The following is a 72,089-nucleotide window of genomic DNA, read 5'->3' as shown; positions in this document are numbered from 1 at the left end:
TCCTACGACCAAATATTTTGAGCGTACTTTTTGTCGTTCAATAAATTAAAAATATAGAACTGTAGTTTTATTAACAGTGCTATAATTAATATAGTACAAGTTAGTTTTCAAAAACATCATTTAATATAATCATTTACATCTAGATAAAAAAAAGAAGCAAAAGAGATGATTTCTAAAAAAAAGAGATAATGTTTTTGTATACATAAGTGTTCAGTGAAAAAGAAACTACATATAATAGCTTCGTCGTAACTATATAAAAATTATCTTGAATAGTTTTAAAACCTTTACTAATTATAAGAAAACTTATCAGATAGCGGCTCAGCAGTCGCGCATCAGAAATCTGCTTGAAAGTTTCAAGATCCCCGCAGAGTGGATCGACATCACGACTTCGAAGGAGGTGAGAGGAGAGATGAGGAGCGGATGCAACAAGCCGGACGCCATGCCTCCTCAGATATTCCACGACGAGGAGTATTTGGGAGTAAGACATTTTGATTTTGTGTTGGGAAAACATTAAAAAAAAGACGGTTTGGGTGGGACAATTTTGTTAAAACCGTTTTGGTATTTAAGATTGGCAAAGTCCTAAAAAGGTTATGAGTTTGTACTCGACCGAAAATTTAAAACAGATACATATTTTAAAATATTTTTTTCGGTTACATATTAATTTTATTCTTAAAAAGAAAGTTTGACCAAGTAGATAGATTTTTTTTTAATATAAATAATAAAAATTATTTGTAGTTTATGAAATATTTTAATTTAAATGAAAAACAGCGATTATTTGTATTTGCCACTATCCTGACTATAAAGTATTTAGCTTCGGCTAAATATATTAAGATCTTTTTTTATGTTTAAAACATCTTCTTATAATTTCGTATTAACATTATAATGATAATTACAACACTAAAAAGCGTTTAGTTGTAAAGTTTATTAAAGTTTTGTCAAACAAATGTCGTTAGAATAAAACATTTAAATTAACTCCAATTCAAAATCTGTAAAGATCAGTCGCATTAAAAAATCATCTCATTTTTTATTAACCAGCAATAGTTAAGGCAACGTTACCTATTTATAGTTTGAAAAAATATGAAAGTAGTTATTAAACATAATTAGTAAAACTAAAATAAAACAAAAAAAAGATCTACCAACAAGTTTAGTTTTACAAGTTAAAGTAAAACTTTTAAAATTAATACTTTAATGTAGGTAAAAGTGTCTAAACCATTGAAAAAGTATAAGAGATTTTTTAAAATAATGCTTATATAAAATAATGAGCCACCTTCAATTGACTAAAAGAACAATGGCAGTGTATGAAAAATTAAAATTTGACTATTCCACAAAAAATATACCCATAAGCAATAAAACTGAATATAAACTTAAACTCCTGGACAAAATTAGAAATTTTTGTAGAAGGATAAGAATTAAAATTTACTTTTGTACTGATGAAGAATATAATACAAACATATTTGAAAAGAAAGAAACATATGGTTTTAAATCCAAATTCATGCCAAAATTAACAGACGAACTTAAAGAATTTGAAAATGAAATGTTTAATTTAGTTAAACAAGTAAAATTTAGAAAAATTAATGACACTTTCCAAAACAAACTAACAAATGATTTAAAAATGATAAATAAAACCAAAAATATAATAGTACCTGCAGATAAAACCACAAATTTTTACAAAATACCTAAAAATGAATATAACAGTCTATTATTAAAATCCATCAGAAAAGAATACAAAAAAAGTGACAAAAATATAGTAAATAACATAAACAAAGAAGCAAAAGAAATTGTAAGTAATCTTAAACTTGAAAAGAAAATAATTAACCACTTACCAAACAAACAATGCTACATAACTTTGAAAGACCACAAAGTAGACTTTAACAATAACCCAAAAACCAGACTAATAAATCCATGTTATTCTGACATAGGACAAATAAGTAAAATTATCATAGACAAAATCAACAACAACTTAAGATCAACAAACCAATACAACCAATGGAAAAGTACACAAGAAGTAATCAAATGGTACAAAAACCTAGAAATGCACAAATACAAATTAATGAAATTTGATATAGAAAATTTTTACCCATCAATAACAGAAAAATTATTAAAAGATGCTCTAAATTTTGCTAACAAAACCACACAAATTACAACACAAGAAAAAAAGATAATCTTTAATGCAACAAAATCTGTCTTATATAACCAAGAAGAAACATGGATAAAAAGAAAAAATAACAAAGATGAAAACAAACTTTTTGACATCACAATGGGTGGAAAGCATGGGGCAGAAATTTGTGAATTAATTGGGCTATACATTTTGCAGGGATTAAAAGACATTTTACCAAACTTAATAATTGGATTATATAGAGATGATGGACTTATAGCTGTAGAAAAAAAATTGAGCAATGTAGAAATAGAAAAAATTAAGAAAAAATTACACAAATTCACTAAAAGCATAGGCATAAATATAATTATAGAAAACCCCTCTTGGAAGATTGACTACTTAGACCTAAATTTCAACCTACTGAACCATACATTCTACCCATATAGAAAAGACAACAACAAAATAAGTTACATAAATTCAAAATCAAACCATCCACCAACCATACTTAAACAAATCCCAAAAATGGTAGAGACCAGACTTTCTAATAATTCAACTAACAAAAACCTATTCAACAACATAAAAAAAGACTATAATGATGCTTTAAAGGTAAACGGATACAATTATGAAATCAACTATACAGAAGAATTTAAAGATAAAAAAAGAAACAGGAAAAGAAAAATTATATGGTTCAATCCCCCATATTGCAAATCAGTAAAAACAAACATAGGTAAAAAGTTTCTAAAAATAGTAAACAAGCACTTTGGAGAAAATAGTAAGTTAAAAAAATATTTAAACAAAAACAATATAAAATTAAGCTACAGCTGCATGTCAAACATTGAAACAATAATAAAAAACCACAACAAAAAAGTAATAAACAACAATAATGTAAACAAAGATGAATCATGCAACTGCAGAAAGAAAGAAACTTGCCCCCTTGAAGGAGGAGAATGTAGGGCAGAAAATGTAATCTACCAGGCAACAATAGAAACAGATAATTCAACAAAAATATACATTGGACTAAGTGGTAATCAACTAAAAAAACGCATATCTACACACAACACAACAATAAAAAGCAATCCAAATGACAAAAACTACCTCCAGTATAAACAAGCAACTGAACTCTCAAAATTAACCCATAAATTAAAAAATGAAAATAAGAAATACAAAATAAATTGGAAAATATTACAAAGGGAGAAAAAACCAAAACCAGGAATTATGACATGCAGGTTGTGCTTAAAAGAAGCTTTACTAATCCTTGAATCCGGTACAAATTGCATCAACAAAAGAACGGAATTAATGAACTCATGCAGACACAGAAACAGATTTTTACTAATAAACTGGAAAGCAGACAAAACTTAAACCAAATCATAATTATAGCAAAAAATAGGTCATTTTTCTTGATTTTTTCATTGAGTTTTTGTTGACATTTGACTTAAATTGGAAAAAAAAAAAAAAAAAAAAAAAAAAAAAGTTTTTTTAAACAGTTCTTAACTCAACTTAGATAAATTCTTAGAATTTTTTTTTAGATAGTTATCAAATCCGTTTAAATTTTGACTGTTATGTTAACTTAGCACAAATTATATTTTGAAACCTTCAGCGACTTTGAGTTTTATTAATGTTTTGTTGACTCTTGGCTTAAAACCACAATTCTAGACAATATTTAATTTCATTTAGATAAATTTCAAGGTATAAACATTTTATTATTATTTTTTTAAGAAAAGGTATAAATATTTTATTATTATTATTTTTTTTAAGAAAAGCTCTGGATTCAGTTTTTTTATTTGACTCATTATATTAATATTAATTCAATCTTTTTTTAACAACTAGTACCAATTTTACCTAAATATACTCTGATATGCATGAATTTTCGAATATGCAACACTTTTGTTTTTGTTTATATTCTTCACGCATGAATAAGTTTTTAAACAACAGTATAATTAACTAACATTGTTACATGCAGTTTCATATTTTATTTTTGCTTGAAAAGGTCGCAATCTCTTGCCACCGAAACCGGTCGCGAATAAAATATAAAATTTGCATAAATCTATTTAAAATAATGCTTAAAAATATTTACATTTGTTTTAAATTTTTTTTAAGTAATTTAGAAAAATTTCAAAAAATTAAGTTAAATGGCTTATTACAACATAATATTACTGATTTCAAAACTTTAACACTTATTCCAGTTTAATTAAAGCTGTCTATTATTTCAAATAACAGTATCAAAATATTAAAAAGCCTTAACTAAACTTGACATCTATCTAATAAAAGCCAATAAAATAGGATTTTGAGGATTTAGAAATGGCCGTTGAAGAAGGAAAACTGCAAGATTGGTTGAAAGTATCTCTAGATGGAAACTACAAAACAATAAATCACGATGCTACTAGCTCTGAAATTAATTCCACGTCAAAAGTTGTCTTTCCACGATCCAAAACCAATCACATAGATAAAAGTACTTTTCACGAAAACAATAAAGATTCTGTGACAGAAAAGTCTGAAATTGAAGACTAAACTTTGGTTGGTGTAATGTTTTTAGTTTAACATTTTTTTATTTTTTTGATTACTGAAATGAGTTTAAAGTGATGACAATATAGACTTTGATTTATTTTTCATATCAAAATATCTCGTACTTATTTTTAAATGGATTGATCATTATAAATTTAGATGTTTTTCTACATTTTTGAACATTTTTTATTTATTTTGTTATAGCAATATTTTTGATTTTGGAACTACATGGTTTTAAAAGCTAATTATAAAGTATATAACTTTTTGTTTTAGAACTATATCAAAATGTTATAAGAAATATTTTAACGGTTTTAATTATCTAAAAGCACATTTAAAAAATATAAATTCAATATTACTAAGTGTAAATTTTTGTATACACTGAAACTAAAAACCAAACAAAATTTTTAAAATAAACTTTTTAAAAGGTGTTTAACTAGTTTGAAGTAACAGTAAAGTTTTCATTTGAAATATTGTAGCATTTTATAGTTTTTGTCATTAAATATTCATCATTTAAAGAAAAACTGCACAAATTTTGCAATTATAACAAGCTTTAAAGTTAAGCATTATTTTTGTGAGAATATGTTTTATGCCTACAAATGTATTATGAAAAAAGTTTTCTTTATAACATAAGTGATTACAATAAAACTGTTGAATAAACTTTGATACATTTTATTGTCGTTTGTTTATTTAGAAATAACTACAAGTTAAAACAAGTAGTTTGACACTTTTTATTAAACTAAAAGTATAAATATAAAAATCTATTTATTAATAAAAAAAGTACAGAACTGTAAAATTTATAGGGTGTATTTGCTTTTGTATTTTGCTTTTGTATTTGCTTTAGTTATAAAACACATGCTTCAATTTTATATGGTTACTTTTTTAATCAATATCTTATTTACTTTAAAGTAAGCTATATCTTAATGCTTTGAAATTTTATTTGAAAACTAAATTTGGTTATTGCCACTTGTAAAATTAATGTAATAAAGTTTCATAAACACACTTATTCTTAAAATCATTACAAATCTGTTATCTGTATTTAATTAAGTACTAAAACAGTTAAGCCAAAAAATAATAATACTTCAGGACATTTTTTGTTGTATGTATAACAGCTAATGATTAAACTTAAACAACAGTTTATAAAAGAACTGTTTTTAATTAGAAACGACTTTAAATTAATAAAAAAAGTAATTTGCAAAATATAAGTGCTAGTTTTACATTTTAACTTTTTCGAGTAGTCTGACAAGACAATATGTATCAAATGAAAGCTTGTGGTATTAAATCTTATGTAATTTAGACAACTTTATAATATGCTCTTTTTTTTTGTTAATATTTTGAAAGACTAAAACTGCTGTTAAGTTTTATGATAAACATTAGACAACTTATATACTGATTTTTAACTTATCTAACAGCATAAAAACTTACAATATAAATTGTTTAAAATTAAGAGTATTATAATTCAACTATACTTGTGATTACTAAGTTCTAAATTTGTTGTTATAAAAGCTAAGGCTGAAGTAATTATTATTTAAGTAAAGATTAAAATAAAATTAATTCTTTCATAAAGGTAAAAGCAACTAAACCACTGAAAAAGTTAAAGAGACTTTTTAATTTCTGATTCGTTTTAGTACTTTAGAACAATTAGTGTTTTGCGACTATGTTTTAAAGTAACGCAAATCACTTTCACTTAAAATTTTTTTTTGTTGTGCTCCTATAAAAACACTGGTAGTGAGGTGAACAGTACAAATTATAAACTATTGTATTTAAAAAATTAACCATTAAGTTCAATTAATTTTAAATTGGTGAGCGGATTATATGAATACAACTTTAATATAAATCTATTGATCATCAGTATTAAATCCTTTGAAGATTTTTTATACAAAAAGGAAAAAAAAAACTGGTAAACTTAAATAATTTTAAATATAAAGTAAATTGCAAACACAAAATACTTATTTAAAATTTTATCTTTCGCACGTTGCTTGTGGTTGGTCTGAAGGACCAGGTTGGCTACGGCGCGAAGAGTGTGGGTCAACACCCCTTTTGTTGATTCCTCTGTCAATGTTGCGCTGGCTACAGCGAGTTTCGGGGTTGTTGACTTTGTCTAAAGTATGATGTATGTTCTCTTTAGAGAACATACTATCCTTTTTGGTGGGCTTGGCTCTATTACTCATTATGCTATACCCACTATATACTATATAATAGTTAGGTATGGCCCACTAGTTATTTAATTAAATTTAGATATTTAGATATTTAGATATTTTAGATATTTAGATTAATCAAATTTGGTTTGTAAATTTCAGAGATTATTAAGAGCACCAAAAAGCAGCTTGCTTCTTAACTAATTATCCACAACAAAGCTTATTTATTCAATTTTATATAACCAATTTACAGATAATTTCAATATAATGATCTATTAACACCAAAGTTTAGTTATTTAAATTTATGCAAAATCAAAAGTACAATTAACTACAATTTTATTTTATCAACAGCAGAGTTTATTCAAATTTATGCAAACCACAGTAAAATTAACTTCAATTTAACTAATTTAGAAATTTCAATTTAAGAGACAGAACTAGAAAATAATAGATTAATGGCAATACTCACAATTTAGCACCAGGAAGTTCAGCTTGAGCTTTTTCAAATCTAATCATTTAAAACTAAAGGCGGCAAAGTTAACAAATTAATAAAAAACCCCTAATTAGAGAAAACTCTTTTGCTAAATTTAATTTTTAGCCAGAGGCGTTACATTTTCCCCTCTTATTAAACATTTTTAGAATTTTAACTTAGGTTTTTTAGATAAATATTAGTTTTAAGGTGTTAAACGTTTGTTAAACTGAAAAAAACTTTAAATATAGTCCAGGTGAAAACCATTATACACTAAAGCACTCAACTTAGAGATATATAAGCATGCAACATAAGTTTATAACTTTCTTTTTGTAATTTACATGTAATAAACAGAAATAATATTTTAAGAGATACTTATGATCATCAACTTTATGTGCTAAAACGTACTTGCATATAACAACATTTTTGAGCTAATTCAAAATCTGGATTTAAACACTCTACTAGCTATTTTTAAAGTAAAATTAAAACTATAAGTATTTAAATGTAGTAAATGCTTAAGACACTTTTTAAGTGTGGTAAAAATGCTTTTTTTACAAAATAAAAAAGAAATTCTAAAGAAATTGTAAAGAAAAGACTTTTTTAAAATATAAATTTACAAGTTCCTAATTACAATCATGAGTCAAAAGCTTGTTTAAAAGTCAGTGTTTACCGTTCATGATGATGATTCCTTACTCTTACACTGGAGGTTGAGGCTCGGCCTCTTCTTACTCGCCTTCTCCTCCTCTTCTCTGGTTGCTCCAGCTGCGGCCGCTCTTCTTGTAGCGGTTCTCCCGGAACTCTGGCGGGAAGTTTGGCTCCACTGACGTCCTTCTCCGCGAATTAAACGCTGGCGACCTGGCGTTGTTCACCATCGCCATCAACGCCAACGGATTTGAGGGTCTGTTGACATCATCAGCAGACGGGTTGGCATTGCCCCCATGGGATTCGAAGATGTGCTGCCATGTATGCATTTCCATAAGAATCGACATCGTCACTACAATTCTGCTGTACGTAGTGGCAGTCTGTTCCTATTAGAATGGTTCATTCTGAGGTCTCTGGGGTGTGGCAGTTCGACTTACCCCACCAAACTAAATGAGTGAAAGTTACTGAGCCATGATTTTTACAATTTGCTTGGCAAGCTTTCCCAGTGCTAAACAGGAGACAACCAAAACTCAATGCAATATAGAAAATTTTAGATTGTTATATACAATATCACACAGTACCTATTTTAGCTAAGATAATTACAAAAAAAACATGTCTATAAGATACCAATTTTTAATGGTTGTACAAATAAATATAAAATCAAAAACCCCATTAATTTTAAAATTAAAAAATTCTTAAAGTTAAGTCATTTAACAGTAATATAAACAATGCAAGCAGCTTCTAGGTGTTGTACAAAACAATCAGTGAAAATCAACTGTTGCTTATTTGAATAAGCCCTTAAGTAGTATTCATCTAAAAAATACCAAATATCTTTCTATGCTTGTACAAAAAAACACCAGGTCTCCTGGCTTTGACCATGACAGGCTTGTAATTATCCAATATTATCTCGAGCTCGTAGTTGTGTTTTGGCTTTGCGTGGTAGGTTGGCTTCCTGGTAATTTCAGGGAAGTCCATTAATAGTCTTTTGCATTTTTCTTCTAACGGAGTCGTATTCTTACCACCCAGATTGATGTGGTTGACTGAAGCGAATATAGGGGTGGGCAACTCAGCAGGTGCGTACAGTCTAGCTGATTCGTTTGACCCCATCTTGCATAGTTGAGAGGTAGATGGCAGGATCGCTAGTTCGTTCTTTCTTAACAGGTCCATGCCAATAATGCCAAAGTGGCGTGATTCTTGAGTAACCCAGAACAAGTGGTTGATGGGTTCCAAATTCCCCAATTGAAGTTCGACATCCGCGCTACCAATAGGGTGGGTTGTTTTGTTACCCAACCCTTGGATGGTTCCACTTTGTTTAGGAAAATATTTGTCTATACTGTTAGTCAATTCCTTTGGCAGGATTGAAATTTCGGATCCGCTGTCAACCAAAAAGATGACATTTGTGTTTGAATCCGCTACAAATAGTAGGCCCTGAGGGAGGTTCTTCGGTTTGGGTGCAGGGAATTTTTTCAGTTGAAATGTCCATTTTTCTACACTTTTATCTTTGTTGTGATTGGTAGTGTTGAGAGATTTTTGTTGTGGTTCTGGCTGCGGTTGCGCTGACCGTTGGGACTGCCCGTTGTGGTGCTGGCTAAGGTAGCTCGGATCGTTGGCGCTTGTCGTGGAGGTGCTGGCTAAGGTGGCGCTGACCGTTGACGCTGGTCCTAGTGATGCTGGCTGTGTTTGTGCTGACCATTGGGACTGCCCGTTGTGGTGCTGGCTAAGGTAGCTCGGATCGTTGGCGCTTGTCGTGGAGGTGCTGGCTTCGGCGGCGCTGACCGTTGACGCTGGCCCTGGTGATGCTGGCTGTGTTTGCGCAGACCGTTGGGACTGCCTGTTGTGGTGCTGGCTAAGGTAGCTCGGATCGTTGGCGCTTGTCGTGGAGGTGCTGGCTTCGGCGGCGCTGACCGTTGACGCTGGCCCTGGTGATGCTGGCTGTGTTTGCGCAGACCGTTGGGACTGCCCGTTGTGGTGCTGGCTAAGGTAGCTCGGATCGTTGGCGCTTGTCGTGGAGGTGCTGGCTTCGGCGGCGCTGACCGTTGACGCTGGCCCTGGTGATGCAGGCTGTGTTTGCGCAGACCGTTGGGACTGCCCGTTGTGGTGCTGGCTAAGGTAGCTCGGATCGTTGACGCTGGTCGTGGAGGTGCTGGCTTTGGTGGCGCTGACCGTTGACGCTGGCCCTGTTGATGCTGGCTGCGGTTGCTCAGAACTTTGGTTCTCATCAGGTGTTTCTGCTGCACTACGTGAGGCTGTTTGCTTTATATGAAAAGTCATCTTTGGTTTGTTTGAAGGTGTGGACACTTCATTTCCTGGATGACTTATAGTGCAGTTTGAGGCGTTTCTGGTTGATCTCGGTTGAGATGGGGGTTGCTGTCGAGGGGCGGTTTTATTTACAAACTGGACAGCTTGGGTGTGAGATAGTGTAGCCCCAATCACTCTCCCTCTCACTGCGGAGAGTTTGGGAGCTCGTTTTTTGCATGAGGCGGAGATATCACCTGGCTCCTTGGTAGGTCTTGAGCCTTTGAGGTGTGTGAAACCTGGTGGGGAACCTTGATTTGAGGATCCATGTATGTATTCTGTCTTACCTGAGTTGAGATGTCGTGATTTGTCCTTGTGGATGGATTTAGACCTCTCAATTCATGTAATTCTTCTTGTAATTTTCGAAATTCCTCTAGAAGTTTAGCCCGTCGAATTTGTTCCTTCAAATCTTTGATCCCCTGTACTAACTCCTCGGCACCCAGTTCTTGAGGTGGCACTTGAATAGGGGGTCTCCTGTTGTTTTGGAGGGAATAGTCCATGTTTAAGTGGTTAGGTTGGAGTTGTCGCTGGAATGGCAAAGGTGAAGTTCTTGCTGGAGGAATGGAGCTGTTGCTAGGTGGTCCTGTCACCCTTGGTGGAGGCCCATAGTTGCTAGGTGTAGAATTTTGTTGGGGTGGGTAGCTTTGTCTTGGCAGACCACTTGGATTAGGCTGGTCTCTAGGTTGTTGATAACTGCCCATTGCTGCCTGGGGTTCTTCCTCCTTTTGGTTATTTGACTGATTCTCCCCTACGTTCATGTCAATCTCGGCACTGATTTCTATACCCTCAATTAAAGCGTGTTCACTCACGTCCGGGTCACCATATCTTTCGCACGTTGCTTGTGGTTGGTCTGAAGGACCAGGTTGGCTACGGCGCGAAGAGTGTGGGTCAACACCCCTTTTGTTGATTCCTCTGTCAATGTTGCGCTGGCTACAGCGAGTTTCGGGGTTGTTGACCTTGTCTAAAGTATGATGTATGTTCTCTTTAGAGAACATACTATCCTTTTTGGTGGGCTTGGCTCTATTACTCATTATGCTATACCCACTATATACTATATAATAGTTAGGTATGGCCCACTAGTTATTTAATTAAATTTAGATATTTTAGATATTTAGATATTTTAGATATTTAGATATTTAGATATTTTAGATATTTAGATTAATCAAATTTGGTTTGTAAATTTCAGAGATTATTAAGAGCACCAAAAAGCAGCTTGCTTCTTAACTAATTATCCACAACAAAGCTTATTTATTCAATTTTATATAACCAATTTACAGATAATTTCAATATAATGATCTATTAACACCAAAGTTTAGTTATTTAAATTTATGCAAAATCAAAAGTACAATTAACTACAATTTTATTTTATCAACAGCAGAGTTTATTCAAATTTATGCAAACCACAGTAAAATTAACTTCAATTTAACTAATTTAGAAATTTCAATTTAAGAGACAGAACTAGAAAATAATAGATTAATGGCAATACTCACAATTTAGCACCAGGAAGTTCAGCTTGAGCTTTTTCAAATCTAATCATTTAAAACTAAAGGCGGCAAAGTTAACAAATTAATAAAAAACCCCTAATTAGAGAAAACTCTTTTGCTAAATTTAATTTTTAGCCAGAGGCGTTACAATTTATTTAAAATTTCGTTTGATAATCATAAACATTGTATACAAATTAGTAATAAACACAACAATTTGGCTGTATAAAAAAAATCGTTTAAAACTGCATCATATTGAAGAACTAGAAAAAGTTACACTCTGTGTTTGTAATTACCTATTTCAAGTAATAGATTTCATTATGATGATCACATGACCATTAGTGCTATATCTGACAGCAGTTAAATATAATTTATTAAAGTACAAAGTTTTCAATTATTTACAGAGTAACTAAAATTGTGCTTAGAAATAAAACACACTTTCGTTAAACGTAAAAAGTTTATGCTTAAATTTATTTTTTAGTAACTATCTGCTAAGAGACGCTTTATACGTTGCTTTCCACTTTTCTAACATATCAGAATTATAAGCTATGTCGCTGAGTCGTTGTAAAACTCAATGATATAAAAAAAGTTACACATTTTTTGCAAATTTTGATAACGGTTTATTAGTTTTTTATTAATAAATACTTTTTATCTCTGTTATTATTATAATAAAGCATAATCTAAAAAAAAAATGTGTGCACTATATACGTATAGTCAACAGTAATTGTTAAGTTATAGTTATAAATATACAGTTAAGTACCGATACTGTTAGCACTAGCTGCTATAGCAAAGCTAACAGACCATTATTAAAAATTAATGTGTTTTCTCGAAGTAATTTTTCTACAAACAAGTCTGGTTGTAAAGTCAGGTCTAAACCAATCAAATACCAAACTTATAGCACAATTAAGTATTTAGTTAGTCTAATAAACTATCATACCTTTTAATAAAGATAAAAAATTTATCCGAACGTACGCAAAACTACAACAAAGTATTTTTGTCTTGTATGTATCAAAATTTAAAGTATAGTTACGTTTTAAAAACAAGCTTATAAGATAGAGCATGTATTAATACAAAGTTCTAAAGCGCTTAGTTGTGTTGATTGCATTAAAATATTAACTGGTTTATTTAAGATTTTTTTGAAGCTTAAACTAAAGTAAGTTGGACTTTAAAAACAGTATTGTCTGGTCATCCGATGCAATTCTACAGGTCTTTGTAGTCCTAAATAAATTATAAAAGCTTTTATTTAAATAAATGAAAAAGGATGTTTTATGGGTTTTAATACTATTTGAAAGCTTGTACATTTAGATAAATTTATTTTGATACAATAAAATTAGTATACCACTTGAAGGGTACTACTCAAAATAATGTCTTGAATTTTTCTCAACTAAAACATCGACTTAACTTCTCTCAGCAACATTTAATGCAGAGGTAGTAAAAACTTATAACTAGACTTCAAAATAACAGTTTAAAGCGTTTTTTTATAGAAAATTTCTGGTTTAAAACAGTAGTTATTTTGATCACTTCAATAAATTTAAATATGTACGGCCCAGTAAAGACTTTCTTTATACTGTACAGCCAGCGAGATCTTTTTCCGGTATGCATCTTTAAATATACACAATTTTCTTACGACCTCTACAACTCGTTTACATGAGAACGGGTCTAAATTGCACGAGAACAAAACTGCACGAGTGCACAAAACCAAGTTTGCACGAGGGGATAAAATTTCACGAAGACGATTTTGTACCAAGGGTCAATTTTGCACGAGTTACATTTTTGCACGAGTAAAAAAAGTACAGAAAAAAAAACACTAAAAAACAATTTAATAAATAAAAAAGAGAAAGAAAATGTTACTGACCGAGGGTAAGGGATAACAGTGAGAGAAAAATTAAAAATTGTTATTAAAAAAAGAAGAATATAAAAAAAAAGAATATTCAAAAAAAGCTACCGACCGAGGGTAAGGGGTAACAGTGATAGTAAAATTGTCTGCTCGTACAAAAGTGACCCTTCGTGCAAATTTATCTTCGTGCAATTTTATCCCCCGTGCAAAAGTATCTTCGTGCAACTTTATGCACTCGTGCAATTTTGCCCCTCGTGCATTTTTGTACGCTTGTGCAAATTTGACAGCTATCCCATTTACATGTTTTAAGGATTTATTAGTCTATCCAAAACGTTAACATGAGTACTAAATTTATCAAAACTTATTAATAAAATTGAACATTAAGTTTTTGATTAGATACTATATTGAAGTGTTTAACACTATTATCCTTGAAAATCACGAAAGTAGAAAAAATTATACAGGTTCTAATTTAGAAGTTGATATAATTGCCACAGATCAAGCTGAAAAAAATTCCTGACTTTTTCTAAATCAAATCCTCAAATAAACCCGATTCTAAAATATATAACCACAAATACTTGAAATTATGTACTAATTTATTTCAAAAATCCAATTAAACTCAAAAATAAAATGGATTGCAAAAGTAAAACTTTTAGAAAAATACAATAGCAAAATGCAGTAGCTAGTGATGATAAACTTTCTTAATAAGAGCATGTTTATAACAAATTTCCCTGTCTTTTTTTCGAAAACCCCAATTTTTTCCTGACTTATGTCTTTTTTTTTTCGTTTTTTCTGACTTTGTAGTAACTCTGTATAATTCAACTAAAAATATAGCCGATAACAGCTTTTTTTATGAAATTTCCAGCTTTACATTAAAATACTTACATAAAAATTTTACGAACAAAGTTGTATTCATTTTTTAAACAGTAGGTACAACTTTATAAAAGAAAGTTCGAGCAATAATGCTTTTTTATTAAATCAAAAAAAGGTGCTAAAATAAAAAAAAAGGCTCTAAATTATTTAGTAATATTTGTCTAGCCTAAATATATAAGCGATATTTTGTATTAGCTACAATAATCTGTTTATTTCACAAAATATATAACTGATAATGATAAATTTTAGGAAATTTCAAAACGAAAAATTACTTTGGCTGAATTTGAACTATATTAAAATCATTTAAAAACTATTTTTAGAAATAAAACAATAATTTCAGAAAGATAAAACATAAAAAAAGAAATCAAAACTAAAAATAAACTCGATTTTTATTTGTTCATCAACTGCTAAAAACATGTTGTATTTAACTAATTTGATAATTCATTAAATAAATGTAATTACTATTAATAAACACATAATTTTGCAAACTAAAAGACTCGTATTAACCTTTTAAAAAACATTTAATTAAAACAGGAACTAATTAAATAGTTTATTTATTTCTAAAACACGACACAAGAAAAATTATCTATGTTGATGCAGATTAAAGTTGCAGGTGATAGGGCAATTTTCTAGTGTTCTTTGGTGCGTACATAAATACTAATCATATAAACTCTATTCGCATAAATGACCAAAAATGACTCGAAAAAAGCTCGTATCGAAACAACGCAACAACAAAAAAGCTCGTTTACAAAAAAAAACATTATAAGGCCTAAAATGCTTCGCGTATATCAGACAACTCCGACGTGTCCAGGCACTGAACTTTCGTATGCCTGTGCTTACTTCTTGATGAGATGAGAGGCACTGTACGATCGATGAGAGACCTGAAGAAATGGATAAAGCTGTCGACTTTTTGCCCAACTTTTTTTTACTAGCGCGCTTCGACTAAACACAATAATTTCCTAGCTGCCGTCCATGTACCTGTACTGCTGCTTGAACTGGGTGGAGGGCATCTGCATCTGCTGGTGGTACATCCGCCTGCTCTCCTCCTGCCGCTTCTGCAGTCGCTTCTCCTCCGCCGCCTTCCCGTGCACCTTCATGTGCGCGTTCTTGCTCTTCACCTGTTTTGTTTGTTACGTCACAGTTTCTACTGATTTCAAACGCGCGCCGCATCAATGTGAAAACTCGCAGTTTGTAAATATTAGTTGTTTTGATGCTTTACTTCAAAAATTCTTCTTTATAAAAGTAACATTTTTGATTCAACAACAGAAATTTGATATTAAAGTAAGAATAAAAGTACCACCAGTGTTTGTGATAATAGATAGCGTTTTGACAATTTACCCAAACGCTTTATCTAAGTATAAAAAAATAAACCGTTTTATAAAGAACAGTTTAAAGTTTATGAAATGAATGACTTTATTCACTATTATGTTTCATAAACCGCACATATTACTATTATTTTGTTGTTAATCTAGCACTGTAATTAGTTTAATCTAAAAAATTTAAAAAATAAGTTCGTTACAAATTATGATATCTCGAAATGTTAAAAGGTAAGCACACCAAAACATGTTTATCCACTTTTTATTCATCATAAAGAAAATACATTTACTTTATAATAAACTTCTCCTTTTATAGTTAATTAATCTTTATAATAAGCTTCTCCTAAACACTTTAAACTTTTTGTTTAATTTTCTTATGTACTAAACTCACAAAATAACTAGTTTACTTGTCATTCATATCAATTACAAAACACGAAAAAATTAAACATTTTCCATTCAACCGACCTTGGAGAAGACCTTGCCGCACTTTTCGCAGGTGAAGCGGTTGTTCTGGTTGTTCTGACCTCCCGTGTGCGGTGACACTGATGGCGATATCGAAGGACTGCTCGAGTGGGCGTAAGTCAATCGCGCTGTTGTGAAAATAATGGTTATTGAATGAAATAGCGAACAAACTTATAGGTAATGTGTTGAAAGAGAAACACAGTAAAAATTAAAATACAACAACGGTTTAAAGCATTTTACATACACATACTAAACAAAAAAAAATTAATTTGAATTTATTTAGCAAAACCTAGTGATCTACCTGATCCAAGGTCCGGCCGGATCCTAGTTTTGAAAATAGATCATATTCCGGTTTTGGCCGGATCCAAATAATTAAAAACAGTACTAGAAAAAATGTCTAAATGTCTACAATACAACAATAACACTTAATTTCGAACATAATGTTTCCTAAAAAGACATACTAAACCATTAAAGCATAAACAAATTCCAAGTACATTAATTTTACATTACAAGGTTTACATTAATTTATAAATTTTTTTGAAAACACAAAGGTAATTTTTCTACTTGTTTTTTTTTTTTTTGCATATGTATCAGTTAATTATTTAAATTGAACGATTCATAGTAATTTTGCTAACTTCGGTTCGTGAGAAACCAATACTTTTTTATTAAGTGACTTTAGCTTTAATTATTTTTTTAACTTTTAACTAAACTAGTCTTTGTACACTTTTTCAATGGTGTGCAAGTGAGTTTAACAGCTTCTTTATTTGTTGGGTTAGAAGTTGCAAAATTTCACACATAAGAGGCCGGAATTGTTTGACATAGACTTTTAAAAGTTGCTTTATTTTTCTTAAACTTAGTAACTTTAAGTTTACATATTGTTTCATGCATTATTCAATGTTCAAAGTAAAATTTCTTCAAATGACGATTAACAAAACTATTTATGTTTATGTGATATTTAAACAAAACTTTAACAATAGGAAGTTAAAAATAAAATTTCAGGTAAATGTTTATCACATATATGCTTTTACTGATTAGTAAACCAGAAATTGTATTCTTAACTTCATTTAATTGTTAGATAGAAAAAATCAAAGTTTAGTGATGGGCAAAGTACGACTTTGTATTGGACCTGGATGAAAACTCAGGCGTACAATGTACTTTCTAGCTTCAAAACAACTAACGTAAATTTACTTTTTTTATCAAAAACGTGCAACTAATTTGTAGTTTTTTCTTCAAATTAGAATCATTCTATTGTTTATCTACTTGATGCCGTGAAAAAAAAATCATACATTTGACTGTGTCCTGGACAGATTTTAGTATTATATTCTGTATATAAAGCTTACTATTATAAAAAAGCCGTTTTGAAGACAAAGCTAGCAAAATTAAATTGTTTTTATCGTTCTGAGGTACTTAAAAATAGTTTTACAATCAAAGTCTGCAAAAGCAACTAGTGAAGATACCTACAGCGGGCGTGTAAATCATGTATCATGTAAAAAAATGACAACTACTTGTACCAGTGTTTCCATAATTACTGTGCACAGATGCTAAATTTGAGAGGCACTGACTGAGACAAGCTTTTAAATCTTTGTCTAATTAATGCTAAGACTTTAAATTAACTTACTGTTACACATCTTAGACATTATCAAAATATTTTAACTATAAACATTTTGCTAATTTGCCTTCTAAATTACTTTTACTCTTAAAACATTTTAACATTGTCTGAGTATATATATTCTAAACTAATGATAGAGCTGAGTTTAAAATATAGTTGAACAACGTAAGGAAAAAATCATAATTTTACAGAAATGGTAATTTTTAATATTTCACAAAACTAAACACACACTCTACTTTTGTTTGTCTTCCTTGTGTTTGCCAATATCGCTGTCAAAATTTTTATTTACCTTTTTTTACGACTGTATTTCTCAAAAAGTATTTTGTTTGGCTGTTAATTACAAACAATAAACAATTTTTAGAACCAAAACTCCAAAGAATATTAAATTATGAATTACTAAACTAAATGTTCTTTTAGTTAGATTTGACACCTTACTAACTAAACTTTATATGTATTTTATATGCAATACCAACCGGATGAAAATGACCTTGAGTTACTAAGTTTGTTATGTGGCGCTGGCGGCCATTCAGAAAATTTTACTTTCAAGATTATTTTCTAATAATAAGAAAAACACATAATTGAAAAAAAATCTTAAAACGAATCGGAAAAAAAAACTAAGGTAATTTTAACTTAATTTTCATACGAGCGCGAAAGAGTGGTAACCCTTGCACTCATTTACAAACAACAAACACTGCAGCAACCTCTTATGTTGTCGATGTGGGGGTTGACCACTTGCTGGTGGTTGTACAGCTGGTGGTTGTACACTTGCTGCTGCTGCGTGGTCGGCTCCATCATCAGCTGCTGCTGGTCGATCGTGCTGTACTGAGGCTCGGCTTCCTGCGTGCTCGCCTGCTGCTGTGTAACAAAAAGTAAATTTTATCGTATGCCTTTTCGGTGATTTTAAAAATAAATAAAGGAAATTTCATATGAAAAATGCTGTTTGTAATAAAGTTTCAATTTATGATTGGAACATGAAAGTATGAGAGACAATAACAATTAATTTTGTGGCTCTGCATATCTATTATCCACTGGTGTCGACTTAATCTACTTAGTTAAGTTTTAACATTTAAAAAATAATTGATATTAAAACTTTTTATCATAATTTAAATTGTTAGTTGGTTTTTTTTTTTTTGAAAAACTTAAAAATATTCCTTTTTAAACTCAAAAACCAGCAGTAATTAACGTCAGTGGAAAATTCTCATCATTATTATTGTAAACATTTCTTAATCATATTCTAAGATGAGTTTTTTTAGTCTACTTAGTTAAATTTATACGTATTGGGTGGGTGTCACTTTTGTATGGCGTCACTTTTGCACAGGTTGAAAGTTCTTTTTTTTCAATCATTTTAATTTACTAATTTTTTTGCTATCACTATTACCCCTCACCCTTACCCTCGGTCGGTAAATTTATTATTTTTTTTTTTTTGTTTGTTATACTCTATTTCTTACAATCTTTTTTATTTTACTGTTTTTTTGATTAATAATACTAGCTGTCTTTAATTTTTACTATCACTGTTTACACTAACCATTACCCACGGTCATTAACTTCTTTTTTTTTATCAATTAATTTTTTTATTTTTTCTTGTTTCTTTTTTACAATTAATTTTTCTTTTTATTAATATATATTCTTTTTACTCTCGTGCAAGAAAGTGACGCCGTGCAAAAGTGTCCTCTTGTGCTAAAGTGACGCCGTGCAAAAGTGTCCCCTCGTGCAAATGAGTCACCGTTCAAAAGTGTCCCCTTCTGCAAAAGTGACCCGTTCCTATACGTATTACCCCTAAAATATATCTAAAAACTCATATATAAATTTAATTGTTTTAGTTCTCTAAAGGTAACCTATAAATTTACAAGTAGAAAAGAAAGATTTAGCTCACCTAATACTTTATTTTTCTAATATATGTTTGTTCATGCAATACGTTTTTTAATGTTATATTGTTTGACTGCTTTACTTTTATTTTTTTATAACTTATGTACATTACCAAATTAATTTTAATAAGTTGCTACTATAAAGGTAAATTTTTTTTTTTAATTTGTTTCTTATTTTGCATCATTCAATTTTGGTTTTAACAAGTACTTAAATCATAACTTTAAATATTTTTCTTACTTAAAAACATTTTTTAATTTTTAATAATTTTATCCGCTAGTAGACATTTAGAGCAACAAAACTTGTATTAGGAGTAACTTTTTTATTTGGCTTGTGAATAATTCGATTAAACACAATTGAAGCAGGAAAAGATAAAAGTATGTGTTTTGTTATGCTTATTAACAAACATTAAAATTATAAAAACCCAAAAAATGAGTAATCCTAACTTGTACACATAATTAAAATAGAACTAAAGTATGATTTAAAAACTTACTTTAGATATCAAGTTAGCTTTTTTTAGATTGGTAAATTTTTAATTGTTTAATAAAAGGTGTGTGGTTTAAAATGCTAGTTATTTTTTTATTTAAAATTAAATAAAATTAAAATAAAACTCAAACATTTTCATTACTACATAATTAAAATGAAAACTAAAGTCTGTATTAAAGCCATTAAACAATGACTAGGGATTATCACAAGATAAAAAATACCTCTGGCACATTGATTATTATTTCGTGTTTTAGCTTCTTCTTTTTAAACGGATTAAACAAAAGTATTTTAAATTTTGGACTCTGACTATTTTATAGCGTTATAATACTAATAAAATAATCTATTTTTTATAAATTTAATTTTTCCACAAAACATTGGAATAAAATTGAACTGTAACAAACTTTATATTATTATCTTATAGTAAATACTAATAATTTAAAGATGAACCATTGTAATGAATTATGATTACCATATTAATTATATTTTGTAATTAAATGAGTAATTTTAAATTGAGAGCTGAATACAGGAAAGTGTTACATATTTGTTCAAGTGAATAACATAAAATACATAAAATGTTAAACATGAAATACTAGAAATATTTTTGATTTCATTTAAGACTTTTTTTTTAACTTTTTTCGCATTGATGAAGTTAATTTTGAAACGAAGTATACTTTTAGAGTCGTTTTTAGAAATAAAAAAATTTAAATTTACATCGTGCTAATTAGAGTCGATTTGATAAAAAATGATAGTTAGAAAATTAGCAATAGTAATTGCTTTAGTTTTTTTTTTCTGGCTAAAAAACATCAAAATATTAACGTAATTGAATGTTTAAAACGGTTTTTAGTTTAGTAGTTTAGTTTTAAAACTATATTAAACTTTACAGTGCTGTTCGTTTTAAGTTCTACTTAACTATCTATTTTTAATTTTAAAAAGTTAATTTTATTTTTACTGACAATTTGTTCGAGTTGTTGCTGGTATGAAAACATGATGTTGTCATTCTGTTCTTCCTTTCTCTTGGCAATTTTTTTCGGTCCCCTGTACCTTTTGGTGTGCACATAATATCTGTTCACCACTTCTTGCGGAGTTCGATTTTCTATCTGAAATATTTTTTTTGTTATTCATAGAATAAATGATTTTATTTTCTAAATTAAGTTAGTATTCAAAAAATATTTTAAAATGATTTATAAATTTGTCTCGTCAAAAATATTTACAGTTTTATTTATATTTCAGCACACAAAAGCAAAAGTAAAAAAAAAATTGAAGCGAACTAGAAGATCTTTTAGAAAATATACTAACTATTATTTTCAATTATTTATCTATAAAAATTATTCTATAATAGATACTATATTATATATAAGTTTACATTATGTACTTTTACGACTAACAAACAATGTAAGAACATAAACAAAGTAACAGCAAAACTATACTTAGTTAACCATCATGTAAAACAAAGTGAATGGTTCAATTAAAATAATATTTTCAACAAAACACTAACTATTAACAATATACTAACTAGTGAAGCTATGTCTATGAAGTCCTTGTTTATGGCGTCATTTTCCAATGAGCCAATCGCTTCATCGTAAATCTTTATTTCTTCTGGCTTCCACCGATTGGTTGCCATGGAAATTTTATGAGCTACTTTTTTCGTTTCGCTTCTTTTCCTTTTCAACTGTAAACAAAATTAAAATGTTTGAAATTGAAAAATATTTTAACAAACAATAATTTTAAGTATCATACCTTTCTCCTTTTTTCGTTACTGTCATCAACGCCTCCATGAGTAGGTGTTGGTTCTTTATCGACGGAAGAATTTTCTGAGAGTGCGATTTGGCCCCGAGTTAACATCATAGTTGTTTGCTGCAACAAATCATTGTTCAAGCATTTTTTTTTTAATTTAAAACAGAACTTATAGAATATCAAATAACTACTTAAAATGCATAAACCTGAAAAGCAAGTCTAAACAAATTATTTTACTAAAACACATTATTAAAACTTAGTTTGATTAAACAGCTTATAGGTAATATATAGGAGTAGCTTATAAGTAACAAAAGTTATTAATTAATTTTATTTGATATTTTTTATAAAAAACATACAAACAAAATTTTTGACATCAATTTTTTTTTTAAATAGACAGTTTTTTATCAAAATACTTTAATTTTAATTTAAAGAAAAGTTTTATTAATCATTTAATTTAACTCAATTACTTATCTTAAATGAAAAATCTTTATACATACAAAGTGATATTTTACACAGCTAGAATGCACACGTAATTATATAGTTGAAGAAGAGAAGACTTATTAGCTTGTTTCACTAACTTTAATATTTCCTTTGCACAAAAACAGACATCTGTACATTAGTTCCTTGTTGTTGCTTCCAAATTTACAAAGTAGTGTTGACATTTTTTCGAGATTATCCACTGCAAATGTTGTTATTTTTTCAATTAATTTTGTAATGGCTAATACAACAAAAAGTATTGTTTTTGAAAGTACTTGACAATATTTTATTTAAGTTTACCTAAACAAAATTCCATAAAACTAATGTACAAATTAAAAATTGAATAATAAAAAAAATAAAAAAATAAAAACTATTAGCTTTTATTAACTACCATTTAAGATAGATATGTTACTTCTTTATAAATGTAGTTATAAAAATGAAACATTACCTAAAGATGTATATAATTAATGAACTTAAAGTAAACTAGACGATATAAAACTAAGTAAAAACTCTCAAAACAGTTTTTTTATTACGTTCTAGTTCAATTAAGTAAAACTTAAGATCAAAAAACAACTTTAAATAATAAAATAACAGTTTATTAACTAACATTTTTTCAAGTCGTTTTTATTCTCTAGATCAAAGTTGTCAGGAATTTTAAAACAAAGCTGGTCAACTTCTGTTCTATAGTCTGCCTCGGCAGGTCCAACTTTACACGTAGCTACAAAATTTTAGCACGTATAAAAACAAGGGTATTAAATTAACGTAATCGTTTAAGAATGAGTCACTTAGTACAAAATACTTACCTGAAATATAAAAATAAATATTTTACAGCTACCAAATATATTTTCATCGAGTACTTAACTGGGTAGTGAGTATGACACTTGTATCACGTGATAATTCAATCTTTCAGGTAAACGTTTGCATGTGACAGTGCAACACAAAATCGTAGTTTTAAGTTGATTAAAAAATACAATGCAAAAACGGTTGTATTAGAACTGACCTAATTTATAAGCTATCAACTTTATCTTCAGCCGACATATTAGATCTCTACTATTATTTTTAAAATGAAATAAGTTTAAAACCAAAATGCTTAACACCTTTAGTTAGTAATAAAGTCTAGAGCAGTGGTCGGCACGGTGTACACTAGTGTACATGAATTTTCTTTTAGGGTGCACAAGAATTTAGGGGTGCATGAAACTTATTTTGGGGTACATGAATTTTTTTTTTGCGCAGAAACAAAATTAAAGTTTTTTTTTATTTTTTATATATTTAAGACATATTCAACTTTGATATCTAATTGACCATTTTGTTGACAATAAAACGACCATTTTTGTACTCTCCTAGTTCTATTCTGTTATATATGTAAATATTCTTCCACCCTTAGCCTCCCAAATAAAAACCGAAGTGAGCAAATCTCATAGGTTCTTAAGACAAAATAAAACGGTTAGTATTCTGTTAATGTTTAATTTTATTAACTTTTATTGTTTGAAAGCGTTTTACTACATTAAAAATCACTATATTAATCAGCTTAATCTACCACCTTTCAATAAAAAGTACCAAGACTACTGATTGTTAATTGGGGTAGTGGCAATTATATAGTTAGTATTTTAGACCTTGGTGATAAAGTTATAAAAATTAAATCATCGATATTAAAAGTTTATTGAAATGCATGGGGTAAACTGGTTAATTTTAAGTTAGCGTGTAAAAATTAACTGGGTGTTACCGAATTATCAGTAAAAAAAAACGATTAAAAATGTTTACATATTCTAAACACTAGCGGCGCTAAAGAATGCAAATTGGGGTGCACAGAATTCTAATTTTGTGATATAGGGTTTACGGATTCGAAGAAGCGTGCCGACCACTGGTCTAGAGCACGCACTATTATATAATATTACTAAGTAGCATATATACACATAGTGTCAATTTCTACATACCATTTAACATCAGGACATACAAAATTAAAAACTATTGTATTACATTATCAATATTAAATTTGATACAGTATTTTGATTAGAAAAATATTACAGGTAGCAAAACTATAGCGTTTAGCAAAAAAGTTAAATTTTTTGAAATACATACAGGTTTTAAATAGATACTAAAAATGTGAGGAAAATTTTTAAACCTGTAATGTTTTAAGCAGGTACAACTTTTACAGCTATTAGAATTGATAAAACGTGTATTGTACATAAATACACGTTTTAAGTTACTATATTTTGTTAAAAATTCAGCCATAAAAAAGAAAGTGTATTATTTATATTAAAAAAAGTTAAGGATCCTAAACTTATTAAAAAACCTAGTTTAATGAAGACAATTACTAAGAATGTATCGAGCAGATTATTGGACTATAAAACAATGAAGACTAATTGACTACATATTTATGCTTAGTAGATTGTATGCTGACAACTTTGCTTACAACATATCTTTATTATGAAATATACCCCATTTGCAAAAATATATTTAAGCTTATTTAGCTTTCTACTAAACCTTAACTTGTTTTATTTAACATTGTTTTGTTAATAAACATAAATGAACCATTTAATTTTTAATACTACAAAACTTTTAAGTGCGTGTTTTTCTGTACACACTGTTTAATTATGTGTACACATTCCAAAACTCTACTAAATCATAAATATTGCTTCTTTCTTAATTTTTTAAAACAGTTTAAATTTGTTTATTAAATATATTAAACAGTTTAAACTAAAACAAAAAAAAAACGTTTTGGTTTTACGACTAACCAAAGAAAACAAAAATTAATAACTTTGCAAGAAAAGTGAACAAAAAGTGTGTAAGAAACTTACGCATAGGTAAAATCTCAACAAAATAATTTTACGTTTGCAAGTAAAGTACCAATTGCAAGTAATTTAAGAACCTCGCACGCAACGATTAAATTCACGAGTTTCGTGTCTATTTTATTAGCGCGTGAAAATTCTGTTTCAAATAACATTTGTTTGTATTGCTAATTAAGACACAAGGCAGTAAAATATGTATACATTTTAAAAACCCCATCTGTAATGCTAATAAAATATTTTATAAAGCAATTACTTTAACGATAAATATATGTCTTATGAATTTTAACACAACAAGAAATTAATTTATTGTTTTCTTAAACTAGGTTTTTTTTTTTTATAAAAAGTTTTTACATTACATTCATACAATTAATTTTTTTTAAATCAAGCATTAACTTGAACTTTTCACTTTCAAAGTTTTACAAAATCTTTTATGTATCAAATTATTACTCTAATTTAATTTGTTACAATGTTTGAAAAATATATACAAAATAAATCAAAACATTATTGTTAAGTGTATTTAGTCATGAATAAATTTAAGATAACAAAACAACCGTGTATTTTAATTAATAATTAATAAAAAACATCTTTCCATTACTTTATATGAAAAAAACTTTGTGTAGAAAACTTAAATTTGCTTTACAAAAATGCTTAAAAATGGGTCGTTAGACGTTTTCAGAACTAACTTCTTTCAAGTAATTTATAAAAATAAGTAACTATTTATAATTTAATGCTTTTGAAACAACAACTATTTATGCTACTTAAATAAATAACAAACGTAAATTTAACTTACAAATATCAGGTACCACCGCTTGAAACCGCTTGCCGAGATTGATTTTACTGAAAAATTTATTGATTTATCACAATGCTATACGTCTCAAATATAGTGCTACACGTTGAGTTTACTGAAATGAATCACCATTTAATCGTGCACGACACCAATTGAATTACTTTGATTAGATTGAAACAAAAATAGCCTAACTGAGTAAATTATTGAGTAAAAAAATCATGGTTAGTAAGCACACCGATAAAAAAAAAACTTTGTATCATGCTTGGCGATATGACTATTGCACAATTGGTGAAGACAAATCAACTATCAATCATATTACAGATTTTATTAGTTTTGCTTTTATTAATTATGCTACTGGTACAGACTATACTTCAAGTGCTATTCATTTTTACAAACTTTAAGTGTCTTATTATTGTTTTCTAATAAACTTTAAATTTTGTATATTAAAAGTTAAAAATACTAAAAGTATCAATGACTCATTTATTTCGTTTCTGGAGAAAAAACATAGTAAAAAGTGTTTTTACAAAAATATTCTTGAATTATTAAATTAAGGATAAATACTAAAATAAGAAAAGATTACAATAAATAACTTTTTCGTACCTAAACTTTTTATCTTCAGCTAACTACTAATTGAAAAATATATAAAAACGTTGGTAAACCCTGGCTTTCCGTCGTCTTCAAATGTTTCTTCTACTAAACTTTCGCTTGGATCGCTCGGACTTCTGATACATGATATACAAAATGCAAGCTTTTACTACATAGAAGTCTACAATGAAGCTTACAAATTTGCTACACACTACGACGTCTAAATTAGTTTATAAGCATACTCGATTTAGTAAAATTTAAGCAACTTTTGTTAAGTTTTAAAACATTTTAAAAAATTCAAAAAGGTTCAAGTAAAATTTTTAAAGTTGTAAAATAAAAATAGTCTTATAACTTTTAACCATAAGCATAACATTTTAAAAGCTTTAAAGTTTTTTTTTTGCAGTAATAGAATTAGTTATTTTGTTAGTTTACTTTAGATTTGAAACAACACAAAACACTTGAACTTATTTGAAACACACTTATAACTTGAAAAAAGGTATAGTTGATTCTGAATTTTCGAATATTATAATAAAAAAATAAAATTAATCAGTAAAAAAAAAAAAAAGTATAAACTAATTAGTTAATTTTCAAAATTAAATAAATCAAAATTAAATGAAAAGTTGATCACAACATTGATGACAGAAAAAAGCAGTGCAAGTAGCCTAATGAGCATTGCCGATAACTTCTAGCCGATCATGTTAATTTGAAACACCGCTAAGCTAACACACGCACTACGAACGCATTAACGTAAAAAATCGAAGCATGCAGATGCAGGAGTGTGACGTAACACTAACATGAAAACAACTAACGGTTCGTCCGATCGAGTCGAGTACTCTTCGTCGCTCAGTTCGCCTGGAAAATTTTTGTTGTTAGCAAAAAAATAAACTTTGCAAAACTAAGTATTTGTTTTTACAATGTGCATTCAAAACAGTAAGCTTTATAGAGTTAACTATAATGTCATTCAAACATTTAGATATCAATAACAAAATTAGAAACAATGAAAAATTAGGCAAAAAAAAATAAATGTAAACTTAACATTTAAAAATTCAAACAGAGCTTGTTCACAACTTATTCATTATTTCCTAACAACATCTTAAAATATTGAATTTGTTTTTTGTTATTTTTGTTACTCTTTTGAATATAAAAGTTTTCAAATGTAAGTTTGATGTACTTCTTAAACATTTGTTTTCGATTAGAAATATATTAAGCCTACAAAAGTATTTTATTTGATAACCAAATTACTCGACTAAATTAAATTTTTAATCTAAACGCTAAATATAAGTACATCTTTTACGAGTCAGTACTAATAACAACAGTTAAATTTATACATTAAACTCACTTCATGTATTTACATTTTTTTTCAAACAAGCTAAGAAAAACAACACAGCACCTAAAAGAACTCATAAATGTTCCGAAAAATAAAGTGAAATTCTCACCAGTGTTGTGGCGAGAACGGATGGTTTCTCCTGTTGTGTGCCGGCTCCTGCTGGCCTCGTTCGCCGATGAGGAGCCACTTTCTCCTCTCTGCTCATCCTCCTCCGCTATCGAGGGAGGGATCGAGTCGGAGTTGCTCACTGCGGATAAATTCAAGTTGAAATTTTACTTTTTTTTTTTTATGGTAATTTTATATGTATTTTACAGTGTGTAACTGTATAGTTGTATGTGATTCAGATTAAATAGTTTATCTTTTTTTTTTTACTTACTGACGAAATACTCTATTCATCCACTTAAATGATTACTTGATTATAAAAGTAAGTATTAATCGAAACTTATAAAATTTACTTAAACTTAGGAGGAAAAAATATATTCCACGATTTTAAGTCTTTTCCCACAGCGTAACAAAAATGTAAAGCAACAAAACTGCTCTTCTATAATTAATGCAACTCGAAACCAATGTCTCCAACATATGGCCGATTCCTTGCGCACTCGCAATTGCGCGCGCGGCTCACATGTACTTGAAATCGAAATTTGCAGGCCGAAATGCAGCACGCAATTTTGCAAGGAACCCTGCAATGTGTGCTTGCGACTACAATGGTCAAGTTCAATTCTTTTTTAAAGTTGCGAATGCAGAGGCTAATTGATTCTCATTCTGATTATTATATATGCGAAAAGTGTTATATAAACTTTGATGAACGCGATTAATAATAAAATTTTCAAACATGATAGGTGTTAATACATACTGCATTTGACAAAATTTAAACGGACTTGCAGCATATTTAAATGAAAGCTGAAAATTTTCAAAACATACTTTTAGTAAATTTAAATTATGACTCCTTTATTGTTCATTATCATAATTTTAATATACGCGCACAGTTAGTAGCTGTTGATAAAACTATGCGCACACTGAAATAAATAATTTTAACATAAATTATTATAAAGTGGTTTATTTGACGTATTTAGTAAAAAGTACTTTTTTTAACTTTATTAATTAACGAAAAAAAATACTTGAAAAAAAAGATAGTATATACATGATCATTTATATTTTCATAGATGACATAACATGACATTTTTGTTTCTAATATACGGTGCTTATTCAATTACCGTCTCATTTAGAAACTTATTATAAAAATGTTTAGTTATGCAGCTAATTAAACTCAAACTACAACATATCCTAGTTACATTTTCCTTTTACATTTGTACTGGGTGTGAAAATACGATGTGTAAATTGTTGCAACTGCATTACTATTTTTCTCGAAAAAAAAGTTTTTTAATTTACGCAGTGTCTAGTATTTAGGGTAAAACCATTTATAAATGACTTTTCATTAAAGTTTGTTTCCGCAATTTTAATTAAAAACTTGGCATGATTGAATAATTGAATAAGCATTTTACTTCATGAGGAAATAGCATTATATTAAAGTTAATTCTTAATTTTATTCACCAACTCCATGCTTTCATACATTGTAAATTTAATTTTTTGTTCCTAAAAGATTAATATTAAATAATTAATAATTATCATAAAATCACTTAAACTTGTTTATATATGTAAGATTGTTAACAAAACGCTATAAGAACTGACTAACAAATTTGCAAACCTTTTCTATCTGTAGAGAAGTCAAACTGTGTTATGAACGTTAAAAATCTTTGAAACTCTGTCTTTATCGCTGAAATAACATTCACTATCTTTTAATGAGTAATAATAAACATAATACTAGTAAACCATGCTAACATGTTACACTAAAAACGAATTCAAACTTATATTCGTTAGCGAATATTTAATAACTGTAAAACTTTTTTTTCTTGATTGCTTAATACCTCTTACTAAACTAAAAAAAATTATTACAATTCTCAGCTTACAGCCAAAATTTACTATAAGCAAATAACTAAAAAAAACTGTCTAAACATCAAAAAAAAAGACAAAGTTTTTTATATAAAAATTTGAGATAAATATCGCAATATTTCGGAAATAATAAAACTACTGTTTTTATACGAATATTAAACAGATGATCTATGTTCAACCAAGTTTAAACTGGTGCAACAATCACTAACGTTGGCGAAGCATTTTCTGCTTGTAGGGGGTTCCCGGCGTCTGACAGAAAAGTCCCTTGCCGGGCCTGTTGGGGCTTATCATGGGGGGAGGGGTGTAGGGGGGCGGCTCGATGCTCATCACGCTGTCCCCTGATGGCCTGAAAATAAAACAAGGTTACCACAAAAGCAATTAAGACTATTTTAAAATAGATTATGAATAAACTTTAAAGTTGTTATAATTTGATATTAGTTTAATTTATATTTTTGAGAAAATTGGTTTATCACTGTAAAAATAAAAAGCTCTGAACAGTTGGGGCGCAAAACTAGTCAAATTCTTTTAAAAAAATATTTAAGAGGTCATATCTCAAAATGCAAAAAAATATTAGAAAAAAACGGTTGTAACCTTATTAATTACAAACGCTTTTTTTTTTTTGCAAACTTTGAATATTTTTTGAGACATGGTTAACATAAGTTTTAAATAAAGAAACTTTTTTTTTTTTAATTATTTTTTAATAAACAGTTTTTGCATTTTGTTTACTTTAACAATTTTATTAATTAGATCTACAACCTTTAATTATTTCAAGTATATATTAATTCTTGAGATATGGCTTCTTAACTTTTCTTTTAAAGTTTGGCTAAAAAGTATAAAAATAGTTTTTGCTTTTAAGCTAAAACTAATAGTTACAAAGTGGTAGGTGAGAGATTGTTTGTTTGCGTTTTAATCAATAGTAATACAATTTAAAAAAAAGTAGCCACCTATTAACTTCATTTTTATAAGGGAAAGAGTACTTTAGTGCATTTAGAAACATGATAAAGAGACAACCAGACCTATTTCAAAGCTTGATTTTTTTATTTGCTTTTTTAATAAAAGTTTGGTGTAAAAATAAAACTTACTGTTTAGTTTTAATTGCTTTTCTTAGTATAACATTTTTTTATTAAATATATATTATTTATACATCACATGTCACGATTTTAAAATCCAAAAACAGTTCTAAAGTATATCAATGTTAACATATTTTTACTTGACTAAAAACTTTGTTTTAACAGATATTTAAAATTTTTGTCAAGTACAACAGCAATCGGAAATAACATTCTTAAGTCATATCCTGAAAGCATTAAACTTAACTTGATAGCAAACATAACTTTTAACAGAATTAACGGGCTTTAAAAAGCCAAGAGATTTTTAAGAGTTTTTGGAATTAACTTACGGATTGTAGATAACAACTTTTCGTTGCAAACTTAAAGTAAAGACAAAAAATCATTAGTTTTACCACTTTAACTTATAAAAACTTTTATAGTGATCTCTCTAATGCTTTAATTGAGTTTTTAAATTATTATGTACTTTAGATGTTATAAATAAATTACAGTCATTTGAAACGCTTATGCTACTTTTATGGCTAAGTAATGCAAGATTACATTTATAATGCAAATTATAAGTTCTAAAACACGTTTTTTTCATTTAGGAATCGGTATGCTTAACTTGACTGGTTTGTTAAACCTAAAAATTTTGAAAAGTTAAACTTATACTAATTTCTAAAACAGGCTGTTTTGTGACTATTTTGTATTTCATTGTAGTTAAATTCTATTCAAAATTTTCAAGTTAGGTAGTAAAACTATTGGCCTTTTATTGACTTATTGAATTGTTTTTGTTGTATTTGCTAGAGCAATTTAAAAGCACTGTTATTTTCAAATACATGTTTATATGAACGACGCATCTAAATATAAAACGTTATAATAATTATAGGAAAAGACAGAAATTAGATTAGTTACAAAATGTGACAGACTCAGCTACTTTTTAATAATAACTTTAATTCATTTTATCTTCTGTCCAATAACTACTTATCAAATTTCTTCTAAGAAAACTTTTTTTGTCTCTTTTATCTTGTAACTTTCTAAAATCAAGCAGTGCTGTAACAGCGATTTTCTCAGTATACTTTTACCAATAGTCTATAAAGCTATTCTCACACTGGCTCATTTAATCGCTTTGCTAAGCTTTGCTTAATCGTTAAAACCCAATATTGAAAAACCAAACTAATAATTTTATACAGCAATCATAAGAAATTTCATTGAATTAACCCCATAATATATAATAATAATAATAACCATAATTTAGAATCTTCCTTAAAAGATATTTAATTTTATAATGGTAAAAAAAATTAAGTACGCGATATAGGAGTTTTAGTTGGAAATCATATTACATATAAATACTAAAAATTTGTTTAAATTATTGTTTTACTAAACCAGGGTTACCAAAAATCGAACCGAAACAAAATTTTCTGACTTTTTATAATCCAATTCTTAATTAAAACAGATTCAAAAATACTAGTGATGTACCGGACTCACTATCCGGGTCCGGGTCCGGCCGGATATTGCCATTTTTGTCTGATATCCGGATCCGGCCGGACTCTAATTTGAAAAAAAAGTCCGGATCCGGTTCCGGCCGGATTCTAATTTGAAAAAAAAGTCCGGGTCCGGTTCCGGCCGGATTCTAATTTGAAAAAAAAGTCCGGATCCGGGTCCGGCCGGATCCTAACAGAGATCCGGCCGGACCCGGATCTAGTTAGTAAAAAAGAGCATATTGAAAAATATTTTTTTATTAACAAACCCTGTGTTAATTAATAAGAGTCATTTTCGTCACTTAAAATTAAACACCTACCCCGATTGGCTCATTTTGTACACGTGACTAATTTACACTTGTTTACATTTAAACTATAAAATAAACATTTTAGAAATGCAACTCTTTACAAATGTTGTAAAATTGAAAACTTTGGAATGAATACTTGCATTATTTCTTGTTTAAAGTTGAGCTCAGAGAATATTTAGAGTTAATACGGTTGAATGTACGAGCCAATGAGAATCATATGACGAAATGTTTTAAACTAAATACTGATGCAACAAAACATCAGAATATGACAGGCAGTTTATATGTAAGCAGTTAGTTAGTTTGGTGAGCAGCTTGTAGCAACAAAATATCTTGAACTTTTTGTGAATGCTTATTGTAAGTAGTGTTTTGTTTTAAAAGTGAATATTTCAACTGGTGTTTAATTGTTTAAATATTTAAGCCAGGTTTATAGTTTAATAGTTTATGAAAAATTTTACAGTTTCTTGTTTACTAAAAGTTTTATTTAATTTTTAGTATATTGTTTTAAGTCTTTTGAAATAGATTTAAATAGTTTCCAGTTTTTAAAGTGTTACCAAAGTAATTAATAATTTTGTATATGCTTGTATTTCTTGTTGTTTTTTATGTAAAAGATTCATCACTCAAAACTGTCGTGTCTGATTATAGAAAGTAGTCTCAGTTTGAATTTACTATTTGTTAGATATTAATTATATACGGTAGGATTTAATTATGATGGGTACTACTAAAAAGTTAAGTCTACCACAATCAGTCCACAACTTTACTACCAAATTGTCAACCTTTGCTAGCTGTTATCTGATTATTAGATTAAAGTAATTTTAAAAACCTTATTCTGACTCAGGCTTGTTTATACTCACTCTAGTTAGTTTTATTGACTTAAACAGTGGCAACCCTGCTGGTTTGAAAATTTTTGGGAATTTTAGAAAATCTTGGACTGCCTGCCTCAAGCTAGTTTAGTTTTTTGTAAAAACTCAGGCTAGTTTTCTTTTAGATTTTGAATGAGTTTGAGCTGATCGAGTTTTCAATATTTTGTAATTTTCTAGTGTATTTTGTTCATGAACTTGATTTCAGATTTTTAATTGTAAATAACACCTAAATTTGTAAACCTTGTGGCTAGCTGTTCTACTTATTATTAAAGTTATTTTTTTTTAGTTTTTAAAAACCTCATTGTGACTTAGGCTAGTTTATACTAATGATGTACTGTACTCACTATCCGGGTCCGGCCGGATATTGCCATTTTTGTCTGATATCCGGATCCGGCCGGACTCTAATTTGAAAAAAAAGTCCGGATCCGGTTCCGGCCGGATTCTAATTTGAAAAAAAAGTCCGGATCCGGTTCCAGCCGGATTCTAATTTGAAAAAAAAGTCCGGGTCCGGTTCCGGCCGGATTCTGATTTGAAAAAAAAGTCCGGATCCGGGTCCGGCCGGACCCGAAATTGTGGGTCCGGTACATCACTAAAAAATACATAACTAAATACTTGAAATACTTTAATTTATGCCAAAAATTCAATTAGACCCTAAAAAAGGATGAATTGCAGAAGCACACCTTTTCAGAAAATAAAATATGCAAAATGCAGTTTTTAGTGATGATAAATTTTCTTATTAAGAGCAAAAGTTTATATCAAATTTTCTGAGTTTTTTTCGAAAACACCCATACTTTCCTGACTTTGTGGCAAGAGGTTAATCACAGTCCATTTCAAACAACTATATTATATAATAAATTTTTTACAACAACAAATCTGACAAGTTATTTTTAACAAAAAACTTAAATTATCTACAAAATAACATAAAAACTATCAGTTTTGTTTTACTAAAGTTTAAAACATTACAACATAACTAATTAAAAAGTATAAAACTTTTTCTATACTTATCAATACTTTACAAAATATTTAGAATACTTTTAAAAAATAATATGGTTAACACCTTCAAACAATTATGCTCACAAACCTTTAAACACAAGTAATCTACTGAATATTATCTACCTTTTATGCATGACTAGGTTTATAACACACGTTAATAATGTTTAATATAATATTGTTCATATTAGTTTTACTTAAGATTAAGATCAAATTGAAAACTTAATAAACTTTAAAACTAATTAAATCAATTAAATTCGCATGCGCGGTTATTTTCATACAGTTTTGACACCAATTATTTGTTAAATTTTTAGATAAAATCGCTAATTAAATACGTAAATGAAAGCTCTATATGTTATATAAAGCATGATATAATTAAACGCACGGAAAAAGGTTGAAAAACAAGAACTGCGGGTACAACATACTTTAAACTGATATGATTTTAAGCATAAAAAGCAAATTAGTAGTTTTAATTAATAAGTTTTACCTAGGAAAGAAAAAAAAAATTTATTTATAATCTTTTTTATAAAATAGCCTGTAACAGTTTAGACTATTTTTTTAATTGTACAAAATTGTATAGCAATGATTGTACTTATACTTTGACAAACTTTTTTCTTATAAATAAGCATTTATAAAGCTAAAATTTTTATTCTTAATTATCTACACAGCTTCTAGCTATTTTTCATCAAAAACTAATGAAACTTAAATGGATGTTCTTATAATAACTTTGCTTAAATTTTTTCCTTGCTAGTTTAAAATTTAAAAAACTGTTTTTTTTATAAAAATTTTTATCACATATTTTTACAAACTATTTAAAATGTCATTAACAATATATCTCGTTTTTGATAATTATTAGTTAATTTTAAAAGATTTAATTGTAATATAACTCTTATAGCTTAACATACTTTAATGGGACAGGTCTTATATTTTCACGCAGCATCTATTTAGCAGGAATAATAGTTATAACAAACTTTACAAGATTATGGTCTATAAACTCACAATAATAGTACGACACAAGTTTAAGTTACAGTTACTAATATATTAACAAAATACTAAAAAAGCATAATCAAGTTTTTTGAAAACAGTCATATATTTGTTAATTAATCTTTTTAGTCTGTGTCGAATAACATGTTTAAGTATTTAAAAAACTAAAGTGGAATTGAATTAAGTTAAAAATAGTATTATTAAATATTTTCTAATTAAAACTATGATACAAATGCTAAGAATATAGCTTTAAATATCTTTTGTTTTTTAGTTTACTGTTCAGTATATTTACTTTAAGTTATTTAGTTTGTTATCTTTTAATTTTATTAAAACATAGTCAGTGATTTGATTTGTTTTTGAACGCAATTTATATTTGCCCAGACCAGTATACCTTGGTAATGGTTTAAAATTTTTTAAATATTTATATTTAGTGCTTTCTTTTCAGTCAAAATTCGTTTATTTGTTTCTAAATGCTACTTTAAGATCAAACAAGAAAATGTTTTAAAAATTATCAAAAATGTTTATTTTAATTATATTTATTTTGTATAGAACTTAATTTAAAAAATCTTTAACATTGACTTGTTTTTATTTTTTAAAGTGACAGGAATAATTTAAATTTTGTTTGATAACTACATAAACTTTATTTTACACTTATATTTTGAATAAATTCCTTTTTTAGCCATAAAATTGTTTCAAACTTCATTTGTGGACAAAACAATTTTAGTAATTTTTAACTATACTCTAGTTCAGTGGTCTTCACGGTCTGCATATGCACTGAAGCGACCGTTTTTGGGTAAAATCCGAAAAAATTGACGCAGCCAATTAGTTCACAGCCCAACGTATTTGACATTGACAGTTTATTGTGAGACTACAGTCTTCGCTAGTCTAATGAGTTTTAAACAGTATTTATTTCAGTCAACATCAACAAAGTTGAGATGTTTCGCGCCACTAGTTATAAATAGTTAACTTCACCACACCACCATCAACAACCGCATTCGAGACAACCTACGACCGGTTTCGTCCTTAATAGGGCTCATCAGGCAGGCAAAGTCGCGAGAAACCGCAAGGTCATAGATTGTCTCGGATGCGGTTGTTGATGGTGGTGTGCAGGGGCGTCGCGTGGGGTGTTGCACTGCCGCAACTGCACCACCTTGAAATTTTGTAAGAAAAAATTTTGTAAGTATCTGTAGCGTTTTCGTTATTTTTTAGAACGAAATCTCTTTTAAAACTCCAATTTTGAAAACGACCATTTTGCCCACTTCACTGCCGCAAACTCTTAGCTGACTGCCGCAAATGAACTCAAAAAAGCAAAATTTCTTCAAGAATTACCGCAAAATCAATATCTTGCGGTAAGTAAACTAATTTGAAAATTCCCTAAAACAGGACATGCTTAAGTGTCATCTACAAGCTATTGTAAACATAAAATAAAAACAAAGCTAAGCTACTGCAAAGGATTAAACTTGAGTTTATATACCCACATGGTTTTTTAAATTTAACAGATCACTTCTATTAAAACTGGACAATAAAAGAACAAAACTTGTCATAAATTAAATATTTTGAAAAAAAAAAGATAAGAACCTTAAATCACTAAAGTCTAAGAAATTTGATTTTTTATTTTAATCTGCATACATAAACTTAATTATAATTGATTATTGTTATCATAAAATTAATAAAATATTTAATTAAATTATATTTAAATGTAAAGTTTAAGTTCTGAAAAAAAAATAAGAAGTTTATTATTAACTTCTAGTTCACTAGAAAAATAATTTAGACTTATATTAAATGAAAACTAGTATTATTGAAACAGTCATATATTTAAATAAAGTAAATAGCCTTAACTTAGAAACTTTGATTACTTAGAGTAGTTTAACATTTTAGGAAAATTTAGTCTACTTTATATGACTTTTGGTTTAATTTTTTCATAAACAAAGCAAAAGTTTTAGATAAAATTGTTGAAACATGGTTGCCTTGCCTCATAATCAGGATAACTTAGAGATGTTAAAAACTCAAGATGACCCAAGATAAATTAAAACAGACCAAATTATAAAAATACTCAGGCTGACTAAAGCAGTTTTAGTTTTTTACTCTGAAAATAACAAGCTTATCTAAAATTAAAAAATAAGTGTTTTACCCCTATGGCCACATGAAAACTAACTTACCAATTTTTTACTGCTATAAGGGTTACTTATTTATAAATTATCTTTAAAATTCTTTAAAAGTTCAACAGCCTCACCAACTAAACTTAAAAAAATTGAGCTCCTGAGAAAAATACTATCATCAAAATGAAAAACATATTAAAATTAAATAAAGAAAAGATACCCTTTTAAACTATTGAACTTTAAACAACATTAAAATTAGAAAAAAAATTAATAAAAATCTTAATGTTTGTAAAAAAATAAGTGCAAAATAGTGAGGGGTAAGGGGGGGGGGGAAGGTTTATAGGCACTTTTTTACATGTTGTTCTTATTTTAACTTTTTCAAAAAGCTAATAGTTACTCTTTAATAAACTTGAAATTTCCAATTAAACTTTTAGTTACAACCGGTCAAAGCCAGAGAGTACAATGATTTATTATATAAGGAGCAAATCAAAACAGCAAAAGAATACAATTTTACTGAAAACTTATATTCTCCATCATTCTTAAAGCAATTTTTATCAAACTTTTTCATCCTAAGTTTTATAAAATTTGTTTACTTTTGTTGACGAGAAATTTTAAATTTTTAAGTATCAATATATATTTTTATATATACAAAAAAAACTTTTGTTATAACTTTTTTTTTCTTAGTGTTTCAAATATCTATTTCAGCAATTTGTTTTTTTTATAAAAGAAACATCTAAAGATTTTGAGGCCAACTTATAAAAAAAAAGATATGATTTTAGTGATTTGATTTATTTCTTGTTTGAGTTTATATTATACTAATAAGGATTCCTTTGTACCTCTGACTGTGAGTTACCATATCTCAAAAGTTAATATGAATTTTTTATATTGATAAAAGATGAGTTGTAGTTAAACTAAAACTTTATAAAATAATTTCAGTCAAATAATTCTAAAGTAGATTTTAAGGGCATAAAAGGGGGGGGGGGTAAACCATTTTTTTAAGCGCTGTTTTAGTTTGTGCCTCCCATAAGGAACCTTTTATTGCCTTTGACTTTGACCAGCTATATCTAAAAAAATATCTTGAATTTTTAAAATCTGTAAAAAGTTATTTTCTTAAATAATTTTTTTTTTTTTTAAATAAATATTTTATTTTTAATCAAAATTTCCCAAGTTACATTAGCAATTTAATGTAATTGTTGTAGAAAAAGTTCTTTATTTAAGATAAAAAAAGAGTTTTAAAGAAGGGGATTTTTTTTTAATTCTGCACCACCTAAAAAAAATACCACGCGACGCCACTGGTGGTGTGGTGAAATTAATTGTTCATTATTGATGGCGCGAAACATCTCAAAATTGTTGATCTAATCATTAAATCTCATAGTAATCATTTTTGGAAAAGGTAGCCTAGCTTATAGTCTTCACTATTTGCCTTGAGTAAAACTTAGTTGCAGAAAAAAATTTCAGTTTAACTTTTGTACTAATTTCAAAAGTGGCAACAAAAATACCTTAAAAATATCAAAAACCAACTTCCTGATCCTCTGGTGCAGGTTGCTGCTGTACATCCTGCTGCCACCGGACGACAGGTTGCTCACCGACGAGGGGATGTGCAGGGGGGGCGGCCTGCTCCCCCTCGCCTTCCTCCCGTCCTCCTTGCTCCTGAAATTCTTGCTGCTGTTGAACATGAGCACCTGGTGCTTGGGCGGCACGTGCTGCCCTCCCCGGACGTTGTTCGCATTGAAGAGGCGGTTGTCCGCGCTGTGCCTCCGCTGCCGCCTGTTCAGGTTGTCCAGCCGCATCCTGTTGAAGCAGGGCTGCGCGGGCGGCTTCATCAGCCGGTTCTCGCTGGTCTGAGGCTGGCTGACCGGCTTGGCGACTTGCTGGGGGTTGATGCTGCTCGCCTGCTGCACGCTCAGGTTCTGGGGCACGTTCTGCTGCTGCGCGCGCTCCTCGGGTTGCTGGATGGGCTGGAAGTGCATGTGGTCGTTGGGCGCGGGCGAGGAGAAAACGCTGTCGGTCTGCAGCTGCATGTCGGACGTCAGCTGCGCCATGTCGCTGTTCAGCGCGGCGGGCGGCGAGGCGGCCTGGAAGCCGAGCTCGGCCTCGTCGTTGGGGTCCAGGTTGCTGCCCACCACCGGGCACCCCTCGCCCACGTTCAGCTCCTCGTCGAAGTAGCTCTGCCGGTTCTGCCTCAGGTGCGTGCCCTCGCTCTTGTGCCTCCTCCGGCCCAGGCTGCTGGGCGCGGAGGGGAAGAAGCCGTGGCCGCCGGTGGGAGTGCCGCCCATCATGCGGTCGGGCAGCACCTTGCCGGGCTCGACCGCCTTCGTCGCCTCCTCCATCATCTGGTCCCGCTCCTCCCCGTGAAACTTGAACTCGTGGGACAGTTGGGAGGAGGGCCGGTCGACGGCGGTCGGGTGCCAGCTGACGGAGGAGGGGACCAGCTCGCGCTTCTGGGGCGAGGTGGAGGACACCGAGCTGATGAAGGGGTTGTGCGAGGAGGACATGTGCACGGTGGGGGAAATTTTGTCGGACTGCTGGGGCGTGGTGGGCAGCTCCTCCTCGTTGATCTTCAGCTCCTGCAACCCCTGGGACCCGTCGGCGGACTGCTTGTTGGCGGCGTTCTCGGCCCTGAAAGTTGTTTTCGTTTCATTAACGTTTACATAAAAGTTACTGTTTGCACTGTTTAGCTTGTTTCTATTCGAAGTTTAAACTTCTTGTTTTTGATTGAATATTATAAGTTTTTTTGTTAATTTCTGAAAGGTGTACATTTATGTGTACGTAAGAGCTAGTTATGATATTTATCTTAGAGCTTTTAAAACATAAATTTAAAAACGAACAGATTGTTAGTTGTTAATACTTTTATTTAAATACACATCTAGTGATACTAATCAAAGTTTAAACCAACAGTTTAAACAGTCCTTCGTCGTTTGATGGCTTGCTTACAGGAACATTTTCAATGCTGTTAAAGAAAAAATGAACTAGAAAACATTTTTTTTATTAAATATGTTATTCAAACAACTTTGTTTATTCACTATTAAAACTTAAACAAAAAAATATTCATTTTGTTTTGACTTTCCTTTTCAAATAAATAACCAAATTTAAATTATTTTATATAATAAGAAAATTTTATAAATGAGTTCGAATTATTACTTATAATTTAAAAAAGATAAGAAATAAATTTCAATTATCATATCTATAATGTTTAAACATAAGTCAAGGAGATATTTCTGAAAAGCAGTTAAAAATGTAACTTTTTGCAAACATATTTATCATTATGTTCTCGTGGTGCCTAAAACAAAATTACTTAAACAACTTTATAGTTCTCAATCGAACATTCTTATTTTTAAATCCACGTCACTACTGACGTTGCAAACATACGACTGGTAAATTTTTCTAACCAACTAGCGGCTTCGTAGAGGGCCACCAGCGAGTTCTGGTGCGTGTGTTGGGGCGGCGGGGGTCGGTCCTGGGCGTACTGCTGCTGCTGCTGGTTCATCTGGTGGTTGTTGATGGACGCGCTTATCAGGTCGTCTATGTTGCCCTTTATGCCGCCCGACATGCTCGCTTCGTACTGTGTAATAGGTGATGTCAAAAATTAGAAAGAGAAAACGCAGATGTGTTATGGTTAGAATTGTCGTTGCCGGGAACTAAATTTAACTAATTGTAGCTGTTCATTCATCAAGCGTTTTTTTCTAATAAAAGTTCTGTTTTTCACGAAAATAAACAAGGAGGAAATTTAAAAACAAACAAATAAAAAACTTTCTGGTAACTCTGAATTGTAGTTATAAATTATTAGGTAGATTAAAAATAGTTGTTTTATTTAAAGTTTTAGTAATACTCCTTCTGAATAATTATTACTTGCTTTGTATACTTTACATTAATTCAATTTCTTAAGACAAAACTTTAAAAAAGAATAAAAGATTTGAGTGAATTATATATAAACAATAAGTATAAAAATAAATTCAAGTGATCGATTATACATTGCGTTAGTAGGTTTATAACATTAATGGCAGCTTTTTAGGCATTAAAATTAATGTATATCATTAATAAACAATTTTTAGACTTTTTTATCAAAATATTACTGTTATTTTTAATATAACTACAAAAAACACAATTTAAAACATACTTAGGAGAAGTTGAAAAATATATACTTATTGTGAATTAAAATATCAAAAACAGTTTAAAATACTAAAAATAAGTCGTATGTATAATTAAATAACATTTGTTATAATATCTTTTTTTTTTGTTGCTTTATTATTTTCTAATGGTAGCTTTTACTGTTTTTGTTAAAGTTTTTAAAGAAGTATTAACTATTTTTATTTATAAATGTAAGAATAAACTATTAGGTACTTAATCTATTTTAGTGCATAGTTCAATTAAGTATGCAAACACTAGATGATCGATTTACTAAAAACTCTTTTCCTCCTTTTTTTTTTGCTAAACTTGACAAAAAAAATTATACTTTTTTACGTTCTTTATTCATTTTTAATCAAAGTTAAAGAAAAACCGAACACGAAAACTAATAGATAAATCAATTGAACTTAAGAAACTGAAAGCAAGATTTTAAAGTACGACCTTGGCTATAGTTTATAAAAATTGTCATCTTAAAATTAAACAACTTAAGTTACTTTATTAAAAGTATAGTCTTACCCTTATTGTCTCTTTTCTTACATTTACATTCGTTCAAAATAATTGTCTTAAGTTATATTAGCTAGGTTTTTTCTAAGAAGCTGTTTTGATGTATGTTAATTGATATAAAACTATACTGCATTTTAAGCTTTTGATAATACTCAAATCAAATTTTGTGAGTAAATGTTCTTTAAATTCAATACAAACATGTGCAGTTTTATATTTTATAAATCGTTTGGGCGGATAAAATAAATTTCCAGTTATAAACGGTTTTATTTATTGATTTTTGTAAAATACGTTACTACTGTGTCAACTAATACTATTTTCAATTCATGTAAAAATAGAAAAACTAAAGCTTCAGTTTTACTACTGTTGACACATTTATACATCAAGAAGATAAACAAGAACTAAAAAAATAAATAATGAGATTTAAATTATATTTTTTTAATAGTAAAACAAGTATAGTGCAAAGTATTTTTATTAAGACTAATACATACATCATTTTATCAAGAGCTATTTTATTTTTTATTCTAACTAAAGGACTCATTTAACATAGTTAAAAAATAAACAAGCAACAAAAGACCAATAAAAGTAAAAATGTTTTACCAGTTTTTACATTATTGTAGTGCAAAAGTATTTTTACAACTTCAAAGCAAAAAAACGTACCTCGTTATTGTTGTTGTTCATTTGTTTTTGTTGATAATTTTGATGTTGCATGTTTGTTTGATCATAGCTCACAAGGTCCAACGCTCTGTAATGTTTCTTCTTATTTATGAACTTTGTTCAAGTCAAATTAACAAACAAAACAATTACTTAAAGATTTTATCAAGGTCGTTTGAATAACTTTGTTTGAGTAATCACAAAACTTTTTTTGTATTAAAGTAAACTGCAATTTTTGAAGTATCAATAAAACAATTAAAACATTTACTACTTTGCATTTATTGTGTTAAACATTATATAAACCAAATATACACAACCTATTTCAGGGTTGCCAAAGGTTTTTTGTAAATTTCTTCCAGGTTTAAAAAAAAACAAGTTTTTTCGTCCATTTTTTGCATAAAATTAAACTGAAGTTTATATAAGTGTTTTAAATAATATAACAACATTTAAAAGAAACTGTAAAGCTAGTTTAATTTTTTTTTCTATGAAAAAATTTTTCAATAAATCAAAAAAAATCTTTATAACAGATTTGTCGTACCTAATCAAAATTTTGTTACTTTACATATAAAAATAATTTATAATTCCAAGTATTTTAGTGATTTTTGTTCGAAATTCCAGGATTCCAGGTTTTTTGGCAACCCTGTTACTTTAAACAAATAAAAATCATCAAACAAATGTATGTAATAACAAAATATGTAGACATGATTTGCTCTTTAATGGTGTAATAAACTCTACATTTCATACAAGACAGTATTACAGGGTTGCCACATAGAAAGCTCAAAAAAAATTCTTGAATTTTTCCAATCAAATCCTTAATAAAACTGATTCAAAAACACATTACCAAAGACTTTAAAGATTTCAACTTATTCTAAAAATTCGATTAAACCCTGAAAAAAATATGAACAGAAAATAAAAACTTTTTAGAAAGCAATATTAGCAAAACTTAGTTTTTGGTGATGAAAAACTTTCTTATTAAGATCATGTTTACATAAAATTTCCTGATTTTTTCGAAAAGCCCCATTTTTTCGTGACGCTTCCTGTCCTGACTTTGTGGCAACACTGTTATTATTATTAAAAAAAAAATCCGAATAAAAACAACCGTCCAGCTCACCCGGTTTGCTGCTGAGCGCTGATGGAGTAGTTGATGGCAGCTTGTTGCTGTTGAGGGGACGGTTGCTGGTAATCAACAGTGGTGTAGGGGTACGGCGGGGGCTGGGGGCTGGCGTGCTCCTTACTGTCGGGCATCACGCGACCTGAACGTTTCATCAAAACATCAATAAACTTTAACGTACACCAAGTACTTTTGGTAGCACAAATTGAGTGTAGGCCACTTAAGGATTTTTTTCAAACCAGTGTAACTTTTTCTTTTTTATAAGCTACTTTCGTATAAATAAGGGTATTAATAGAAAATAAAACTAACGTAGTTATTGGGCTTTAAACTTTAAGAGTATGTTGTACTAATTTGTAAAGTGTATGAAGTTTGAATGAAATGCAATTTAATTTAAAAATAGTTATAACATTATTTATAGGTTACTTTCTTCAACATCAATTCAATCTTAATCTGTTTTATATTTTAAATCTGTTCGTACACCAAACTAACCTATGGCACTTATAAGCTGATTAGTGTAGTTAGAATTTTGTTTTTCGTGGTGTGGTTTCGTTGGAGAATTTTCAAGTGAACTCAGTTCCAGTTCATTATTTTGAGCTGTTTGTATATATACAACGTTAATAATAAATATAATTAATCAAAACTTTTTTTTTGTATGCTTTCATAGTAAAGGTAATTTATAATGTTATAAGGTGAATAGAATAGAATACAATGTGTTGGTTAATTTAATGAATACGTAATATAAAGGTAAGAACTAATGAGTGGTTTTGAAACCTCAAGGTTTTTTTTTATAGCTTTTACTAGTATAAAAAATACTATAATGAACAAATTTAACAATGTTCAAGATAGTGTAATTCTTATAAAGTGGTTACTAATTTTAAAAATTCTTAAACTAAACAATAAATGTTCAGCATATAATTAATTAAAAAACTTAACTTTTTTAAACTAACACTAATTTGTTACTTTTTAGTATAATGAAAAATAGTTTTTAAAATAATTGAAAAAATACCTTTTATATTTAATGAATGCTTTCAAGTCTTTGGTAATAAAACTTCTTTGGATGTTTTAAAACTAATCAAATAAACTCTTAAAAAGGAAAATAAACAACAGACTTATACCTTTTTTTTTACAAAAAATATATTTAGATTTTATAGAGTCTATTCTAGGCTCTAAATGTGGGTTAGCAAGGGTAATTCATGCAATAAGAAGAAAGTAACTACTTAGTAAATGTTTTGTTAGGATTGACTTTAAAAAACAGTTATTTTTACTTTAAAAAACTGTTTTTTTACTTAATAAAACAGCTCATACTACACTTCCTGCGTTTTTTTAGAAACTGAAGTTAATTTTTTGAAAAGCTAAATTTATGACCAGATTTATTCCTTGTCTTTAAAATAATGCTTTATAAGATTTACAGTAAAATTCATAAAAAGGCATAAAACTTATTAAACACTTATTATGCAAAGTATCATTCCAAATTCTAATAATCTAACCAGCAGAAGAAGTTTGTGGCAAAATAGAGTACGAGTTTAAGTTATTTGAAACAAATATTTGCTGGCCACTTGATCCGCTTGGTAGGCTCTGGTTAATGTTTTGTGGATATTTTAGCATTGAGCTGATTTGTTGATGTTGACGGGGGTTTTGTTGCAGATGGTTCATCAAAATTGGTCCTGAGTTCATGGTGGCATTTGATTGCTGCTTGGCTACATCAGCTAGCAAGTTTATGCTGTTGTAGTCTAGCTGCCCATAAGCACTTGTTGTTGTGAGCTGAGTTTGTGGCTGCTGTAACATGGACTTGTTTGGAGAAAGATTTTTATGCTGAGTTAAGTTTGTCAATTTTTGGTCCATCTGAGAATGTTAATCATATTAAATTTTCTACAAAAATCATTCAAAACACATGATAAATTTAAGCAACAAAATGGTACTATTAAAGATAAAAAATTAGGTGTATATCAATCAAGATAGTAGTTTTTTATGTAAAACTGTATTTGAATATTTTTTATTTTTATCAAATAGCCAATAAAGTAAATAATAGAACTTTTGGTTTATTTCAAAAAAGATAACTTATTTAATAAAACTTTTATGACCAAAACATTTACTACAAAAACATTTTAGTTAATACTAACCTCTTCTATAGATATTATCTTCTATTTTGAGAACTTTTATCAAATTACTATTCTACGGCTGTAAATAAAGTTTATATTGTATTCTAAACTGTTAATAAAAATATAAAGCTGTAAAATAAGTGAACAAGTTTTTTTTTTAACTTGATACAAAAAACTAAAAAAATGTTATGTATAAATATAGCTTATTGTTATAGCTTATAAAAAAATTGAATATTTAAGAGTATAGTGAAGTTTATCAAAATCATTTTATAGTTTTTAGTTATACCTATCAGATGATTTGTTTTGCAATAAATAGCTTTATTAAAAAAATTATTGGGTGCTTTATCAAAAATATACATTGGAAAAGTTTAAAAATTATTTGTTAATACCTTTATACTACTAACTTATAAGTACTTTTTATTCTATTTTTCAATTTAATTTAAAACTCATTTTGTTATAAATTATTTTAATTTAAAAATGATTAGATTATTTTTATGCAGTCATAAAACTATGATTTGTTTTATATATGGAAATTCTTAACCAAGATAAATTCTTTTTTTTTGTACAAAAATAAAAGGACATGGCAATTTGTTATTAATTTTATATTTTTCAATAAAAATGACAATAACCAGCTGACAATAAGTTAATACAAAAAACTAACCTAAGCATAATACCACCTGTGTTTATCTATGGTGTGTTAGTCATAATGGGTAAGGTCAACTTGGCCAACTTTGCAATTTGTTCACTAAGCTACAAGTTTTTTTTTAGATATTTTCAACTTACAATGATTTTCAAGGCTAAAAGATCAATGTAAAAGTGCTTAATAAGTCTTTTATAAATAAGCAACATAACGGGAAGAAAATAAGTTAAATGATAAAAATATATATACTTCCTCTAATTTTCTATTTTTAAATAACCTTAATAAAATAATAAAGAATGAATCACAATAAACCAAGCAAAAGTTTCAGCCTATTTCTTCATAGAACAATTTACAGATAACACTTTTTTTTCGTAACAATAGCTTATTTTTTAAATAAGTTTAATTATTATAAGTCCTAAAAAATTATCGAGTTGCATTTCCTGAGAACAAAATAAGACGCCTATCTGGAAAAAAACTTTCATTTTCAAATAACTATGAAGGCAAATTAATAGTTCTGGAATAAAATTTAAAAATTTGACTTTTATAAGTAATAAATATACTTCCTATAATAACACTTTATAGTTTATACTTGACGCTTTCATGAAAAATATAATGCTAGTTTTAAAAATACTTTGACCCCCTTTATACGAACTTTAACACTCTATAAAAAAGATACTAGTTAGTACTTTAACCTTTAACAATAATGTTTGTTATTGCAAAAGAAAGTGGTCAAACTCCTCTCTATACCCTTACTTCTAAACAGATTTAACTTTTAAGTTTTTATTAAAGGCTGGTTTTAAAACTTTAAGCAAAATGACTTAATAGACTGTTATTAACATAAAACTAGTCTGTATAATTAAAGTAAAAAGTTAGATATATGGTTTTAAAATGCACAAACTAAAATCAAATAAAATAACTGTTACTGCAAACTAAAATTAACAAAAAATAAATAAAACTGTAAATATTAAAACATTTTAGAAATTAGTTAATAAACTTTTTGTAAAGTACCCTTTGATAAATAGTGTTAAACTTGCAAAACTAATAAAATGCCAACACAACAACATTGCATCAAGTTGATAGCAAGCACACAACGGCAAAATCATTGTAGCATTTATCTAAAAACAGCATTCAAACAAATGATAATTGAAAGAGAACAGAACTGCGCTTGAGCGTACAGTTAAGAGAAAAAGCAAATAAAGAATGTGTTGAAAGGAGTAGGCGCGGCAAAGTGTATGTAAGTGAGCTCAAAAGATCACAAACAAAAACATAAGCGAAAATGGTTAATCAAGTTTTAAGTAGTTCTGTATACTAGTTAACAAAAAAAAAAAGGTTTTTAAAAAGTTCAATTTAATAGTTGTAAGTTTTACTAATTTTACTTGACCTTTTACTTAACTTTGTTCTATACTGTATATACTTATCACAACTTTATTTTAGATTTTTTTGTTTATCATATTAGTGTAAATACTAAAATTAAGTTTTAAACACAACAATCTTTTATCCAATATGAACTATGAGTATACAGATGATTGGACAAACACAACAACAAAAATGATTAAAAATTTGTAAACAGTACAAAATGTATTTCTTACAGCAGAAATAAATATACATACAAATAAATACAACGAGATATGTACAAAGGTTTTTGCTCTAAGTGTTAAGTTAATATTTTTTTCTAAATGCAACTTTATAGTGTAATTATTTTTGATTAATTATTGCTCAGAAGCTGAATAAAACGTGTTATTTTTTTTTCAATTGTAGTCTACGTTTAAAAATTTATGTTTACTTTCGAAAATATTTCTTAGAAATGAATATTGATAATGATACTGTTAATGTTTACTATTAAGACCTACATAAGGTTTATTACATGGTGCACACTGCACATTTACAAAGGAAAAAAGTTAAAATAAGAAAACACATATAAATAAAAAAGCCCCTTTCATTACAATAACATGGTTACATTACAATTTTAATTACAGGAATTCAAATTCATATAAAAACTTTAAGGTTCATATTCTCAATTTTTAATATAAAATACTCATGTAGGTCTAATTAATAACATTTTGATAGTAAAAATGTATTTATAAATAGAGATAACTGTCAATAATTAAAAAATTTCAATTTGAATTATCATCAAACCCAATGACATAGGGTACATGAAGAAAAAAATAACCACAAAATAAATGATTTATTTAACAAATCAAAAAAAAAAATCTATCAAAAACTATTTATTTTGTTACTTTGAATTTAAAGTAAAACTTCTAAAGTGTGGACATGACAAGTTCTAAAACAAATATAAGTTTTCTATATAACACTTTAACATAAATTTATATAACAAAATCAAAATATTTACTACAGCAATAATATTTAAAATATATATTTATGTTTACAAAAAAGTTTTTGAAGAATTCATAGTTTAATACACACTGCTTAAAACTGTAACATAACTATTTATATGAAATATTTGTAAATTTTTAAAGTCATATTTAACATTATAAAAGGGTCAATTGTAGGTACACAATGCATTTAATAGATAATCTTTTTATGTATAAATATAGCTTAGATACCCTATAAGTTTTATCCTTTAGTATACTTAAAAAAATTATTCAAGATTTAAGGATGAAAAGAGCTGAACAGGTTCTTATTAAATGTGGATTTTTTTATCAACCTAAAGAAACCTCTTAAAAGATAGATGACACTGTTTTAAAGACATATAATTTATTTATAAAGTTTTAAGCAAACTTTCATGACTTAAATATCTTTAATTATAAAACTAAAAATGTATAAGTATTTTATTCAAAAATAAAATAAAAACTTTCAATTACTACCACTAAGTATGTTTATTGTTTGTAATAAAACTGATAAAGTACTAAATCAAACTTAGAAACATTTTCTGAGCATTTAACTTAAAAAAGATAAAAAACTAAACTGTATATTTTTTATAAGAAGTTGAAAATATAAAAATTCCAATAAAACTTTTGTTGAGCTAAGCGTATAATATTTTAGAAACCAAAATAATAGAGTAAATTATAAAAATTTATTTAACTTTTAGACTTAAGCTAATAGTGCAATTTTTTGCAAAATAAATTGATTAAGCCTTCTTTTTTTGCTTTTAATATAGGAGTTAGTATCACTTTACATTTTATTATGTTTTTTTAATGTTTAAAATTAAGCTAAATAAAATAACTGTTCAAAATATAGATTTAATCGTTTGCTATCAAAAGATCCTAGTGAAACAAGTTCACTGGAATATAAATAAAAACAAATTATACAGTAATAGTCCTTTATTGTACCAATATATGTTTCTGTGTGTTAACGAATTAAAACACTTCAACTAGGTTCTATAAAAAATTATTACTGTAATGAAAGAATAGAAGAATAGAATAAAGTAGGTGTATATTTCATTTTTGTTTTTAATGAAAACATGTATACACCTACTTTATACTATGCTTCTATTCTTTTATTACAGTAACTATCTTTTTACAGAACCCAGTTGAAGTGTGTTGATTTGTTGACACACACAAACAAATGTTGGTACAATATTGGAAGATTATTGTATAATTTGCTAAATAAAATACTAACTTTTACTTATATACTATTATTAAGTTTACAAAAAAAGGCTTTGTAACACATGATCAATAAAAAAAAATTAACTTGAGTTGAAAATAACAGGTCCTAAACAGAAATTATAAAAGAAAAATATTTCACAGCCTTTGTTTAATAAAGTTTAGCAACATAATTATAAGATATCGTTTTATTATGCAAAAATAAATAAAGTTTACCTTTAGTTTTAAAATATGTGGGTGTTTTATCACATGGGTAACATTATACATTAATTAAACATTATAAATTTGAAAGTTAGCTTAAACAAAATACTTTGTACACATTTAGTGGGATTGTAAGCAAGAGGAGAGCTAGAGTTTGCAAATTGTAATTAATGCTTTAATGTCATAGGGGTCTGTCTAGTTGTTAAATATTGATTGTTTTTGTTCATTTTTATTTCAGCTATTAGAAACTTTTTACAGGTTATCAAAACTTTAAGTCCTTGATGAGGTTAGAGATGTCAAAATTGGTCAGTTGTTTAGGCAGTTAGTAGGGTGCAAACTAAAAAAATTAAAATATTATGTCATCTAAAATGTGTCCTCTCTTTTTCATTTTTAATTGTTCTTAAAATTAAGCTTGAAACTTTTATAACATTTAGAAAAACGTTACTTTTGTTTTAATACATTTTGTTTTAAGAAATTACGTTTTTTTTTTCTAATTAATAAATAAGGGTTTTAATACTATCTGAAGGGCACTTCTACAAATTTCATGTTTTTAGCTTAAAAGTTAAAATAAAAGACAATAAAAATATTGTCTTTATGCTATAGATAATTTATTATAGATCTAAGCATTGAGCATTTTCTTACCTAATACAAACAATACTACATAATATATACCAAACTACCTATAAACTATATAAAACAAAACCAGTTAACACGTATTTTTGTGCTTGATACAATAATAAGTGTTCCTCAGAATTAGTAAACTACTTGTGTATATTTGAACAACAAAATAGAGTTATCTGCTATCTACCCTATTTTTCATTGCCTTAAAAGATTCAAAAAAAGTTTTATTGTGGAATTTCTTGATTTTATGTAATTTCTAACACTATTTGTAAGTTTTCTAGAGTTTCCTGTTTTTTCAAAAAACAAGAAATGCTACCATAAAACTTTCTTTAAATTGTTTTAAATTGTTCACAATGTGTTTGTGAGATAATTAGCCACATATAAAAAAATTCAGCTTAAAACTCTAATGTGGGATTTTATGGATCCCATTTTGAATTGGGGTGGTTTTTTAGAAAATTGGTTGGAGCCAAGGTGAAAGTTTCTTCAAATCATCTAAAATTTTTCACAGGGTGTTTTTATGATATTTACAAAACAATTTTTTTTTTCCAACTGGAAAATAAAAAGTAGCTGTACAAATAAGCACCTTATTATATATGTACTAGTATATGTAAACAGAAAAACAACATTTTAGATAATAAAATCTTTCTAAATGTTCTAAACTATGAAGTGGAGTATATTTTTTTTCTTAATAATAAAAACAAAACAAAGTATCTGTTTATTTCTATTTAAGAAACTTTTATACTCCACTTCATATTAAATTCAAACAAATGTGAAAAAAGGATCACTTTTAATGATTTATTTAAGTTCTGTATTTTTGTTATCATTTTATGCTTAAAAAATAATATAATGTTATTATCATTACAATTTAGTATGCAAAATTTTCTTTATTTTTTAATTCATTATAATTTTATTTAAATATAAGTTGTATTTCTAAACACTAGTTGGTTAAAAAAAGTAACCGAAGTAAAGCTTCTATAAAATTTAAGTCAAAAGTTAATATTATTAAATAGTGGAAAAAAGCAAAAAGAAATATGAATACAGTATTTCAAATTTTATATTTTGGATAGTATAATCTTTTATAAAAGTTAAGGTATTTTCAATGAAAATTTGGAAAAAAGTTTAAAAGTGGATTATACTTTATATTAGGCTGCTTATAAATACAGCCTTTGAGTTTTCTGCTAGACTTTTTTACACTTAGCAAATACCACAAAAACACTATGCGCAAAATTTTAATGATTTGAAGAAACTTAGCATGTTCACAAAGAAATACAACAAACATTTGTTGCATTCTAGTTGCAAGAATAAAATTTACATAAATATATTTTTATTTGTTATTTAAAAAATAAAACAATAGCCTTATAACATTTTTCAAACTTTAAAAATAAATGTGTACAATGCAATAAGTTTTAAAATTTAGAAAACAATGAACTTTTTTATCAAAAATTAGTATACAGTGAATTATCTTTAATGATCTAAATAAAATAGAGAAACAAACAAAGTTGGTTAAATAACTTTATAAAGATAAATAAATTTAAATATTTTAAAAGAACAAAAATTGACATTAACGTAAATTTTTATAAAATTTCTATTTAAAAGATTTATTTTGTTTATAGTTTGAAATATTTAAAACTTTTAATAACTGTAATTAAGTTTTAAACATACATACAACTCATTTATTTAAAAAATGTATTTTTTTGAAAACTAAACTGCAACAACCAAAATATTAAGTCTCTTGTAATTTAGAATAAAATTAAATAACTTTAGTACTTAAAGTACTAACATCATCTACCAAGATTGTTATTTTATTTTTACCCAAGCAAAAAAAAACTACAGTTTAATTGTTTTCCTACTAAAAAATATAAAATAAATATAGTAATAAAATTGGTTTATCACAATGCAACAACCATTTATTTAATTTGATTTTTAAGTTCATACTAAAATTGTTTATATTTAGTAAAGCAATCACTCAAAATAAGATATGTTCATAAAACTATGTAAAAGAAAACAAACTGTTAGACAAAAAAATACACTTTGATCAACTATTTTCTTACTAATTAATTCTACTAATCTGCATTTCAATTGCATTGCATACTTGTTTCCAAACAGAGCATTGCGTTGCAGAGAAAAATATATGCAATAAGGCTTCTGAAGTGCTACCATACGCTTTTATTTTAACTTTTAGTCGTTCAGTTAGGTTAGTTTGCATTAGCTTTGACAGCAACCAACATTATAATAAAGGTTTTTTTGTTTTAATTTACGTAAACTTATAGGTATGTTTTAATGTTACAAGTATTAGATAAATTATTTCAACAAAAGTATCAAAATTAAAATAAAATCATAAGATAAATTAGATTCCTTTCATAAACTATACGTTCTGTTTTTAAGCGATTTTAATTACTCTTACTCGTGTTTATTTATATTTACCTGACAAAAAATTAGTTAAATGAACAAAATTTAATCTTTCTTTACGAAAAAAAATCGATAAAATACAAATATTGACCAGCTTTTTTTTTTATTGATTCCGATCAAAACTTTGAACAAGAATAAACGAAAATAATAATAGTTTTTTTTTAATAAAACAGTGTTTTAACTTTTGTATGATTAGCCAAACTCACCAAGAAGAAAGTTTCTTTCGCGTGCCAAACTTATCAAAATATTTTTTCAGGTCAGGAGTCTTTTGAGGTCAGACTGAGGACCATTTTATTGTTATTCATTTTAAAAATAAAAATAAAATTTAAAAGCAAAGTTATAATGAAATGATAATTGTAAAAACAGGACAAAATCAAATTAAGAGCTCAAATCAACAACTTATTTTAAAAGAGCTCAACCATATTTGTTTTTTGCAAGTTTTTTTTTTTTTTAATTTTTAAGCCAGAAATTTTTGCTTAGTAGGCTTGATTCGACCCGCGGGTCGTATGTTCGCCCTAAACTCTACTAATATTCAGGATTAGTTTAGAACCACTTACGTTTTATCTTATTTCTAAAACTTTGAAGCTTACCAAGTTATTTTTATCTTTAATTAGACTTATATTAACAACATAAATAAGTAATAAAATAAAAGTAAGTGAAAAACTTTTTATTTTAAGATAATTTAATTAAAAAAAATTTCCACTTAGTTAATTTTTTGTTGATTTAAAGATAAAACTAAAGTAAGTTTAAAATTTTAGTTTTAACTTCCTTCACATTTAAGATAAATTTGCTAATAAAATCAAAAGTTTTTAATAATTATAGTTTATAAAAGTTAAAATGTGGTTTGAAATAAATAACGCTTTTAGCATTAAACTTAAGTAACCAAAATGAAATATAAAAGTATAAACGAATACCAAACTGATTATTTATGAAAATAATGCAAAAAATAATAATAATAAATATTAAAGTACGAAACGATTTTTAAGCATTTAAAAAATTAGCAATGACTATTTTAAAACAATAAAATAAATAAGGAACGTTTTTATTTTCTGGTTGCAAAAACTATATTTTAGCTATTTTCAGAATATAAATTGTATTTAATCATTTAAGAAATTTAAAGTATAATTTTAGTTTGATAAAAAATACGAAAATAACAAAATTGCTGCTGTACTCTTATATTCTTATTAACTTAAAACGAAATTCTTAGTTATGTAATGAGTATACAAAGCATTCTTTCAATTTTTTTTTCTTCTTCAACATTACTTCAATATGGCTTTGTTAAAATGAAATTTAGCTTAAGTCTGCTACCAAACTAAAATATACATTTTATAAACATTTTAAGTACATTAACTTTCGGAAATTCGTACGGTAATAATTTAGGGTTTTCTTAGGTTAGGATTTTACATTTCACTTTTGTATAAGTCTTTTACGAAACAAGGTTTTTTAGTATACACGAATGTATTTTAACAAATTTTAATCAGTTTGTTACAATTGTTACAAAATAAAGAAAATTTTGAATTTATGTATCCTTATAATTGCGTCAGAAATTAGTTAAAGAAATTAGGATATTAAGAAGTTTTAGCAATATTTTTGACCTGATCAAAATTAAAGCCATATACATTCATTTAAACAAACCAAATTTATTTAAGCAGAGAGAGTTTAAGTATTCATTATCCTTGTTTAGTTATTTAGTTATTTTATGATATATTTATATATGCTAATTTATAATTTTAATTACTTTTTTGTATTGTGTTTTACTTCACTAATTTTTTGATTCAAATATAAGGCTATATAAGTTTAAATTTTTCTTAATTTTGTAACAATTGTAACACACTGATGAAAATTTGTTGAAATTTAATTGTGTATAGTAATAGACCTTGTTTGTTTTTAATGGTTTACTTTTATCTCTAACCCGCGATCAGTTCTAACTCGATTATTTCTAACCCGATTATTTCTACCCCGGTCATATTAACCCGATCACTTCTAACCCGATCATATCTGACCTGATTATTTATAACTTGATCATTTCTAACCAAATCATTTCTAACCCAATCTTACCCGATATTTTCTAACCTGATAATTTCTAACACGATCTTTTCTAACACGATCATTTCTACCCCGATCATTTTTAACCCGATTATTTCTAACTTAATCGTTTCTAACGCGATCTGTATATATTATCTTACTTTTTATTGTTTTAAAATAAAAATTTAACTAACCTTAAAAAAAATTGTTCTTGTATTTAAACTTAGTTTACTTTGTCTAAAACAACATTTAATGTTTAGACAGTTTTACTTCAAATATATTTTTTGATATTTACTATTATTAGAAGTTTTCTGTCCTTCGCTAAACACAGTTGCACAATCTTTCATTTTCTTTAACTTGCAGCTTCTTACTAACAAAAAAACTTCTCTGCGAAATTCAGCTAAACATACTGAGATAATTTAGTAAACTTTTTCGTTGATTTTAATGCAAAAATCAGTAAAATAGTCTGATCCACGCACTTCTCTTCTACATCAAAATAGGATTCTAGGTCACTTTTATTAAATTTATATAGAATTTACTTGCATGCCAGAATTAAAAACAACAACAAAATTTCAATAATGAACTTTCTTCTTGTTCAAACATCAACCCTATATACACATCCTCAGTTTTAGAGTAAGGTTCTGCAAGTTTGTGCAACCGTTTGGTATTTCATTGTTTTCATTACTTTGCCAAAGCATAATCGATGCAATTTAAATGTACATTATCAGAATTAAAGTATAGACAAGTTTAATAAAAACATAAAAAAATTAAATTCATTGACTAACCACAAAATTTAAAACGTAAAGTCCAAAGCACATTAACAATACAGGTCAAATAAATATCGATCGAAAACATAAAGAATGGTTTATTATTTACAGAGGAAAGGCGCTGCTAACTATAGAATGAACAAACTCCTTAATATCAAATCAAGTATTTATAAGTAAAAAACTGGTTAAACTACTGATAATTTCTACCAATGCAAATTTTATTCTAATCAAGTTAACTTAAATATTGTTTATTGAACGAAAAAAATGCGCTCCAAAATTTTGGTCTAAGGACCTAGTCTGGTGTACGAAAAAACCGTTTGGTTATCGAGTCATACACCACGAAATATTCGGTTATTGAGTTGCACTCCACAAAATCAAAGTTGTTCAACTTTTTTGCAAAGACTAGTTTTGTTTGGAAGCTAAACTCCATGTTAAAACTGAACGATAAAAAAATAATAAATTGCCAAACATGATTGTTTTTATGACTGCATGCACTTTTTGTTTTCATTTCTTAGTAATTATTTATTTTGATAATGTTCAAAAATGGATTATAAATTAATGGTAGGTAATTAGTTTTAAAAGCATTAAGAAAAATCTTAGTATTCTGTATTCCAAAGAATAAATTTAGTCTTTATTGTAAGAAGTACCAGAAATATTGCAGCGGTTAGAGACTCTTTTTTTTTTTAAAGGTTCTAGATAATTAATATATAATTTTTAAGTAAGGAGACCAGATTGACTTGTTGTATTCAAACTTAGGACGAATGTATACGAAATACAACTTCTTAAGAATGATGATATCAGTAGATACGAAACTTGAAATTATATAGTTGATAAAATTTGGTTAACGTAATTAGTATTGTGGTTTCATTTTAAACTTTCATCACTAAAATTCTAAGATCTTAAAACAAAAGCTTATATTGTAAAAGCTTAATAAAAAATCAAAAGTAGAGGTAGATGTATATATTGAATACTTAGAAACCTGTCATTTACTAGGACTAAATTTTTTTTTTTTTCTTTAAGTCAAAGGTAAGTTATGTCTAAAGACTTTTTAAATTGAATAAGAATGGCTAACATTTTTGTGTTATCTGCAAAGAGATTAACTTTGCTACTAACATTAACTTTCATTTATGATCATTTCAAAACAATATAAATAAGAATGGCCAATAACCCTTCTTTGAGGCTCTCCACTACAATAACTAAAAATTCTATTAATGTGTTATCAATTACTACTTTTTGGTTTCTATCTTGAAGAAATTCTTTGGAACAACTTACTAGACTTCTATTTATTGAAGTTGTAGAATAATTTGTGTACGTTTTTAAGATGTAACTGAAAACTAAACGACTATTAAACAGTAAAATATTAGTCAACAATAATACAACGTTTACGCCAGACTTACAATGTAGTTTATAAACAGTAATATAAAGACTTTTGAATCTCAAAATTACATTTGTAAAAGTTTACTTTTTTAAATTTACTTTTGTTAAAATTATTCTATCTATGTGAGTTACAAGAAGATCCAACTTAAATATAATTATAACTGCTTACTTTAAGAATTCTTCTAGTAAAAGTTCAAAATATTGTCTAGATAAAATAATTGTCAAAATAAGTTTAGTTTAATACGAATTAGTATTTGCTACCAACCTATTTATTTTAAGAAATACAAGTTTCTTCTTAAAATTATATATTTTTAACAATTTATTTCTTTTAGTTTTGCATTATTTATAACCAAATAAAAGTAAGTTTTTAACGGTTTTAGAATTAAAAAACTTTTGGTTAGATTAACAGCAGCAAATACAATAATAAAATAATATTGTTTAGACACAGTTACTTAATGTTTTATGCATATCAATTAAATACAAATGGTTTTAGATTAGAAATTAGATATGCTTAAAACTATTTGAATATAGTTTATAACAAAGCTTGAAAGTTTTTTGAAAGTTTTGTATAAACTAATGTATGACTATAATATTAAATTTTAAAAAAAGAAAGTAAAACGGTTTACTAAAATCTTAAACTATAAACACATTTAAAGCAAATTTAACTTTATAAATTTAGATTTTTTTCTATTGTTTTTTACAAGTCGGTTAGTATGATCTCCAAACTAAATTTTTCTGTCAACAAAGTAGGTCGAAAAATATTTTTTAACAAAGAGCTATCAACTACTACCATTTTGATAGTTTAAATAACATTATCTTCTATTTTAGACGTAAATTGAGAATGAAGTTTTTTTTTTGTTTTATTCTATTTTCGACAAGTTGAAAATTACAAAAAATAAACATAATAAAACCTTTTTTATTAAAAAACCTATGTGATTTTTTTTTTCAGAAAAGATCTTAATCCGAAAAAGACTAGTCAATTAAAAAAACATTTACATCTCTAAAAAATATTTTTTGTGTCAAAAAAGAATATTTCTAATAAATACTTAAGTTAAAAATTACTTTTTATTTGCTAAAGTGTCCTGGACAAAACGTTAAATGGTATCCAACTTGGATAATCCAAGTGTTGTACTACTCAATAGCCGAAAGGTTTTTCCGTGCACCAGGTCTTAAGACCGAAAATTTTGAGCATTTTTTTTTGTCGTTCAATAAACATTAATAATAAAAGAATATAATCTATATTTCTTAAAGACTTAGCTACAAAAATATCTCCTTAAAAAATGTAAAAAAAAAAATTAAAGACAATTAAAATTTTTTAAGTTTATTTAGAAGTTTCATACTGGTTGAGAAAAAAAATACTGCTTGAATTCTAAATTGAATTGACAGTTTAACAATTTAGCTTATTCAGGTTTTTAGCTAAAATTTATGCCTTTAAAGTTTATAGCTTAATGTTTTGAATAACAAAAAAAATTGAGACATTTTTTGTTAAATAAATTTTAATTACTAAATAAACTACTCTTTTAATGTCTCTCTAAATTAAGTGCATTATTCAGTAATATGGAAAATTCTGTGCACTTTTATAGCAGTTAAGCATGTAAAATTTTATCTAAATGATAGTCTTTTAATGGATTTATTGTAAATAAAACAACACAATGTGTTTGAGCTAATTTAAAACTAGGAACAAGTTAAAGGGATAGGGGGGTAAATCACTCTTTTTTGAAATTTGATCTTATTTTATATAGTTTTTACTAAGCTATAAAATGCTTTTTACAGATTTGTAAAATTGAAAATAATTTTTGATATATAGAATAAATTAGACTATTTTACTAAAAATCTATCTTCTCCTACGTTTTTTGAGATAACTACCTCAAATTTTCAGGAAATGTTCCTTAAATGTTGGAACAGAATTTTTTGAAGCAACAGAGTTGCCACTTTACCTAGAAACATGGAAAAACCTTGAAAAACTTGGAATTTGACAATTTAAGCTAAAATAACCCGGAAAAACCTGAAATTTGAGAAATTTCGAAAAAAACCTGAAATTTTTATCATAAAAGCTGGAAAAACCTGGAATTTTTAATAATTTTGACATTTTCTGTTGAAAAATTTTGATTTGACACAAAAAATCTGTCATATATTTAAGACTTTTTGTAATCATCAAAATTTTTTTATTAAAAAACACATTTAAAGTAGTTAAACAGTAATTTTTCAATGTTTTTGTACTATTTAACACAGTTTCGTAAATAGAAAACAATTTAAAACTAAAAATAGACCCAAAAATGTGTACTTTTAAAAACCAGGAAGAATTTGGAAAACCTAGAAATTTTTTTTAAAAACAAGTGGCAACCCTGTTGCAATGAACATTTTCTGAAAATTTGAGGTAGTTATCTCAAAAAACGTAGGAGGAAATAGGTTTTTAGTGATTTTTAGTTATTTGCTGTTTTAGTTTACACCTCCTATAAGGATCCTATTTTTGCCTCCAACTTTGACCGGCTATATCTCAAAAATTATTTTTAATTTTTTTAAATCTATAAAATGCAACTTGTAGCTTAGTAAAAACTATATAAAATAATATCAAAAACCAAAAAAAGGTGTTTATTCCCCCTATGCCCTTGAGGTTAAATAATTGCTTTTTGAAACTAGCATTTACATCTAAAATACAAAACTAAAATTCTCACTGAAGAATTTTTTATTGCTAGTGCATTATATAATCAGGATTGCCAAAAAAACCTGGAATACTTGAAAAACCTAGAAATTGACAATTTAGGCAAATAAAATTTGAATGAAATTGAACCTTTGATAAAATTATGAAAAACCATTAATTTTGAACAAAAAATCAAAAACCTGGAATTAAAATAATTTTATACATATAAAAAAAAAATTTTTAATTAGATATGAATAAATTATCATATAACAAAGAATTACATTAATAAAAGTTTTTAAGGTCATTAAGGATAGTTTTTAAATCAAAGAGTGGCAACAGTGTAGCCTGTTTAAACATAATGTTTAAAAGAGTACACTGAAATTCTTGTTCTCAGTAATTTTAAAATGTAGTACAAGTATTTAGCATCTAAAAAAACTGAACAATTCAAAGTAAATTATTTTACAGCATAGAAGAGTTAATCACTTCTTACACAGTTTTATCTTATTTTATAGAGTTTAAACTAAGCTACAAGATGCTTTTTTCAGTTTTAAAATATCAAAAACAGTTTGAGATATATCAGGTCAAAGTTGAAGGCAACAATAGGTTCCTTATGGGAGGCGCAAACTAAAACAGCAAAAAAAATTTAATAAAAAATTATCTTATCCTACGTTTTAGAGATAAATATCTTAAACTTTCAGGAAATGTTCCTAGTAATGTTTAAAAAATTCTGTTGGAAAGAATTTCAAAAAAAAAAAAAAATCAATAAGTGCAAAGAAAAAAAACAGTCATTTTTTGTTATAGAATTTTAATTTTTTAAAATTTTGTTCTGACAGAATTTTCCAATTTTTGCAAGTAACATTTCCTAAAAGTTTGAGGCAGTGATCTCAAAAAACTTAAAGAGGAGATATATTTTTAGTGATTTCTAGTTATTTGCTGTTTAAGTTGGTGCCTCCCATAAGGAAGGTGTTGTAGTCTCTGACTTCAACTGGCTATATCTCAAAATACATTTCTGAGTTTTTAAAATCTGTAAAAAGTAACTTGTAGCATAGTCAAAACTTAATAAAATAGACTAGTTGTGTAAAAAGTGATTTACCCCCCCCCCCCCATGCCATAAAATATTTTGCTGTGCATTGTTCAGTTTTTTAGATGCTATATACTAGGACCTTAATTTTAGCTCTTATAATTATAGAAAATATTTAAAAAGCTTTTGCTGTCATTTTATTTCAGGGATGCCACTCACTTGAGATAACTAGCCTAGTTTAAAAATTATTGAAAAAACTCTGGGTAGTTTAGACAGGTTGAAAAATATTTAGCTAGTCTTTTTTAAATAAAATGTATATAATTGTGTTTAAATATCTTTTTCTTATTATTTTTGTAAGTTTAGGTTTTTAAGCTTGATTAACATTAATTTTATACAGTTTTTGGCTCGTAATAGTTATATTTTTTATTTATGTCACATAAACTCAGTCTAGTTTTTGTTTTTTTAAGTTTTTAAGCTTGATTAACAATGTTTTTCAGTTTTGTTCATATTAGTTATATTTTTCAATTATGTCATAAACTCAGTCTAGTTTTTGGTCCATTAGGCTGGTTTTTTCTCTGTAGCTACCCTGAAAACTGCTTGAAATACTTATTAATAGTAAGGATAACTGCTTATTAGTAGGTTATAAAAAAAGTTTATAAAAAGACTGATTATTAAGGGTAGGTAACAGAAGGTTTTACAGAAAATAAGTAATCTTTTCAATGATAAAATTCTAATCACATTAAAAAACTATTGTAAAAGACAAGTGTGAAGTGAAACAAGTAGAAATACAAGACAAATTGGAAGTTATATTAAATTTTAGTTTTTTATACTTTATAAGTTTGTTATAGTTCTTGCACTTGGTTCTTGTTATCATCTTCATTTAATTTTATATTAGTTATTGTAAATTTATAAATATTTTTTAATTATATAGCTTCATAATTATTAATAAAGAAATAACACGCTAATACTAACAACAAATTATAACTAGATTGAATGGCTATCTATGTCATGTATCAACATAATAAAAGCTTTAGAACAATCATATGAAGAAAATTTCAAAGACATTGATTCCAAGTATTAGTATAGTTGCAATAGAAAAAAACAGTAATACAGTATTGTTAAAGTAGTTTTTATCTAAAAGTAATTTACTTTAAAAAATGGCTAAAAAACGATGTACTTTTAAAATCCTGGAAAAAACTCTAAAAAACTTTGAAGAAATTTAAAAAACCTGGTAAAAAAAAAAGAAAAAAAAAGTGACAACTCTGTATATAATTAACATTTTAATCTTTATCTTATTAAGTTTTTCTTTCACTTTTACCCCAAACACTTACCTTTGGTCAGTATTTTTTTTCTTTTTATTATTTTTCTTTTTATTTTTCTTCTACTATAGCTGTTACCCTTAACCCTTACCTTTTGTTAGTTTTTTATTTTCCTTATTAACTTTTTTCTTTGTTTTTAAATCATTTATTTTTATATTTTTTTTACTATCAGTGTTACCCCTAAACCTGGTAATTTTTTTTATTAGTTTTTATTTTCTACTTTTGCTGTTACACTTTATCCTTGGTCAGTAGTTTTATTATTAATTTTTTTTTGCTTTATTTATCTTGTTTTTGTTCTTGTGCAAAATAGTTACTGATATCAAATTGACTTTTTGTGAAAAATTTTCCTCGTGCATAAGTGTCTTTATGCATATTTGACCCATTCTTAATTCATAGTAATAATGAGATATAAACAATCAAAGTTTGTAACCTAAATAGGTTCCTAATGGAAGGTGCAAACCATAAACGGGGAAAAATTTTTTTATTAAAAATATATCTTTTCCTTCACTTTTCAACCAATCTTGTTCAAATTTTTATAGAAAGTCCATTCTTAAATTTAAAACTGATTTAATGCAGAATTTTTTTTTAATTTAGAAAAGTTAAACTTTTATCAATATAACCACCTATTTTTTTGTTTTTCTATCTAAAACTTTTTTTATTTTAATTTTTTTTTAAATTGCAACATAAAAAGTCTTTTAAACTATAAATGGAGTGTTTCCTGATAGTTATAGGTCTCTAGCTAAAAAAATGAAGGAGAAGGTAGATTTTTAGTGATTTTTTAAGTTTCCAAGAAAGTTAACCCTAAAGATTTTGGGGTTTGTATCAGAAACTTTTTACAAAAATTGCAATATCTCAAAAGTTAAATGATGTTTTAAAATTTTATAAAAACTGGCCTGTAGTTTGTATTTAAAGCTTTCATATAAGAGCCAATGTTAATTTTAATAAAAAAATGTTGGATTGCACTTATACCTTAATTTTTTTCGTTATTTTTGAGAAATAAATAGTTCTACTAAAATTTTTGAATGAAGTGTATGAAAATAAAATTGTGGCTAATTTTCTTGAATTTTTTGAATTTACTAAAAATCTATCTCCTAGTTTTATTTTAACCAATCACCCCATAGACTTTAGAATTTTTATGGAATAGTTTTTTTAATGACAAATAAAAGTTTTAATGACAATTTTAAAATTAGTTTTTAAAGTATTTGTAACTATAAATTTCTTTAAACAAATTAATTGAAAATTTATGAAGTAAATTAACTAGTCATTAATAGGAAACTTAAAAAAAAAACTGCTTGAAAGTTGTAAGAGAATATTAATTTTTAGTTTAATAGTCTATTTTTTAGACTTAATGGCTTGTACCTTCAATAAAGAATTTCAATAGATTTTCTACTTTGGTTGCTGAAAAAATAGTAAAATACAACAAATTACTTACTTAAATGTAAATGCACCCCAAAACTAGAAAACATCTTGTAAAGTTTAGAGTGTACTAACAAAACTTTAAGTAGCATGAAATTGAAGCTATTAAAAGTATTATTGCTATAAAATAATTTTTAGAAATATTATTTTAATAAATAATTTAAAAAAATCTATGTTAACTCAACACAACAATAAAGAGCTATGATTAATAAAAGTATATGAACTATTTTTTAAGCTATCATTTAGGTTTTATCAATTAGTTATAATGATATTAATTTTTATTTATCAGTGTTTTATATATAGTTTTAGTTTTTGCAGGGTGGCCACTAAACCTAAAATCCTCAAAAAACCAAATTTACAATTTGGGCTAAGAAAACCTGGAATTTTAAACAGAAATCATCAAAAAAACTCTGAATTTTAAACAACTTTTACATGTTAAGTAGTAAAATTTTGATTTGACACAAAAATCCATCATATAGATTTAAAAATATTATCATCAAATTTATTTTGCATTTAAAGTAGCTTTTAAGTATTTATTTAATGTTGTTTTACTAATTAAGACTGTTACTTCCGTTGAAATTAATTGTAAACTAAATTTAAACCCAAAAACATGTACTTCAAAAAATTGGAAGACATACAAAAATCTGGAAGAAATTTCTAAAAAACTAATGGCCACCTTGTTTTTGTTTCTGATAAGTTTTACTTAATGTTGTAAGATTTTTTTAGATGTTTATAGTTGAATGTTATCCTAATTTTGTAACTATATTAACTTATTATCTTTAACTTCTTATTAATAATTTTTGTAGCTATCTTAACTTTATAGCTATATGAATTTTCATCCTAACTTTGATGAAAAATCCAAAGCAAATACTAAACATAATGTGAATCCAAAAATAGTTTCTAAAATAAGTACTACATTAAACAGAAAAAATAAGTTGCAAAATCGTCAAATAGACAAAATTGGTAGTACATCTCAAAGACCACACTTAAATATGGACGGTAATAGATTTGGAAGACATAACAGTAGATTTCCAGGTCCTCCAATGAACAAGAATAACAGAAGACGTTCAGGTCCACCTATCAACAGAAGACCTCAAAATTTTCCAATGAATAGAAATGGAATGAGGTTTCAAAATAACTCTACCGCTAATAAAGATGAAATGAAGTCTCAGTGTCTTTTACAGATTAAAAATGAAAGAAAAAATCAGCATTTTAACAATAAACAGTTTGACCATGACATTGAACCAAGGAAACACTATGGTGAAAAAAGATTTCCTAATCAAAAGAATTTCGAACAAAACAATAAAGCTTTTGGTAGAGAAAGAGACTTTTCTCCATCTATGCCAGGTGTCAACATCAGACAAAATAATAATTTTGACAACAATTTTCAAAGAAATAAAACTAATAGACAGCCAAACAAACAGCAAAATTCTCAAAATAGATTTGGAACTGATCATAAAAATATGAATAATTTTAGAGGTCAAACTAATTTTGGTGAAAATAGAAGCAATCTTACACAGTCTAAAGGCCATCACAATATTAACAGAAAATTTTCAAATCAAGGTTCAAATTCAAAAGATAATTCATCTTTTAATTCTTTTACTAATAAGTTTTCAAAACAAAATAATTCTATGGACTCAAAGGGACCTGTTCCTCTTATGAGCTTAAAGTTTGATGATGATAAATTTGCTAAAACTAACCCTAACATTCAGAAACATTTATTTCCCAACCAAAATCAGACTGATCAAAGTAAAAGACAACAGAACAATATTTATCAAAATAAAAGACCAAACTGTTCTAATGTTGAGGAATATGCAAAGAATGATAGGCAGATCAATCAAAATAAAAATGATGAACTTGAGAGTTTTGTGGTTAAGCATGGGCTTGAACCTAGGTATGATAATAGATATTATAATAATCTTCCTCAACAAGCCGAACACTACCCTTATATTGATACTAATAACAGCTCTAGAACAAATAGTTCAGACAACTCAGGTTTTGGTCCTAAAGAGAACCTTTCAGTTGATCAAACATTAGGCTTAAAACCAAATTTTGAAAACAGTTATCATAGTTATAAGAACAGTGATTTTGAACAAAAACATAACCATGGGTTTTTAAAACAACAAAAGAGCTCTGAAAATTTTAGTAATCTTAGTCAAGGTTTCAACTTAGTAAAAGCACAAAACAAAAATAACATTCTTCAACAGTTTAATAGTTCACAAAGAGGAATAAAGAGACCAGGTGAACCAATTGAAAGCTCTTCAAGTAAAAAACCTCTTATGCTATATGACTTGAATGAAGAATACCACCTTAAGATACATAATTTAAACCTTGACACTAATGAAATATATGACGGCATAATCAAACAAGCTTTAATGAAAATAGGTAAGGTAAAAGAGATGGTTTCAAAAGATGAATCAGAGCCTTTTGTGTATGTTAAGTTTGTTAAAGATGTGTGTCCTACTGATATTTTAAGGGCTTTTTATAAAGGAGTCATACAGATTGGTAACAAAGAATTCACATTAACTGCGCTAGGAAACACAGCTAATATTGAAAAGCTAAAAGAATATATAAACCAAAAAGTTCATAATGAAAGGTCTTTACATTCAATTCCATCTAACATCCACTATACTGAACAAAACTCAGTAAAAAAACAAGTTCGAAAAATATACACTGATCTTAAAGATATAAGTTCAACAAACTATGGTTACAATGGAAGTCATTTGTGGATGAAGCCCCTTCCATCCAACAATCAACTTGTCCAAAAAGCTGTTCTTGATTTCTTCAAAGTACATGGGATTGTTGAAAAATTGTACATCCGTAAGAATTTGCATGCCACTGATCCGAACTACGCTGCATTTGTAAGATACCAGCATGAATCTAGCATTGCAAAGTTTATGCTGTCCAAACCTCAGATGATGAAGTTTCCACCAAAGTTTGTAGACTGTCAATACGGAATAACGTGCATGTTCAACCGAAACTTGAAAACAAGAGAAAGAGACTGCCCATTCGCCTATGAGCAGTTTACTGCAGACTCCAGTGTGGTTATCAAGCATCTGCCCCAACAAGGTCCTGCTATACAAAGCGCAATATTAAAAATGGTCGAAGAGTACCAGGCAGTGCCAAATGTTCAATTTGTAGCTGACCAAGAAAACAACGTTTACGATGCGCACATCAAGATTCCAAATGTGAACATAGCTGAGGAGTTTCTCATCACAAACAGCAAGTTCAAGTTCATGAAGAAGTTCTACCAATTGCAGGGGTCAGCAGAGTACAATGACTTCTTGGACAAGGGACAATTCGGAGTGATGGAAAGCAGTGAGGCAGGTTCAGAGGAAGAAGAAGTTGAGAGTGAGGGTTGCGGAGTGTTTGATGAAGTTTGCCCTGCACCCTATCCACAGGCAAAGTTCACTGGAGCGTATCACATTTGGATTGATGATCTAGTATGGGAGAGGAAAAACGACATCCAGCCCAATCTGTACAACTTCATGGAAGGGTACGGCTTCATTCAACCCATTGCAACAGAGAAAACGAGCGATGAAAAGTACCGCGCCAAGGTCAAGTTCATTGAAGACAACATGGCTGACAAGCTGTTGAACGCAGGAGAGCAGTTCAAAGCTGTTGGAAGGTCGTTTGCCATCAAACCTTCACGCCAGTACCAAATACACATCTACAACTGTATTGTCAACATGAGAGACTAGAAATAACGGTTGTCTGTTGGTTGATGACTGTTTTAAGTAAAACTTTTGGGCTGAAGGTTAATGTTTATAAAGTAGTTTATACCAACTATAGTTAGTTGAACACTTTCGTTTAAATTTTCATTTATTTTGCAGTCTAATTTTTAATAGATTTACTCAAACATAATATTTGGAAATGTTTAATTGCTATTCACAGTTGACTTCTTGAAATAAATATAAAGTTTTTGAGTACCAAAACTATTTTATACCATTTATAATGCTGCACTTTAAGATTTTTCTTTAGGAAATTTGTAATTTTTTTAGACTGTAGAAAATAGATTTAAGTTAATTTTTATAAAGATTTATTTATAATTCAAAGCTCTGTTTTCATAAAAATAAAAAGTTTTTATTTACTTATTTGTTTATTACTGTTAAAAATATAAAACATTTAATTCTAATTAAAATGTTTTTTAAATTCAATTTATTTTAAAGAATAAGTATAACATAACTGAAAATTTTACCGAATAGTTAAATATTACCTTGTAAATATCCCCAGAAGTTTGAATCATGGTAGCTATTTTAGCTTATGATATATTGAACTGTTGCTTACGATGAACTTAAATTAATATTAAAACTTTATGCTACTAAAAAGTACTTGTTTATGTCTTAATATTTTATATATATATTCTTTAAAAGCTCACTTGTATTTTTTAGATGTACGGTTATAAAATTTTTATTAGTTGAGCATCCGCTCTTTATAACTTTTGTATAATAAATAAGATTGTATTGATCTTAAAAAGCTTGAATTGATTATAATTTACTATGATTTAACAGAAATTTAGTTAAATAACCTATATTTTACATAATAAAACGTTGAAAGTCATTTCATTGGGTTTTTATACGAAATTGATTTATATTAGGTATTATCATAAGTAATAAGTTATTTTTTATTTTCATACTTTAGTAATAGTTATCTCTATGTTACATAGTTTTTGACAAAGTAGACTTTAGAAAAGATTAGTTTCCAGGAATATTTTCCTAGGTTTGTATTAGATGCATATATAGAAAAAGTTCTAAAGATAAAAAATATCTTGTTAAGTAACTTTGTTAGACGTTTACTGTATTAGGTCAAACTCCTTTAAAATTTAAGTAAATGAAGTGTTTTTAAAAATATTATAAAAGCAACTAAGACCACTTGATTTATCAAAATTTTCATAATTGATGTAAACAACTAATTATACTTTTAATATCGAAACGTTTTTACTGAACTAAAAATATTATAATATTAAAGAAAAAAAAATTATATTGAAAAATAAAGTTAAAACTGTGATTTTAAATTTTTCAATTACCCTCTACTAAAGTTCTGTTTGCATGATTAAAAAAATAAGGTTCTTAAAGGTTAGTGGTTGGCACATATACCACAGTCAACACTATTTGGAATCTATTTAATAAAACTATTTAGATTTGGGACATACATACAAAGTAAAGCGCTTGAACTTTAAAGCTTTTAGTTCTCAGAAACAAAATATTCTATTTCAATTGAAAATATTTCCAATGATGATACTAAACTGAACTTTAAAAACTTGCTTATGTTTTAAAATTAAAGTTATAATTTATATATGTATATTAACTTTGAACAAATTCCTAAAACTTTGAACTTTCCTTACTCATTTTATTAGTTCAAACGTAGTTAAAAAAAAACGAGATGTTAAAAGTATAGCTGAATACAATGTTTTGATCAACTGAAGTTTGTGCTAGATTGAGTTTTTCAACGTAATTTCCACAGGCCTGATCACGGCGTTTGATTTTACTAAAAGAATTATATAACTATAAAGTTAAGTAATTGTTAAAATATTGAAATATGTTTCTTATTTGATTTTAAGCACACAATATGGCTTGTTAAATAATAATTACAGTTGTGCTATTCTAAGTTTAAGTCTTAATAATCAATTAATATTTACAGTGATATATTTTTTTAATTATTCAGCCCACAAAAGACGATAAATTTATTTTGAATGTTGTCTGTTGTATGTAATAGTTACCATTCACTTTGTTTTACTCTTAAGCCGATAAAAGTATTTACAAGTACAAACATTTGATTTATTTTATATATCTTTAGTGGTCTGTGTTACTCCGGGTTTATACGCATCATGATAAATCGTTTTTTTTTAGAAAAAAATAATAAAACGTCTTTTTTGTCAAATGCTTGAAAATATCTCAATTAGAAAAAACTTCTATGAATTTATTTCTTAATAATCATTTTAATTTATTAGCACCTTAGTTTTAACATATACTGAAAACGGGAACGGGTCAAATATGCACAAATAAATTTTTGTTCGAAGACACTTATATACGAAGAGTTATTTTTGCACGAGAGTAAATATAAAAAAGACAAAAAAGAATAAAAAATAAATTACCGACCAAGAGTTAGGGGTAGCTGTGGTAGTAAATTTATTTTATAAAAATTATAAAAAAAAAAAAAAAAAAGTTAACGACCGACGTTAAAGCTTAGGGGTAATAGTAATATAAATAAAAATCATTAAAAAAAAAATTGAAAAATCTTCAACCCGTGCAAAAGTGTTCATTCGTGCAAATTTGACGCCAACCCACTGGAAACTGTCAGTTAAAATGTTTGAAAACTTTTGAAATTCAGTTCAAATACTAAAAAATTTCTAAAAAGAACTTTAAATCTTTATTTTTTAATTGGTTTTTTAAATTGTAAAATTTTTCTTTATTGAGCATTTAATTTTAGAAAATATTCGAAAATGTCAGTTTAAATTCTAAAAAAAAAAAACTACTAACATAATTTAGTTTAAGCATTTTATTGAGCAGATCATTAACTTTTTTCTCTAAAAGTTTTTGGTTTTTTTGACAATTTGTCAAGAACAAATGCTTTAAGTTCTGAAAAATTTTACTATAAGTAGGCTACGCAGTTAATATACATCTACAGGCTACGTCGTTTCCTCTGATTATAAGCTAAAGTGGGCGACGACCAACAAAAGTCAGGAATATTACTGTTTAATTTGAGGAATGTCAGTCTAAAACTGCGGAGTTTTCTTTACGAACGCTAGTTAGATTTTTGATACTTTAAAGTAAGTTTATTATGATGTTGTACTTTAAAGTAGTTATTCTATAATGAAGTGTTAATTTTTGAAAAAATTTTATTTGGAAAATTTATGAATGTTACCTTACTTTACAAATTTCGAAATTGTTTCAAGACACTTCAATAACACAATTTTTTTTAATCTTCCTTGTTGCTATTTATACATATTTTATCAATACTCTTTTGGCGATTAAAAAGTTTCAGAAAATCTTTTTGTTTTTTTAGAATTCCATACTTGGAAGTTTTAGTCCTTAAACAAATATTTTTTTTGGTGAAAATGTAATTTTCTGATGTATTTAATAGCAGTAGTTATTTGCCTATATTTTACAGGAAAAATTCGAATTAAAAAATGTTATTTGCATTTTTAATAACTCATTCAAACCTATTAAACACACCTTATTTTTTTGTTCTTGTGTTACTAAACATGATTCATAGTACATTATTAAACACAAAATTCAGTTAATTTTCGTTTAGTTTTATTTTCTTTCATTTCGTTTTACTGATTGTTTTATTAGTAAAGATTTAAATATTTATATGATAAAAAAAACTATGTGTAATAGCTCGTAAGAAACTTTATAAGCATGTTGTATACGACTTAATAGCCGAAAGGCTCCTTTTTACACCAGATCCAAACTTTTTTGAACGCTTTTTTTTATCTCTTTTAGGCTCTTTTGTTTAATTTTTTTTTTTCAATTTATAATGCTAGGCTAACTTGAATTACTTGAATATTACTAAAATTTTAAATTACAATTTCAAATAAAATTATATATAACTTAATTTTACAAAAATAAAACTAATTTAAATACTTTTAAAAATAGTGTTTGTAGTAAAAAGAAAATGTTTGATTTGTTATTCACCATGATATTAACAACTTTTTAATTATTAGGGAAAAAAAATTAAAAAAAAAATCACTTGTTTAAAACACAGTTTTTGTTTGGCAAAGAAGCAAACTGTGCGTGAGTTTTTAAGTTAGTTTTTTACACTAAAAGTAGTAAGTAATATTATGTTTATATAACATTTGAGTATAAATAGAAAATTAGATGCAGTTTAAGTGATATTATGAGGAGTGAGGACTGAAGAATGAAAACTTAAATAAAAAAATTTTGAATTAAGCAACGTACTTTATATTAAAAGTCAATACAAAACTATTTACCCAAACTATTAGACTGGGTAGGTGTCAGAAAAGTACAGCGTCACTTTAGCACGGAGTGACACTTTAGCACGTAATAATTTAAAACCTTTTAAAAAATTCATTTAAATTATGTTAAACTATATAAAATAATTAACTTAACAAACAAATAATTATGAAAACTAGTCGTAACAATTTAAAAAATATCATATTTAAA

At 27.5% G+C, this 72,089-nt stretch overlaps 1 protein-coding gene and 1 pseudogene across 4 annotated transcripts; one reads left to right on the top strand and one right to left on the bottom strand.

Annotated features, from left to right (window-relative positions):
- The window catches only part of LOC145840196 (proteasome subunit alpha type-7-like), a 9,371-nt pseudogene extending 9,202 nt beyond the window's left edge, over nucleotides 1-169 (top strand).
- Nucleotides 170-14,524: 14,355 nt separating this feature from the next.
- On the bottom strand, nucleotides 14,525-46,040 carry LOC145840340 (uncharacterized). 4 transcript variants are annotated; one of them, XM_082947569.1, is made up of 20 exons: nucleotides 45,985-46,040; nucleotides 45,352-45,706; nucleotides 44,354-44,458; nucleotides 43,865-44,006; nucleotides 42,760-42,844; nucleotides 40,863-41,035; nucleotides 40,370-40,423; nucleotides 38,995-40,092; nucleotides 29,918-30,054; nucleotides 27,868-28,005; nucleotides 27,226-27,283; nucleotides 25,850-25,896; nucleotides 22,878-22,988; nucleotides 22,372-22,472; nucleotides 21,797-21,913; nucleotides 21,573-21,728; nucleotides 21,013-21,156; nucleotides 18,412-18,565; nucleotides 16,105-16,229; nucleotides 14,525-15,441 (listed from the first exon to the last, which is right to left on the bottom strand). In XM_082947569.1, the coding sequence occupies exons 2-20, from the start codon at nucleotides 45,704-45,706 to the stop codon at nucleotides 15,283-15,285; spliced, it is 3,459 nt and encodes a 1,152-aa protein (XP_082803695.1). In that variant the 5' UTR covers nucleotides 45,985-46,040; the 3' UTR covers nucleotides 14,525-15,282. The 4 variants fall into 4 exon arrangements, with proteins under 4 accessions (XP_082803695.1, XP_082803696.1, XP_082803697.1 ...); XM_082947570.1 differs by having other exon boundaries at nucleotides 18,412-18,562; XM_082947571.1 differs by having other exon boundaries at nucleotides 27,241-27,283.
- Nucleotides 46,041-72,089: the final 26,049 nt, after the last annotated feature.

This window comes from Thalia democratica, chromosome 7, assembly GCF_965202585.1.
Source record: "Thalia democratica chromosome 7, ktThaDemo2.hap1.1, whole genome shotgun sequence".
In the NCBI taxonomy this organism is placed as follows: Eukaryota; Metazoa; Chordata; class Thaliacea; order Salpida; family Salpidae; genus Thalia; species Thalia democratica.
The sequence above is the reverse complement of the archived record's forward strand: the minus strand, read 5'-3'. Positions and strand labels throughout refer to the sequence as shown.

Excerpts from the sequence above, each read along its gene's own strand:
- LOC145840340 (XM_082947569.1), bottom strand. The coding sequence starts at position 45,706 with ATGGACCAAAAATTGACAAACTTAACTCAGCATAAAAATCTTTCTCCA. Across the intron at positions 44,459-45,351 it reads GCCACAAACTTCTTCTGCTG|CTCAAAATAATGAACTGGAA; the intron begins GTTAGATTATTA and ends ATATACAAACAG. Across the intron at positions 41,036-42,759 it reads TGAACAACAACAATAACGAG|TACGAAGCGAGCATGTCGGG; the intron begins GTACGTTTTTTT and ends CCTATTACACAG.